Below are 71,271 nucleotides of genomic sequence, written 5' to 3' on the forward strand. Positions count from 1 at the left end.
GGTTCAGGCAATTCTCCTGCCTCAGCCTCTGAGTAGCTGGGATTATAGGCACGTGCCACCATGCCCAGCTAATTTTTAGTATTTTTAGTAGAGACGGGGTTTCACCATGTTGACCAGGATGGTCTCTATCTGTTGACCTCGTGATCCACCCACCTCGGCCTCCCGAAGTGCTGGGATTACAGGTGTGAGCCACTGCGCCCAGCCTAGGAGCTCATTTTATATACTCCCTGGGCCTGGATGCCACTATGCAAAATCTCTTCTAGCCAGAAAGGGGATAACAGAATCCACCTACTGACCCTTAACACCTGTATCACCAGGAAGCCATGCTCTGAAATATTTTTTCATGTATTACTCGAAACTCAGGGTTATGTATTAAAAGGAACATTTCACCTGCAAGGGGTATTCATAACCAGTGGCCCTGGGGCTGGGGTTCTGATCCTGTAGGATAGATGAATGGCAATGCCATGGCTTGCCTCATTCTGCATTTCCTGTCCAAGACCAAGGAAGGACACAGGGTTGGCAGGAGGGATGAGAGAGTAGGATTGTCCGTTCAGACTCTGGTTCTATCATGGGCATGTCAGAACCAGTCACCAGCAGACCGACTCGGCCTTTCTTGCTGTCCCAAAGTGGCCCTTGCTAGCCATCTGTTCTCTTCTCTCACCCTTCAAGGCTTTCTGATCAAGTCCACAAAATTGACTCCTGCAAATTACACTGGGAAACAAGCTGTGGATCTTTCTTTTGAGGCATGGAAACAAAGATTTTTGGTGATGTTTCAGAGCATTCCTAGCTGCAAGCTTTTCCTGAAAATCCATATGTAAGTGCTCCTTGTGTCCCAGAGAGCAATGAAATTTGTTCTTACACCATCCACACCAGCTGAATGCTAGTTATGAGAGGCTCTAATGGTCCAGGATACCACCGCATACATAGGTAAGCTTACCTTCTGTGCATCTGCTGGAGAAAGCCACGTTTATGCCAAATGAATTTATGTTACCAGTTTTCAAAATTCAGAGCTGATATTTCTTGGTTTGGGGCAAGTGGATTGGCCAGCAAACAAAAATCAGCAGAAGGAGACTTTCCCAATGATCAAAGGAGGCTGGAAGCAGAATGTGAGAAGCCTGGGCTCAGCTGACCTGGCCTCCAGGCCTTGGGCCACATGCAGCCTGGCTGCTACATGACCAAGGTCTGAGCTCAAAGGTGAGATTCCACACACGTGGAGACAGGCCAGTTGAACCCTGTAGGAAACTACCACTTTCTAAGTGCTACCCTCTTCTCCACTGAAAGCATACCCAATGTCCTTAGAGAGTCCTTTAATATGTCTGGTTTGTGTCATGGGTATGTCATCCCTCTCAGTCACTCTGAAGTCAGGAACAATCTTCTCTCACCTCTCCCTTCCAGAACTCTAGAGGAAGTGACCGTTTCATCCACGATAAGAACAGGACCCTGTGCTGTCAACTCCCTGCATACCATTTCTTTGGCGATGAGATGTTTTCACCCCAAATCCAGCCCATGTCTTTCCCCATTGTTTAGGATTATTAGATGTATGCACTTTTCTGCCACCTTCCTTTGCACATCTTCCCTGAGGTTCTTGTGTCATTTGCTCTCCATAGCCTATGCCAGGTAAACATTCAACAAGGGGCAAATGCTCCCAGCCACGTGAGTCCTCTGAAATGAAAACACAGGCAGGCCTTCTGCCGGGACCAGTAGCCGCCCGCTGTTAGCTGGGGAGAAAGGACTTCCATTCGTTTTTGTCACTGAGCTGATACTGTGCCAACACACACATCTGGAAACAGTTATCAAGAAAGAAGAGGCATGCAAGCCTGGGTCTCATGACCCTGCAGCCTTCCTTTCTGCTGCTCTGTTTATTAATGTACTGGTTTAGAGTGATCAACCTACGTCCCCAGAGTCAGTTACAGAAACTAAATTTTAAAAAGACCACTACCATCACACCACTCAACGAAAACAGGCCAAGGTCTAATTTATGGGGTCTTAGATGGACTTTGTATCTAAATAAACATGTCTTGAAGTTGCTTATTGTGTTGTACTTTAATCACTGAGCCAAGCTTTTTTAAGCTTCGCCTTGAGCTTTGTGCCCCTCCCCATCTTGGCAGAACTCTGTCCCGTCTGTCTCAAGGGCTTGATAGAATTTGTACTTATTAGATCTGGACACACAGATAGAGGAGTCTTATTTGCACATCACTCAGACACACACACACACAGATACACACTTGTTGCCCTTCCGTGCCTCCTTCACTATCAGCAACTAGAAAGTTAAAAAGGAGCCTGAACTGTATGTAGCAGTGCTATGTAAGGTTAGTTGCTGATGGTGCCCCGAAGATAGAAATAGAATCCACAGGGCTAGGGCCCCCACCTCGGGGCTTATTGGTTTTGGAGTTTGAAAAGTGCCCACAGAGATGACTTGAATCTATTTTTGAGAAAGACCAAATCAAGTTGTAAAACATTTAGTAGATCTCTCTACAATAGAGGGAGGAATAAAGGGTAATCTTAAATAGAAAAATCAGGATGGCATTTTCCTTGGCCATTAAGAGTGAATACAGAGGAAAGCATTTCTTTCAGGCTTATGTATGTCTCAGGAATTATAAGGCACTACCAAGAATCAAAAATTCAGACCAGCAATCCTGTCTCTAGTACTAGCCCCGTCTCCGGTTTCTGGTTTGATGAGTTGCAGTCTACCTTGCTGACTTGGCTTCACTGTCCACCAAATGATGAATCACCTCTTCTGGGAAGAATCTGGTTCCCCTCCGGCTACCCCAAGCTCCCCCCGCCAATCCTTGCTACCCTCCCACCCCCATCGTGTGGTGTGTGGTTGTGTGGTTGGGTACTTCCCTTTGGAGTCCTTTTGCATATAGCCATGCATTCAGCACTTATTTCATTGTATATGTGCCTGGCTCTCCACCAAAGAATGACTCACTTGTGTCTAGAACCGTAATATGCAGCCGATTGCCAGGCTTCTAACATAAACTCAGTAAGCCTTGGTAGCATCTGTCAAGAACTGTTTTCTGGGGCAAGCTGGTAGTTCACATGCTGTCAGTAGTATTTTTTTTTAAAATAATGTAGGGTAACAGGACTAATTGAACATCTACTTAGACTGTTACTTCAGGAATGTAGCAACTAATGTGGGCACATCTTTTCTAGGCACCCTGGAGGTCCTTTTAATTCTTTGGTTGTCCTGGGATGTTGGTGTATAAAGTGTTACTTGAAATTACCATGCCACGAGTTTGAGGCATTCTCGGGCACATTTAATTGATATTTCATCAGTAATTAAATGAGGGATTAAAGGTTGCTGAGGATTACTAAGCAATTCTAGTTGATCCACCGAAAGGAATACTGATTTGTGGCCCTCTGGACAGTGGCTCCAGCAGCTCGGTTCCCCTGCCTGTCTGGAGAAGGGGATGAGTGGCTGTGTGCTGCTCCTTTCTTCCCCAAGCCTGCCTCACTCACCAGAGCAGCTGCTAGAGACTTGCTCGGTGAACATGTGAGCAAGGAAGAAGGTTTGAGAGTTGGATTAGTCCTTTTTCATGCCGCTGATAGACATACCTGAGATTGGGTAACTGATACAGAAAAAGAGGTTTAATGGGCTCACAGTTCCACGTGGCTGGGGAGGCCTCATAATCACGGCGGAAGGCAAAATCCACCTCTTACCTGGTGGCAGACAAGAAAGAATTAGAGCAGAGCAAAAGGGGTTTCCCTTATAAAACCATCAGATCTCGTGAGACGTATTCACTCCCGTGAGAACCGTGTGGGGGAAACCACCCGTGATTATATTATCTTCCACCCTGTCCCTCCCACAACACGTGAGAATTATGGGAGCTACAATTAAAGATGGGATTTCGGTGGGGACACAGTCAAACCATATCAAAGATTTTTCAAAAATATGCAACCGAACTACACTGCCTGGGGAGGGAGGGCCATAATGGTTTAGGGTGGACAAGCACTGGGGCCTGGGCTGCCTCTGTTCAAATGCTGGCTCTCTTACCCACTAGCTTTGGCACCACACCAACAAACTTCTTCACCTCTCCAGCCTTGCCTTCTTCATTTGCAAAACAGAAAAGAGAACAGTACCCGACACATAGGATTATTATTATTATTATTTTTTTGAGACGGAGTTTCGCTCTTGTTACCCACGCTGGAGTGCAATGGCGCGATCTCGGCTCACCACAACCTCCGCATCCTGGGTTCAGGCAATTCTCCTGCCTCAACCTCCTGAGTAGCTGGGATGACAGGCATGCGCCACCATGCCCAGCTAATTTTTAGTATTTTTAGTAGAGACGGGGTTTCACCATGTGGACCAGGATGGTCTCGATCTCTTGACCTCGTGATCCGCCCGCCTCGGCCTCCCAAAGTGCTGGGATTACAGGCGTGAGCCACTGCGCCCGGCCTCACATAGGATTATTTTAAGGGTGGAGTGACTTAATACATAAAGGTATTGAGAATAGAACTTGAAATTGGTAAGGTCTTCTTCTTCCTTAATAAGCTAGTATTTTACATGCATGTGCTTATCTGTTTGTTTGTTTGTTTGTTTGTTTTCCTTCTGCTTGCTCCACTGCATCGTTCTCGAACGTATAGGCTTTCCTAAACATAAGCCTCATCTGGAGGAAGCTTGAAGAGCAATTCTTGCTTTTGTGGTCTTTCGAAGCAGACATCCTTGTAAACGTTTGTATCTTCACTACAGAGCACAGCATTCACTCCATTCCTGTCCCAGTGAAATATGAGAAGTCTCATGGATGAAAGACTAAGGAAGAAAATGCTGGCCTGCCACGGGTCCCAGTGCCCAACCACTAGATGAGGGGCAGTGGAGGGTCTAGACAAGTCTGGGGTGGGTATCATGGGGCAGTCTGCATGGGGTTTACTTTTTGTCCTTTCATGCCAGGGCAAAGGTGCTGATCTGGTCAATGAGCAAGTTCTAAAATGTTAAAACCAGCAGGCAAAATATGGTGGCTCTCATCTCACAAGCTCTCCAACCTACACACATTAATTTCTGTACCATGGATTTGAATGTCCAGGGTGTTTTGGAGGAGGGTGGTCCGGATAGGAGGAAATTCTTAGGAGTTTTGAAAATGGCTATCAGAACAGCTGCCGTGGAGCCATCGGTCACACTGCGTCAACCTTGCTTCCCCTTTCTACTTTCTGATGCAAGCACAACATTGCAGCTGAGGAAGCAGAGACTTTCACCTAGCCTGAGGGAGCATCTGAATAATCAGGATGTGATGTTGGGAGCACGGGCCCCAGAGAGGATCACTCCTTTGTGCTGGGACTTAAGGCCTGTGCTAGGGAAGCTGGGGAGGGAGCCAGGTCCAATGTTCTTCAAAGCCCTTCAGAGTCCCTGCCTGACCCAGTGGGCCACAGAAATCAGTCTAGTCCACAGCATATAGTGGAGCAGTCACCTACAGCAGAGCCAACGAATGTCTTTGTCTATTCCGACCATTTTATTAGAATAGGTGTGAATTATGCCAGAAAGAACTTAGGCAGCCAGTCAACTCAAGGGTCCCCAAATGCTAACTGGGCTCCATGCTGACTCATTAGGAGGCTGTAAAAGAATCGGAGGGACAAACACATGGGCTCACTGTGATGACGGAGGTTAGACTTCAAAAAGGAGAGGCTCCATCCAGTGGGAGAGCCACGGAAGGGAGACCAGCTGAAAAAACAGCAGCCCAGAGAGGTGGAGGAATTTGCCTGAGCAAATCTTTTTAGCAGAGCTGTTCTTGGAGGGAGAGTATCACATACGTATGCAGGGGCAAAAAGGAGCGCAGTGCTCACTACACAGGGAGCAGAGCAGGGCTGGGGACAGGGTCTGGGGGCGGGGGTGAAAGAGGCACAGGCCTGCCCTGCAGGAGCCCAGGCTGAAACTGAGACATAGGGAAAGCAAGTTACATGAAGCAAAGCGGCAATTTTGCAGAGGACTTTAGAAACCAGGTACAGTAGAAAGAGGGCAATACATGGGACGTTCCTTCAGTATAGGGATTATGGATGTATGTATTCCTCTTATCTAGCCTTTTCAGTATTTTTTTAAGGTTTTTGTTGTTGTTGTTGTTGTTGTTTGTTTTTTGGTTTCTTGTAATGTGCCTGCATTCCTTTTTAACACAGTGGAGTACTGGGGAGGATGAGATGTTCAAAAAATAAATGAATAAATAAAACCCAAGCAGAGAAGTCTGGATTTTCTTTTACAAGCAATAGAAGCCATTGGGAATGTCCTTGTCCTAGGAGTGCAGCGTTTTGGTAGAAGCAGGGTTTTAGGAAGATAAGTCCAGTCACACTGGGAGATGGATGGCTGAGGTGGGAGCTGATGTGAGACTGGCTGGAAGCTGTGGGTGATGAGAGGTAAGACAGTGGGGAGCTGGGGTATTTGAGTAGTGGCAGGGGGAGCAGAAACATCTAGGAGAGATTTGGAAAGAACACCTGCAGATTCTTGGGGACTGATTGCATGTGTGGGACCAGAGAGCAGGGAGAGGCAAAACTGAATGTAAGGTTTCCAACCTTGAGCAGCACCACTGGCAAGAATGAAGAGATGAAGAAGGGTAGCTGAACGAAGGAGCCAAGGGATGTCTGCACTTGGGAATGAATCACCGCTGGGTGGTGTTCATTTCCCTGAAGGCCCTTTGTCCTGCGTGCAAGAAAACCCAAGGGAAGCAGAGGAAAGATGTGTAAGCTCAGCTCCTCAAGACAACAATCATCTGTGGGCATCCCTCCCCTAAAGTGTTTGAGGTCAGGCAATTAAAGCAACCTCACAAGTGCCTCTGGTTTCTTCTCAGATTTTTTAGCTGAGCCAAATCAATGAAACTCATGAAAAATCAATTTCCCTGGAAAATGAAATTGGGTTCTAACCAACAAGTAGCATTTGGCAGGCCCAGATTAGGAGAGCCAGTATTTGGAGAAGTTATGAAAACAGCCAAGTCATTGAAGAAAGTAAACACTGGGGCCTAATGCCATTTTAGGGCTATGACAGCTGTTCCGTTCCCATCAATTGCAGAGCCTGCTGCCTCAGGTTTATTCTAAGTTCTTGCCCTTACAAACCTGTGGACCATGTAACACAATGCTAACTTCCTTTGCAGGCGCTGAAAAGATAGAAGAATGGAAGATGACTGAGCTCAATTTCCCCTCCCTGTCCAGTGTGTGGAAGACACTGGATATGCAGCAATTGACCTTGTACCTGGGTATCTTGAAGGTTATTCACAAAGTGAGCTGGGCCTCAGCAGAAGATGAGAGTTCCTCTGTGGTCATTTCACTGGTACACATTTCCAAGTGTATTTCTTTTTCTTCCACGCCTATGTAAATTGAATCCTGTTTTAACCGCCTCTGAGCTCACAGCTATTTAACATGACCCTGTAGTCCTGTGCATATAAATCACCTAGGATCTGGTTAAAATGCAGATTCAGTGGGTCGTGAGAGGTTATAAGATTTCACATTTCTTCATGAGAGCTAGAAAAAAAAAAATAAATAAATATTTTTTAAAAAGATTCCACATTTCTAACAAACTCTGGAGTTGTGCTGATGATGCTGTTTTGCAGATCATATTTTGAGTGGCAAGATTGTGGAAAATCCTTGAGAAATCAATCCAAAATCCCCTAAATGGTACTACGATCACGCCTTAATGTGAGCAAACTGGGATGTTTCTTACCTTTGTTTGTAACATGGGAAAAATAATTATTACATATGAAGTGCCATTCTAGGTGCTGTGTGTTATACAAGGGATGGAAATTCCCCCCAAGTTTGATTCATGTCTTTTCATTTGGATATCTTATGCCAAAACTCATCTTTTTTTCTCCCTAGCAAGTCTGGGGGAGCTGAATTTTTAGAGCTCTTGATTTAGCTACATAGTGGCTTCTGAAAATGATTTTGACTGTGTCTTCTGTCTCCACGGATGCCCAAGCATCACCAGGAACTTAGGGAATATGGCAAAGGCAGGCCCGGGGTCAGCCAGGCTGCAGGCGCCAGCTCTCCCACCAGCAGGCCCAGAACTAGTGTCTTTCTTAGGTTCCTTTGGGAAGAACTTGTTGAACCTACTAATTTATCCTGATGCACAAAGCTTGTTGTCATTCCCTACAGGGTTATTTTCAAAAACCAAAGTGTTTTCAGTGATCGTTCATGTGCCACAGAATGTAAAAGCAATCTTTTTTTTTTTTTTTTTTTTTTAAGTGCTTGAAAAAGTCTAGTAAAGATTCTTCCAAGCAAGCTTCACTTTCTCCTGTTTAGATTATTTAATCTGGAAGGAAAAAGTCTTTCTCAAATGAAAGGGCTTCTGGTGTTCTGTGTTTGCCTGGCTGGCTGTCTCTGCTCTTACCTCCAGCAGCATCACTTTTGTCTCCAAAGAAGCAGCAACCTAAGGTGGGAAAATATTTATATTCACAGGATTCTGCTCTTTATGTTTGAAAGAGGGAATGGGTGGTGGGGCATGGAGGTGGAATTTTTTAAAAAAAATATCTAAACCATAAATGAAGTATTACTGCAATCTCTTTACTGAGCTCATGGAAAAACTCAAGTCACCAAATGTTAGTTTTGCAGGCTAGAGAAGTGAGGTCCAGTGAACTTGCTTGACTTGTCTTAAATCTTGCTAGAGAGAGAGCTGGAACCAGATGGCAGGCCTCCTCGTCTCTTACATACAAGGAGCATTTTTCCTAGAAATTGCAATGCAGCCAAATTCTACTGGTCTCAGGGGAAACTTGTTCTGGGAGTTAGCCTGAGCTTGAATCCCTTTGGGTTCTTCCCATTATCCTATGCCAGCAGTCACGTTGAAACAGAGAAATGTTTTGTTTTCAACAAATGAAATGAGCATTTTCAGATAATTACTTCTACAGTTGCTCAAAAGTGTCATATTATTTCATATATAGAACAATTACTGGGAAGAGGTAATAATAATAACAATAGCAATGGATATTTATTGGCCATTTTACTTGAATTGTATCCTATAATCTAGTTTAGAGTCCCGTGAGGTAGGTTTTATTATCCTCTCTGTGAGGTTGACTAACTCGCCCAAGGCCACACAGCTAGGAAGTAGCAGGACTGGTATTTGAACCCATCTTCTCCTTTTCTTTCCCTCCCTCCCCCTCCTCCTCTCTTCCAACATATGGTCCCCAGGGAGCTCATCCAGTGCATGGCTTTAGCCACCACCTGCTTGTGGTGGTGACTCAGATCTGCGTCTCCAATCCTCACACCTCTGCTGAGCTCTAGACCTTTGAATATAGCTCCCTCCTGTCCATCCCTCCGGGAAATGCAGGTGGCTTGTCATGTACAATGTGAACTCAAATGGAGCACTCTCCTCACACACCGAAATGTGCAGCTTCACCAGGCTGTCCAGCACAGGAATCCCTTCCTGCCAACTACGAGCCTCCCTACGCCTGTTCCCTAACCCTCCATGCCTAAGGGGTTTCCAAGTCTAATCAATGCTACCACTGAAATCTCCCATACACCTGTTCCCTCCTCGCCACTCACTTGGCCGCTGCCCAGACAGGCCCTCAGTTGCGTTATACCCTTAGCAGGCCATTCCTCCTCCAGTGCCCACGCCACTCTGCTTGCTCCCTGCTTCCCCTTGCTCCTGTCCCTTCACTCTCATTATCCCTCTCCCTCCTCCTTCCCACCTACTTTCTATCAGAGCTCTAACCTCTCCGAGCCCCTCTTGTCTTTTTCTTTCCCTGGCTTCCATCCTCACTGTCCTCTTCCCTTCTCAGACCAGCTTCTACATGCTACTCATCTCTCCGTCAAACCACCATATTTGGGCCTCTGCCATCTGCTCTCCACAGCCAAGTCCCCAGTGACCTCTCTGCTTCCGACACAGTGGACACCATTCAGATCCGTCTTGTGAGCAGCATTCCTCACTTTGAGCAGCGCCCTCCTGCTAGGACTCCCCTCCCTGACACAGCCTCACACTCCCCACTTCCTGGGCTCTTCTGTCACTGGAGGATGACTTCCAGGTGTCCCTCACTCAAGCCCCCAATCCTCATATCCAGCTTTATTCTCATGGGATGCTTCACCAGGATGAGTCACAAGCACTTCAGACTCAGGGTGTCCCAAACTACTCACCTACCCGGCAGGCCTGCATCCTACATGTGCCTCTTTCTGAACGTGGCATCGTCACCTGCCACAATGTCCAGACCACAAACACCCTTCGATATCCTTGGCTCTCCTTTCTCTCCCACTCCCTGTATACAGACTCCAAGTCCTACTGAGAATGTTACCTCCTACATCCCTCAAATTTCCCCAGCCTTCCCCATCTCTGCCTCTACCACCACAGCTCAAGCTCTCACATGGTCCCTTCCTGGTTACCTGTTCTTGCCTCCTTAAGCCTGCTCATGACACTGGCCATGTCTCTTGCCTCTACCCATCACCTGCTTGGCTCTTAGCTGGAGTCTGGGTCCTGCCACCTTCCTTCCACCTTTCCTACCCTTGACTCCACCTCCCTGTACTTGAGACAACCAGATAACTTGAGTTTCCTGAATGCATGCCCCAGTTTACCTAGTTAACTCCTTTTCATCTTTTAGGCCTCAGAGCAGGTATCGCCCTGTCAGGGCCAGGTTCCTCCTCTCAGCTCCCCACGCCCCAGCTACTCTTCATGGAGCATGGTTGGCTTGGGCTATGGATCTCCCCAACTGGGAGCTTTTTCACAAAGGGCTTAGGTCTCACTCACTCCTCCATCTTTATCTCCTAGCAGTGCCAGGTAACTGATGGGTGATTAATAGGCGCTTGGGTGAGTGTTACCTCTTCACCATGTGACAATTTATTACCTGCCATGAGCTCCTCCAGGGCAGGACTCTCGTCTTTGCAGCATCTGTCTGGCAGGCAGTGCTGCAGAGATGTTTACTGAGGGAGGGACTGAGTGAGCACCAAGGTGAGGACTCCACCCTTCCCCACGGGCTCCAAATGCAGCTTAGAGCCCAACAAAACCTGCCCCACATTTTTTTGGGTTTCAGTGAATCACGAGATTTATTCATCTGTCTTTCAATGAGCATGACAGGTGGGGTGGGGTGGGGTGGGGGGTTAGAGATTGAGGAACTGGGGAGGAGGCCGGCTCCCGGGATGCTGAGACTAGTCTGATGGGTCACGGTATTTGGGGAATCAGCCCTGTCTCCCCGCACCCCTTCCTGCAGTGATTTGTAGCCTCAATATCAGTGAGGGATCTTCAGGCCCCCAGCATGTGGGACCCAAGTCCCAGAGACAACTGTTCCTCACTCCCAAGGTCCCCATTTGGAAGCAGCCACAGGGGGCCTGGGGGACCCACACCCTTGGTTCCAGGGAGCCTTTGGCGAGAGCGGGAGGGCGTGGGTGAGGAGGGCTGGCAGTGAGGGCGAGGACTGGGGAGTCTGTGAGCACGGGCACAGCGGGGGAGCGGGTGGGTGCCCAGCACAGCCAGGGGCGCGAGGGTTGGGAGGCGCCAGGCGGCCCGCCCTCCCTGCCCGGGCCGGCCCCGCTTCCCCGCCCCCGGCGTCGGCTCCCTCCCGCTCGCCGCTTACTTAACCTGGCCCGAGCGGCGGAGGCGCTCTCACTTCCCTGGGGCCGCCCGCTCGCCTGTCAGTCGTTCGCTAGCTCTGTGCGCGTCCTCCGGCTCCATGGCGCTCTTCGTGCGGCTGCTGGCCCTCGCCCTGGCTCTGGCCCTGGGCCCCGCCGCGACCCTGGCGGGTCCCGCCAAGTCGCCCTACCAGCTGGTGCTGCAGCACAGCCGGCTCCGGGGCCGCCAGCACGGGTAAGCAGAGCCGCCCGGCCAGGAGCGGCCGAGGGTCAGGACGTCGGGGCTCGCAGCGCACACCGCGGGGGGCGCTGAAGTGGGCTGGGGGCGCAGGGGACAAAGGCCGAACCAAAAGCCGGAGGTGTGGGGCGCTCGGACACCAGCCCTGCACGCGGTGGAGGGAGAGAGGGAAGGAGGTGGGAGAACATGGAGGGAAAAAGGGCACCCGCCGCTTTGTAGAGGAAGGGAGTGGGAGACGAACCAGACACCCCTAACTCAGGCCAAGGGCCTGAGATGGACAGTGCTTTCAGCTTCTCCTCCCAGCCATTGGAGAAAGGGGGAGATGGCAACTCTCTGGCAATAATCACCGTGGGAAGGTCCCAAGGGCAAAGCCCACCCAGCAGTGCACTTATTCCAACCCAGTCAGGCCCCCCGCCAGTGACTCCAGACAAGAGCCTGGGCCACACACGGTGGCAGCATCCAAGGTGCCCCAGGCTCCTGTGCACCTGGCCAGGCCCTGCACTCAGACACTGCTGGCACCTGGCAGTACTCTCTGGATACAGCAAGGGCGGTGTGGCACCTCTTGCCCTGCCCAACGAAGAGCAGGAGAATGCACTGGGCCTTCACACACACTGTTCAAATAGGGAAACTGAGTCCTGAGTGATTCCACTTTCCCACAGTCCTGAAGTGTGCACTGGAGCGAGGATTGGAGTCTGTCTTAAAGTACTAGCTGGGTTTGTAAACGTAGGACACTTTTGTTGCAGGGATTCCTTTGAGACACTGAAGACGTGTTGGCTTTAGGAGACAAACTCAGGCAGAAGGTCTGATCAGGTTACGGCCCTAGCACAGACCCAGGCAGAGGCGGGCAACATTTCTACATCAAAAACCAGGCCATACCTGTGTTACACATAGCCAGGCTTTGCTGCAGCTTCCAGCCTACCTGGTTGCACCAACTTCTTTTTCACAACTAGATAAAACTATGTGCGAGTAGACTCTTGTAGTGACTCCTCAAAGGAAGCCCAAATACCACTGGGGTCTGGCTTTCACACCCACAGGCAATGTCCAAATCTCCAAGACACTGGGCAGATCTGTACTCAAATCAGAACTCATTGTTGGGAGTCATAGAGTTGACTTCAGAAGCCCTGACAGTCTTGGCTCCTTGCAACGAGGAGTGCTCTGGGTGCGGGTACAGGCTGCTCCTTGTTGGGTGTAGTTGCCCTTGTTTCCTCTGCCTGTGCCTGTGTGATGTAGGCTTTTCAGGTGCTTTGGGCTTTGAGGGAGAGGGCCTGTTGGGAGCACGTCTGGCCATCCTGCACAGTGAAATCAAGCCAGCCTCGGCTACAGCCTCAACACCCTCCTGGAAAGAGGAAGGAAAGCACTGGGGACATCCTGGGGTCTTTCTGGAAGTGGAAAAATCACCTTTGACTTGGGCAGTGTGCAGAATAGAGTGAGGGGGATGTCAGAAAGACAAGGGGATATGAGGCCTCAATGTCAAAATGCAAGCAAGTGGCATTTGCATTATCTCTGCCCACTTCTCCGTTGGTCCCTCTGCCTTTCTTGCCAATGGATTGTGTTATATTTGGGTGCCTCAGTCTGCCTGGGAGGTTTGTTTCTTCTGTATCCTCACCACTAAGTCAGGAGAAGATCCTGCTAGTATGACCTGCAACAGTGTCACCTGTAAGGGCATCTCTCTGCACATCCACAGTGGAGGATCCTCAAAGGTATTGAGGGCTTTCCATCAAGAGCCATCTTTATAGCAAACCGCCTTCCCTTCAGAGCCCAGAAGAGTACTGACCAGCTGGAAAATAGCTTTTTTTTCCTTAAATTCAGATGCTCTTGATTATGAGTTCCAGATATTAGATCAACTTCCCCACCATTCCCCTGCAGGCGAATCCTCTTGATTAGCTTCCTGCAGCACAGCTGGAAAGGGCTATGGTAATCTGTGATGGGCAGAGTAATCTAAGAAGTCATAGGAGCACCGTCTCCCAGTAGAATCTGGATGTGCAGGCACATGAACCATGACAAAATGATTGCAGGCACAGTTGTATTTACTCCGATCTAACTGTCCCTGTTAATGCCACAGGGCTGCCTGGCCTGGCACACCTGGGTGTGGCACCTCATGCAATTGGATAATATTGTTCAAGCTCCAGCCTTTCAGTCAAAGTGAAAACTGGTGGAAAGGGAAGGAAAACTTTGCTGTTTTAACGATTTGTTGTGTGCTGCCAGATGCAAAGGAAGAAATAATAGCGTGTCTCGCTTGTGCGCAGCACTTTATCACCCATCAACACTTCTGCTTTCATCCTCACCACAACACAGTGAAATCTATTGTTCATGTTCCCATTTTACAGGTGGTGAAACTGCAGCTTAGGGAGATAGAAACTGACTTAGTTCAGACACAGAATGCTGTTGGGAGAGTATTAATTACGATTTGGCCTGTTGACTCCCAGCTATATATGTGCTGCTATAGGTAAGGGGAAAAATAATCCTGAAAGAGAAGTAAAAATACGATCACTCTTCCAAATATCAACCACCAAAAAACTGAACTGAATTTCCTGAAGTGCTTTGTTTTTAGATCCAAGTTGAACATCAGTGCTGTTATTCTTGAGGCAGAAGGCCCAGAAGTGACTTGCTCATTTCAATTAAGCTTCAGCATAAATTTCCTCTGTACACAGCCCACCCACACTCCCTGAGGTGAAAAGGAGAGGGTCACAGCCGCCCCCTGCCTCTGCTACTGCCACAGGACAGCAGCAGTGGAAACACTCAGCAAAGGAATGTTGGAGCTACATCCACAAGAGACTCACTGAAGATTCGCCAAACACCTACGGAAAGTTGCAGGGAATTCATCGACAGTAATTGTTTCCTGCTTGGTCAGATTGAAGAGCTTCTGAAATTCCACAACAATAAATAGGTCCAGAGGCTAGAGTATGGCCAGCAAGGACCCTTCAGGGGTTGTTTGGGGACCGTCTAACCTGTGAATCCTAGGTAGCAAACAGAAGCCAGGTATTCAGGAGTCTGGAGGATTTGGTCAGCCCCAGCTAGGACTAGGGAGGCACAGGCCTCTGCTGGCCGTGGTCCCTTCTCCAACCTTCACTTCTCTTGCCCTCAGATCCTTACGTGGATTCACTAATGCTCATTGGCCCTCCTAGGCCCACTCGCTTTCACCTGTTGAACAAAACACTGACAAGAGGTGACAGTCATATCACTGTAGAAGAAACAAGGCAGAGAAATGAAGGGGCAGAATGGACTCCCACCCAAAAGCCTGACTCTGAATATTTGAGAATTGTTCAATTTCCTGCAGAGGGATCATAATAGGGACAGAAGATGTAGTTCTTACTGCAATATTGTTGTCTTCCTAAAAAACACACTGCACGTCAAATGATATCTGTGGATTGTGTTTTTAAAGTAACAGGGAAATTGATGTTAAAGAAATACTTCAGCCTTTGGGTGATACCTGAAGTTCTCTGAGCTTGGAGGTCTTGTGAAGCCTTCAGTATTGTTTGCTTTCTTTGTTTTCCTCTGACTTGTGATTCAGTCAGATGCATGCCTCCCTCTGGCTCAGGAAGATCAACCGTCTCCTGATGTGACCACGTAGCTGCAGCAGCTTCCTTTCCCTGGGGGCTCCTGATGAAGGTTTCACAGTCACCTGGCCTGAGCACAGTTTGGGTCAGGACTTGATATACCTGAATAAAATACACAAAACCAAAATCCCATGGCTCTGGAAGAGGCCTCTTAGCAGAACCTCCAGACATTTAGACATTTAGACTCTGCTTTTTCACAGGGTCCCTGAGGATTCTTTGGATCTAGGTAGTTTGGGGAGCAGTATTTTCAACAAGTTCATTTCATGCTCTTTCTACACCCTGCCGGAGCGCTAGGCCGCATCTAGAATGTGAACAATAGAACAAGGCAGAACACTTGCCCTCTGGGTTCTGTTGAGTGTTAGTTGCAGAGAAGAGATACCCTCCACCTTCCTGCATCACTTATAGGATTCTGTTTGGAACCCAACATCAAATAAAGGCTGCATCCAGTGTCAGAGGATGGAAAGCAGCATGTCATCTGGGACATTGGAGAAAGGCTCTGTGGGGGGAAGAAGGAGATGAGCTGGGATTTAAATAAGGAAAAACTGAGTGTTAAATGGGAGATTATTCCCTGTCAGGGTCCTGACAGCAACCAGCCATGCCCTCTGGCTTATAAGATGGACAGTCACAATGGCTTGTTTTTGTCTTTGGGAGCCAAGCAGCTGGTCCAGGGATACAGAGCATGTCTGTACGTCTGTATGGAGAGCTGCCCGAGAGATGCTTTCGTTTACACTTACCGATTGCCCATGTCAAAGGAAGATACTTACATGAGGTTACGTCAATGCGTAAGAGAGATTTTAACAATTTTTGTGGGGGAAGCTTTCATGGGCATTGATGGGAACATAGGTAGACAGAACCAAAGTCTACCCCCAAGATACTCCCAGAACCGAGACTGAAATGACTGTCTCTACTCTATCTCTAGAAAGTTCCAGTGACCCAAGGAGGCCAACATGATGGGAGTCATTGAAGTGGGGTGGACATGCTGATCATCTTCCTAACTCTGCCACTTTTATTTTCAGCCCCAACGTGTGCGCTGTGCAGAAGGTTATTGGCACTAATAGGAAGTACTTCACCAACTGCAAGCAGTGGTACCAAAGGAAAATCTGTGGCAAATCAACGTGAGTATCTGTAACCCGCCACGAGGCCAAGCTGCATGCATGCTGGCTGTGGTGCCCCAGGGCCTGGGCCAGCCTTCTAAAAGATCAGGCTGCCTAAAAAGCCGTGAAGATGCATGTGTGAACGTGTCTGGGACCTGTGTACTGGGGAGTGGCATTCTTAGGAAGCTGGCCAGTTTTGTTTTGCATTTTTAAGGCTGCTGACAAGACTTGGAGACATTTTTCGGGACATGAAAAACTGTGTGTGTGTGTGTGTGTGTGTGTGTGTGTGTGTGTGTGTCCATTCTCACAAAATAATACAGATATGCAGTGGAAAAGCCACCAGCATGTGACTCTGGAAAAGAAAGCTCGTTGGTCTTCAGGTAAACACTCCAAAAAGACTTTGAGTGTAAACATATGCACATTATGAGACAGCATAGCATATAATATTTGCTAAGACATCCTGAGTCAAACCCAGGCTCTACCTAGGCAAATTGATCCATCTTCAGTACCCCTATTGCTTTACCTGAAAAGTTGGTATAACAAAAAGACCAACCTTATAGGGTTATTACAAGTACTGAATGAAATAATGTATATAAGAGACTGAATATGGTGCCCAGCACATGTCAGTGCTCAATACATGCTAACTACTATTATTATTACTTTAGAATTTGCAAATCTAAACCACACAAACAGAAGTAAGAGTGCCAACAGGATGTGGACCACTGTGGGTACAACAGGACTTGTTGATGTCTGCATCAGCAAGGATGGAGGCAGCTTTCACCCCACTGCCCAGTTCCCCGGTGGAATCAGGTGCATGTTCTAACAATGCTGGGGAAACCTAATCTGTTTGGGCACTAACTGTCAGTTCTCAAAGCTGTCTCCCTCCCACAGATAGGAAGATGTGTGTGACAAGTCTTCTGAGCCACTTGTGAGGGCCTGACCTTCCTCTTGTCTCCATACATAATAGGAGAATTAAGAAACTCTAAGTCACTATCTTGAGCACTTTCCAGTGTTAGGGATTTTTAAGTGGATTGTTGTGACATTGCTTTTGAGCAGACATCTCCAATTTAATAGCCAACTGAAAGAAGAGAAGAGAAAATGCTCTTTCCTTAAATTGTACCAGTAAATAAATAGCCCAATGTGTGACCCTGATCGGGTGAGGCAGTTAGCAATCCTCATATGAATTGAGGGAAGTTGGAATTCATGGCACAGCTGGGGAGATACCAGCAGTCCCTGGGAGCCTGTCTAGGGCAGATCCATGGCAGCTTGCTCCCTGCCTGATCGAGAGCCCAGCCTGCAAGCTAAAAGCTGAATGAGCTAGGAGAACACACTACCCAGATTCAGCAAAGAAACGACCAGCGATATTCTCGCTGCTACGAACAAAAAGCGACTATGCAAATTATATACCACCCATCCTTCCGTGATGCCTGACTTAAAACATAAGAAAAAAAGAAAACCTTTAGTACTGATTGATTTTTTTTTCCCCATGTGTGTATTTGCCTACACAAATTAACAGTTAATTAATTACTTACTTAAACGCAAAGCCAGGCCTCACATAATTGCTTCTTGGAAGGTGACCAGAGCTCTCGTATCAAGCAAACGACCCTTCTATATCTCAAGAGCATGGGGTTGGCCGGGTGCAGTGGCTCACGCCTGTAATCTCAGCAGTTTGGGAGGCCGAGGCGGGTGGATCACCTGAGGTCAGGAGTTCAAAATAAGCCTGACCAAAAGGGTGAAACCCCGTCTCTACTAAAAATACAAAAACTTAGCTGGGTGTGGTAGTGTGTGCCCGTAATCCCAGCTACTAGGGAGGCTGAGGGAGGAGAATCCCTTGAACCCAGGAGGCGGGCGTTGCAGTGAGCTGAGGTTAAGCTATTGCACTCAAGCCTGGGCAACAAGAGCAAAACTCTGTCTCAAAAAAAAAAAAAAAAGAAAAGCCCTGTGTTTCAGAGGATCATCTTTTTTTTAGTTAAAGTTTCTCTGAAAATGGAGACCCATTTATGATGACAAGCTGGCTATAGGGTAGCATCTGCCATGCTGTTTTGGGGGTGCCCCTGGGCTGAAGCGTTTGCCTGACCAGTTAACGGTAGCTCAGTAACATTCTCCGGCATTTCCCAGGCTGACAACACTGTCAGCGATGAGTTGCCTCGGCTCTTGTGCCAGGACAAGGCACAGGCAACAGAGCTGTGTGTCGGCAAAATGTTCCTGAAGAGCGGGCCATCCCCTCGGGGGCAGCTTTGGATATGAGAATGTGGCGATGTTGGGGGGCAGCTCCCTTACCTAGTGAGCGCAAGGGGAGTCCTCTGGGAAAAGGAAGAAATGTCTGGATGGGGTGTGAGTGGGGAGATGGGGTTCAGAGTGGACTGAGGCACAGCCCAGTCCCAGCTGTTGGCCTCGTCTCACAAAGCCAGAAGGAGATGACATTCACATTCAACTCTTGAATGTGGCCATTGACTTGAGCGGCTTCAAAAAGAGGAAATGAAGATAGAAAAATATTATTTGATGTTAAACTTCCAGGACAAGAGAGGCCCTTCCTGGAACATCACATGCAGTCTTAGGAAGGTAGTGCTGTCTTGGAAAAGATCCAGAGAACTCAGAGGGAAAGAGGAAGAGGTGGAACCCATCTCTGTTCTCCTAGAGAGTTGAGTAAGAGTGGCTTGGCAGGACCAAGACCGATGAGGGGGCTACTCTCTGACTACCGTACGGTCAGAATTAAGTGCCATAGGTGGTCAGGTGGGAAGGGGAGAGGGCTGTGCTGGCTGGAGTTGATGTCATCCTGGGGAAAGTGGGTCCCTAGATGCCTTTAGTTGGGTGAGGACCAGACTGGGAAATGGAACACAACAGTGGTTGGAGAAAAAAAAAAAAAAAAAAAAAAAAAAACACTGTCTCAGCATGGGGTCCATGAGCAGTTGGGATTTTCCTGCTGGAGCAGAGGTGTATGTTGGAATGAAAAGGAGCAAACTGTCATGGGGAAGGGGTAACTGAGGTCATCAGGGTCCCAAAACCAGGAGAGTTTCACCTTGGAAGCAGTCAAGGGGTACCATGCAGACAGGGGAAGACTTTGTGGTGAGAGGTCACACAGAGACATAGGACCTGACCTGGTGAGACAGGAGCCTGGGGCCACCTGCCTGCTGTTGTGAGGCCCTGGACTCCACAGCTGTCATCAGGTGAAGCTCTGTTGCCTGCACACAAAAGCTTTTCTGCATTTACAAAGAGAGAAGGGCCTGAGTCTCTGGTGCAATGCATCAAGCTAACATATGGGTTTTATTACAGGAAGTGGTTACCAATGGGTCCCTATTTAGTGGCGTTTATTGTGAATTTTATTGTTTGGAAATTTACTTTAGCATTTATTTCAGATCCTAAAGAGCACCGGAGTGATACAGGGGCTAATCAAACAAAGAGGGCTGTAGGGAGCAGACAGTCAGCATCCCCCTCTGTGATTTTAGGCCCTGGTTTGATTAGTAGCTGTAAAATGTTTTACATGTGGCACTTTGAGCGAAGGTGCAGGAAACTGCGGTCAGGAAGCCTGGCTGCCTCTCCACAGGCCTCCTTTATGCTAGCCCCAGGGAAAGGAGGTCTACTTAACAGCCAAATCCAAGTTGACATCATGGGGCTGGAATAGTCAGAGCGGGAGCTCAGACATCATAAACGTGGCACAGGGAGGGCTGGTTGAGGAGCTAGCTGGTATGGGTGGCAGCTATTCATTCCAAAAGTCTTGAAATTGTTTCACGAGCAATGCATTTCACGAATGCAAAGCCCTTCTCTGGAGCCAAGATGAGCTGGCAGAGCACTCCTTTTTCTTTAGCAGCAAGTATTGCTTTGCTCAGGGGCAGAAATATTAATACTTCTTCAGCACTGCATTAATGCTTAAAGATTTAACTTGTAAAGAGACCAGCTGGTGCATGGTCAAGCTTTTCTATCACCTGGCAGGGCTTTTTCAGTAGCCGTCTTCTGGCAGGACACCTGAGACAGCTGACGTGAAGCTGAAGAAGAGCTGTCCTTTTCCTCCCTTATATCCCACAACCTTGGTCCTAAGAGGAGAAAGAAGAAGATGGCGAGAAGCCATCCAAGCAGTCCCCAGACCCATACGAGCGCCTCCTTTCCTGTTTCATATTCCTGTGCAGCCAGCTGGGACCTCTTGAATAATCTGCTCTGGGGAACTGAGATTGGACGTATACCAAATACCAAAGATCGACCAAACACTTCTGTTGGGCAGTGTTTCTGGAAGGTTCTGTCCCATTCTGTAAACTAGGAGACTGCCTAGCTGACAAGGAGTTTTGTTCTGTTGGGTATTTATGTGAACCTGGAGTAAGGCCCTGTGCTAGGTAGAAACATGACTCCCTAAAAAATGTCCACATTCTAATCTCTAGTCCTGGAAATACATTCCCTTACTGGAAAAAGGGACTTTGCAGGTGTAATTAAGTTAAGGATCATAAGACGGGGAGACTATCCAGGATTATTTGGTGAGTCCAATGTAATCATCAGGGTACTTAAAAGAGGAAGGCAGTGGGTTTAGAGTCACAGAAGACAAGGTGATGATGAAAGCTGACATTTGAGTGATGCAACCACAAGCCAAGGAATGCAGGCAGCTTCTAGAAGCTGTAAAAGACAAGCAATGGATTCATCCCCACAGCCTCCATAAAGAACACAGCCTTTAATTTTAGCTCCATAAGGCCGATTTCTGGCTCTAGCCTCCAGAATTGCAAGATAATTTGCATTATCTTAAGCCTCTAAGTTTGTGGTAATTTGTCACAGAAAGCAATGGGAAGCCATCACAGGCCTTATCTATTGAGTTCTATACATGCATTTTTCTTTATTTCAGTGTACTTTATCAATGGTCTCATGTAGAACATTGCTTTCAATGAAGTTACTAACATAGCTTCATTGTTAAAGTTTTTACCTGGAGTTTCTTTAGAAGCTCCACAACTGACCACTTAGTTAATATGAAGCATCTGTTAAGTGCTTCTCATATGTAAGTTCATTCAATTCTCATAATCACAGTATAAGATAAATATGATTATTAGCCCATTTACAGATGAGGAGACAGAAGCTCGAAAGGCTTAGGCATCCTGGTCAAAGTCATTCACTGGTAAGCAGAAAGCTGTCCACTTCCCATTGATGCCCCCACGGAGAATCAAGCCTAGCAGTTAGTGTCCGTGACTTGGGAGGTAAACAAGTCAGCAGGCCTGTAGGGCCTGGATGAACTACCCCAGGTCTCTCCCTATAGCCCCAAACCTGTGGCTGTGGGTTCCAGAGACAAGGCCTCCTCTTGGTCAGAGAAAGATGTCTTTGGCGTAGCTGTCAATCTTCTCCAGGTTGCTCGCCCCCGGCTGCAATGGGGCTCCCCAAGACTGCCTATCAGACAAGGAGCATGGGAACTGAGGAGACACAATCAGCCTCCAGGAGTCCCCAGAATGCCCTCACGTGCTGCACACTGATTGCCACAAACAAAGTACATCCACTTTCTAAAGACTGTCCTCATCACTAATGAGGCTGGCCCCTGGCGAATGTGTAGTGGTTGAGGCATTTGGTGATGGACGGTAGGTTAAAGCAAGCCCTGATTTTCTATTGGGAGGCTTCAGAATCAGCTCAGCTGTGTTTCCAAGACCAGGAGGGCAGAAAGTGAGCCATTCCAGGCAAGCAGTCCATGGGCCATGCCAGACGTCTAGACATTATGGGTCTGTGTTTGCTCTGCCATTCCTCTTAGAAACCATGGCACCCGGCATGATTTGCCTTCAGTCACAGGTGACTGGCCTACAGGTCCATTCCTTGCTCCAGTGACTTCTCGAGTCTAGTTAATCCCTAGGTATTTATGGCCAGAGCAGCTGGCCAAATCCGTCAAGCATAGTGGTTGTTTTAAAATATATTAACTTCTTAGAAACTTATTTTGGTGAGAGAAATCTCAATACTTCTCTCTATCCAATCATGAGTAAAAATGTTAGAAGCGACTAGAGAGCCTCCCAGACATCCCTACACATAGACTTTGGGTTGACATTATCTCTTTGCCCCCTCCTTTAAATTTTCTTCTAAATTAGGCACTTTCCCGGTACTGGTCTGTGACCTGTTAGGAACCGGGCCACACAGCAGGAGGTGAGTGGTGGGTGCGAGCATTCCTGCCTGAGTTCTACCTCCTGTTAGATCAGCAGTAGCGTTAGATTCTCACAGGGTCCCTAACGCTACTGTGAACTGTGCAAGCAAGGGATCTAGGCTGTGCACTCCTTATGAGAATCTAACGGCCGATGGTCTGAGATGGAACAGTTTCATACCAAAATCATCCCTCCTACCCGCCACCATCTGAGGAAATATTGCCTTCCATGAAACTGATCTCTGGTGCAAAAAAGACTGGGGGCTGCTGTGTTAGGAGATCTGCTTTTTCTGACCTGAGATTTTTCTTTATTAGACTGTGTCTGGCTGAGGAGAAGCCTGAAGCTTTTAATTAGAACAGCTTCAGCTGATGAGATTAGATTCAGAAACCAACAAATCGGTCTTTTCTACGCAGGGAAGCTTAGGAACTGGGGGGCCATCACTGGGGGGCCCCCTATGGTTTCCCTCCTTCACTATGTTTATCCTGGAGGGATGGCATCAGGTCCCTGCCTCTTTGATTGCCCCAAGCCCATCCAAGCACAGCATCTGTGTTCTCCCTGGGACCAGAGCCAGGTAGCATGGCACACAGAGCCGAGCAGAGGGAGAGTGGGGCAGGCCACTGCCAGCCCAGAGCATTTTGGTCAAGGTTGTCTGAAAGGGATCTCTTCTCAGCCTTCGATTCACAGCTGCTCTCTGCTGCTCTGGGGCCATGCAGATCAGTTCAGAAAAGAGCTAGTTTTTTGGGGCAGTTGGAGGCAGGTGGACCACCAGCTTTGACACCTTCTCAACCCACAGGCTGCTACACTGAGTCTGAAGGAAGGTGTGACTAACCGCTGCACACCTAGAGAGCGGCAGAAATGCCAGACTGGGCAGCAGAAAGGCACGTGGATTAGGAGAGAGCTTCCTGGCAGAAAGCCATGCTCGGTTAGCCAGGAAAAAGCCCTTGGTGCAAGAAGACTCAGTGGCCTGAGGGACTGAGCCTTGGTTGTGGGATGTGTGCTGCACAAGCCAGCCACGTGTGACAACAGAGTGTAGTCCAGCCACTGTGAGACCCGGGTGCTGACAGCCCACATGGAGAGGAACAGTGAGTGCTGACAAGGCTTAGCCTTGATCGCTTTGGAGACACCCCCTGTGTCTTCTAGATGTCAGACTTCCCAAATCTGTCTGCTATTCTCCACACATGTGCATTTTCAAGAGCAATGGAAAAAGGATTGGACTTGGTGAAATGCAACAAGAGTCCTAGGTCTGTCCCTGCCTGCCTATGACCTGAAGAAACCCCTTCACCCCTCAGCGTCCTTATAGCTTTCTTTCTGATTCTCTCCTGAGGTACACTGCTCCAAGCTGAGACTTTTCTGCTTAGATCTATCCCTTCCTCCTAAACCCCCAACCTCCATTTCTCCTGGTGTCATTCTTTACACAGCCCCCAACATACACACACACACACACTTAACCACAGGAACCAATGAGTTAACATTTGAGGAGTTGGTTTTCTTTTGTCCTCAATGAAATCCTGGTGAGGTCACTTGAGCTGTTCGGCTCCCTTGTGTTTTTTTTGGGGATGGAACTCAGAAGCCAACAGTATGGAAAAAGAGTCTTTGGCCAGCTTGCCCAGGGGCTCCACACCCTGGAGAGTACTGTACCTGTGTGCACAGGGGACCCTGAAATGAGGACTTTGAAGATAACACTATTCCTCCAACTTTACTTCACCAACTCTGTGGATTTTCACACAGACCTTCTGGAAAGAAACTAAGTCTGGGGGGACTTGACCTAATCCCACATCCCCAGCCCCAGTAAAACAGCCCTGGAATGTAGCACAGAGAGCCTGGAATCCCATCCACAGGCGTCCCTGCTTCTATGGGTTCATGGCTTGGAGCTCTCTCTGGATTTAGCTGGGAAAAGTTGGCAGACAGTGTCCTTTGAAAGAGTTCTTCTCTATCTTCTAGAAATATGCTAGAATTATGAGTGTGAGATTGCAAGTAACTTTTGAAATCATCTAGTTTAACTTCACCCCATTTTATAGACCAAGAAACTGAGACCAGAGAGAGAAATGGACTTTCAAGTTCACCCTGCTAGTTACTGATGGATCACAAGCCAAATCTCCTGATTCTAGCACTGTTTCGCTCACACCACACTGCCTTTAAAAGTGTATCAATCAAGTCTTACTTCAGTTGCCGGGGATGACTTTAGTTCCTGAAGATAAAATTGTGAGTCAGTCAAGATCAGTCCCAAGACAATAGCCTGTTTAGCCCTTGTAAGTTCAGGGATGAAAGGTTAGAAAGGAACAGGATAGAAGGAAGACCAGAGAAAAAGGCAAAAGAGGAAGGAAGGAGGAGGAAGCAAACAGAGAACAGAAAGAATATGCGTAGCTTGTCACTCCTCAGTCATTTCCTGGGTGCCCATTTCTAGCAAAGTGACAGCTGCAGCTCCCTGGCCACCTGAGCATCTTTGCTGATCTGTCTCTGATACGATACAGATCTTATCAGATAACGGATGAACCAGGCTTCATCTTCACTTAACTCAGTCTTCCCTGAGACGACTCCATTTGAATGAATAAGAGCAGGATGTCCTGGGCACTGCTGAGAGCACCCTCCAGAGGCCCCTCCAGACTCCTAAAGCCTATATTTCTTCCTAGTCTGCCTGTTTCTCTTCTGGTGATGTCATTAAACATCCTGCGAGAGTCCCACAGTGAGCAGTTCTGTGGTAAAACCCGCTACAATTAAAGTCTGAGTCCTTTCCTGTCCCAAAGGTCATATCCATGTAGAAGAAAGGGAAGGGAAAGGATGGATGTGTGCATCGGTTTCAGGCCTGTCGAGTAGAGGGCCTGCTCACTCTACCCTTCACCAGAACCTGGGGATTTTGGTTTCTTAGGTGTGGGCTTTCAGAACACTTCCTTCCTTGCAATATTATTTGAAATTTTCGGTGTTTTGGGCGTCCCAAGAGTATTGGGTTCATTAAAGCTGTGTATTTCAGATCTCCAGACAGTGCTTAATGTTTGCATATTTTCCATTTTAAACCAGAAAAAAATGTTTTTATTGATTAGTTTTTTGATTTAAAAATGTGTGTTTTCATAAGAGGAGCCTTATTTTCATTTTCATTTTAAAGTCTAAAATTTGATTGTGAAGATGTAGAAAAACTTGATTGTATATACACTCCCTTCTTTGGTTATTCAATCAAAGAGCTAGAAACTCGTGAGCGAGTTAATCCAATGACCACTGCGTCATACACATATGCCTTTTACAGATGAGGAAACTGAGACCCAGAGAGATGATGAAATTGACTGGGGATGTCTAAGTTGGTCAGTGACAGATTCAGAGCCAGAGCTGGTGCAGGGTTCTTTCTGCTCCTTCCTGTTCCCTTTTGGGAACACTTATCATCAGATTACCTGTGAATAATAACGTTGAGATAAAATCCTTGGTGCTTTACATTTCCTAGTCACAACACTGAAAAGGCTGCTAGAGTCCTCTGGTCTCCCAGTTGGTTTGCTGTAGCTGTTGGCAGCTGCCAGGAGCATTCTACGTAACCCAGGGGGCGTGAGACTCTGCTTGCTTAGGAAAAGCACACGTACGACTTAGCAAATGACTCCTGAGAGGAGCATGTTTCACCCACCGTTCCTCTTCCTTGGCTGTGTAGGTGACTCCCTGGAGAGGGTTCCGATGACCTGTGAGAAACAGTGAAGCCCTGCCTAACACACATGTATGGTTGTCTTGTTTCAGAGTCATCAGCTACGAATGCTGTCCTGGATATGAAAAGGTCCCTGGAGAGAAGGGCTGTCCAGCAGGTGAAGGGATCTGCCGGGCCTTACCTGTTGGTGTGGGTGGAAGGGAATGGTGAGAGAGAGGAGTACCCAACGTAAAAGACAGTAGAGTGTGAATGCGGGCAGTGGCATGAGGACACGGCATTCTCTCCACGTGCCCACTTGCCCCAGGCTCTATGCAAGAGCCTGAGGACGGAAGCTGGAAACAGTGCATTTCCTGAGCTGCTCCTTCTGGCCTCCTTACCACACTGGTGGAGCAGACTCCAATTCTGGCCTGTCCATGCCTGTGGCAGGCACAGGCTTAGGCTCAGGCTCTTGGCGTCTGCCTCTGGCTGGGAGTGATTCTAAACACATCCAGCAGGGTTCAGCCTGATGACCCATGGTTGGGGCTGGGTGTCTCTGGTGGGCTGGCAACCCCAAGCTGAGGCGGGCTGGTCACCTCAGGTCATGAGTTCAAGACCAGCCTGGCCAACATGGTGAAACCCTGTCTCTATGAAAAATAAAATTATCCAGGCATGGATCCTGTCATCCCAGCTACTTGGGAGGCTGAGGCAGGAGAATCATTTATACCTGGGAGGTGGAGGTTGAAGTGAGCTGAGATCACGCCATTACACTCCAGCCTGGGCAAGAAGAGAGAAACTCCGTCACCAAAAAAAAAAAAAAAAAAAAATTGTGAGACTGAGACATAACAGGAAGGAGGGCAGTTTGGTTGGTACCAAAGTCCCTAGAGCATGTGAGGGGAGAGATTGGTGCAGATGGGACCATGGAGGTACTGACTCAGGTGGAAGGACATGTGGGGAAATGGGATCGGAAAAGAAGACTGACCTTAGAAGGGGAGCTCAATCTCTGAACTCTAATTTCAGACTCTTGAAAATGAACATTAAGCTCATTTTGGTCTAAGCAACAAAAAACAAATGAACATGAAACTCATTTTGGTCTTTTAAGGCCTGAGAAACCCCTTCTAAACTTCAGACTACTTTAAGAAATAACATTTTATTACCTACAAACACACACAATACTTTGGAGATTTATAATAGTCTCTCATTTTAGTAGAAGCTGTTAGGGAACCGGTGTCAATAAAAAGGTAAATCTGTAAGAATAGTTTGTAATTAGGATAGCTGTTTTCAATGTACATTCCTGCCTGTGTTATCTAAATGTCTGGGAACAAGAGGTTTGCTCTGCTGTATTTAAAATGATTAAAAATCACCAATTAGTTGAGTTCATGTAGCGAGGAATTTGACTTACCGAGTTGTTTTAAGGAGACTGTAACAAGCTTGAAGCCCCCCCGGGAAACAGCCTGTCTTTGTGCTTTCCCACACACCTCCTCGTCCTCACCACCTGCAGATGTACCGTGCTCTCTGGCAAAGAAGGGAGGGTCTGGTTGGGCTGGACCGCCAGAGGCCATCCCTCCTTCTGTCTTCTGCTTCTGCAGCCCTACCACTCTCAAACCTTTACGAGACCCTGGGAGTCGTTGGAGCGACCACCACTCAGCTGTACACAGACCGCACGGAGAAGCTGAGGCCTGAGATGGAGGGGCCTGGCAGCTTCACCATCTTCGCCCCTAGCAACGAGGCCTGGGCTTCCTTGTCAGCTGTGAGATGACCTCCATCTGCCTAGGGGACTCTTACGGGGAACTGCCTTACTTCCCCAAGGGGTGGGCATGATGAATGGGAGTCCGTAGTGATTTCCTACTGTTTTGGGAAGATTTTCCCTTAACCCCTTAGAAAAGGCAGTGAAACTTGAGCTAAAATGTGTCTTACCAGGTTGCTTCTAAAGCCCCCTGTGTCATATTGGGCAGAAAGACCTGGGTGCTCCCTGAAGAGGGATTCTTGGCAGAAGAGAGGCCTGGGCTCACGGGGGCTGACAGCATGTTTCCCCAGATTTGCAAGGACCCCTCTCTTGAACACAGAGTCTGAACCCCCAACTGTCCCCCTCTTCTTCCTCCTAGGAAGTGCTGGACTCCCTGGTCAGCAATGTCAACATTGAGCTGCTCAATGCCCTCCGCTACCACATGGTGAACAGGCGAGTCCTGACTGATGAGCTGAAACACGGCATGACCCTCACCTCTATGTACCAGAATTCCAACATCCAGATCCACCACTATCCTAATGGGGTAGGGGATCCCCAGCCATACTGCATGGCCCTTGGTCCACAATGAACCCACTTCTGTCCCGTGGGTGGGCCAGTTTCTGGGGTTGAAGCTTTAGACAACTGCTCCTTTGTGTCTGCTTCTCCTCGGGCCGTCTGTTCCACGGTTTGTGGAACCCACACTCAGCTACTGTGTTTGAAAACACTGTTTTCCCCTTCTGGGGCTTTGGGACCATGCCTTTGTTCGGTGTACTGCTCACCCTTGCCGCTTCTCTGGGCAGATTGTAACTGTGAACTGTGCCCGGCTGCTGAAAGCCGACCACCATGCAACCAACGGGGTGGTGCATCTCATCGATAAGGTCATCTCCACCATCACCAACAGCATCCAGCAGATCATCGAGATCGAGGACACCTTCGAGACCCTTCGGGTAAGGGACTGCCCTGGGTGGAGGCCCAGGCTTGGGAGACGTTGCCTCCGAAGAGGGGCCTAGCAGGACCTCTTCTGCAGGGGGAGTAGAGGATGGCTCCTGTAGGGGAACATAGAGCAGGTTCTCCTGAATGCCCGTGAACATGGAGAATCCATTGACCAGTTCTAACCCGTAAAACTCCCCATCTGTCTTCTTATTCTTTTTTTTTTTTTCTTTTTGAGACAGAGTCTCACTCCGTCGCCCAGGCTGCAGTGCAGTGGGGCGATCTTGGCTCACTGCAACCTCTGCCTCCTGGGTTCAAGCAGTTCTCCTGCCTCAGCCTCCCGAGAAGCTGGGACTACAGGCGAGTGCCACCATGCCCAGCTAATTTTTTTATTTTTAGCAGAGATGGGGTTTCACCATGTTAGCCAGGACGGTCTCGATCTCTTGACCTCGTGATCCACCTGCCTCGGCCTCCCAAAGTGCTGGGATTGCAGGCATGAGCCACTGCAGCCAGCCCCATCTGTCTTCCTTATAAAGTGTTCCTTTCCTTGCCTCCCCTGGAAAGGTCAGTGGTGTGTGGCTGCAGCAGCACAGGGTCCTCTGAGCCCTGGGCCTGCGCTGTGGCTTCCAGAGGTGGTAGTTCCCACATGGAGGACTAGAATAAATAGCCTATCAGGCTATGTGTGCTTTGGGATCACACGTCCCCATCCTAAGACCCTGGTTGCAACCATACCCATGTTTTCTTGAAGCCCAGAAGAGCAGAGAGGCCACCAGTGTGGACACAGAAGTCAAGGGTCTGATTTCCAGCCTGGCTTTTCCAATGGCTCTGGGGCCACAGGAATGCTCTTCATTCCCCCATGCCCAGCAGGCATTTGTCTTACAACTGGAGGGGAAGGCATGTTCCTCTTGGCAAGGGCTACTCAGGAGGAAGTGGAGGCAGGCTGCTCCGTCAGGGTTTTTGCCTTCATTCAAGGAGAACTTCCTAACCACAAAGGATACAAGTGGGAGTAGGGCGGTCCCTCCCTAGAGATCTCCAACACAGACAGACAAACATGCTGGGGCCGGCCAGCACTGACGGGTCTCGCAAGCATGGATGGCTGTTAGCTGGGAGCCTGGCTGTCTAAGCTCCTCTCCCATGCTTTTCTTCTGGGTTGCTGGAAGGGCAGGGGTCTGCAAGGGAATGATGCTCCCACATAGTTGGCGGCACATGAACAGCAATTGATCTCTTCGAGTCACCTCCTCTTGCTGTTTAGATCTGGTAGATATTTCTTTCTTCCTTCTTCTGACCCTCCATTGTGCCCATCTTTCCTTCTTAAAACATACTTGTTAGGGACCTGCTACTTCCCTCGTGGTTCTATGTGCCAGGAGTACAGAGGTGAACAAGGCAGGCAAAGTTCTACTCTCAGTGGAGTAATATTCTATCTGGAGACAGGCAACAAAGAAATTAACAAGGTAGCCATGGGCTATGATAATTTATGTCAAGTGGGCAGGTAAATAGGGAGTCACAGTACTACAGGGAGGATTGGAGAGTCAGGGAGGTCTCTCTGGAAGGGGTGGCTTTTGAGCTGTGGTCTAAAGGATGAGAACGGGTCTAGTATACAAAATGCTGGGGCAAGAGGACACCTGGTGGAGAGAACAGTAGTGAAGGCTCAGGGCAGGAAGGGCAAGGAGGAGGCCGGTGGGTCAGGTCACATGTGAAGGGCATACAACGGGCAAAGGCAAAGGCAAAGTGGCCAGACCGAATCCTCCAGGACTTGCAGACCTGGGAGAGAGTCCGTCTCCATCCTGGGAGCGGCAGAAAACCACTCAGGCCTTTAGAAGATCCTTCTGGCTGTGTAGAGAATGGGTGGTATGATCCTTTCATGCATGGGCTCGTATGTGATTACCAACGAATGCCGAGTGACAGTGTAAGGAGGGCTGCAAGCCATTAGAGTAGGCACAGCGGACAGACTCACCTTGGTCTGGGGGTGGGATGGGATGGGAGGAGTGCCAAGTTGACTTCCCAAAGAAATGACATTTTAGTGGAAGAAGGAATAGAACCAGAGAAGCAAAGAAAGGGAACAGCAGAGGGGACAGCAGGGACAAGGATTTGGGGGCAAGAATAGGAAAGGCAAGTTAAAGACATGAAAGATGGCCAGGCTGGCTGGAGCTCAGGTCCCCTAGGGACCATCGGCATTGGTGAGCTCAGGTTTGGCTTCTGTTTTCGTCTTGGGCTTCTGTAAAAGCCTTGAGCCCTTGAGGGGAAACCAGCGAGATTGTGTGTGCATCTTCTGCAGAGAATGCCAGAGCCTCAGGGAGCACTCCGTCTTCTCTCCTCCCCACAGGCTGCTGTGGCTGCATCAGGGCTCAACACGATGCTCGAAGGTAATGGCCAGTACACGCTCTTGGCCCCGACCAATGAAGCCTTTGAGAAGATCCCCACTGAGACTTTGAACCGGATCCTGGGCGACCCAGAAGCCCTGAGAGGTGAGCATCCTTTGGCTCCTGCTGCTGCCTCATTTGTGCAGCTAGACTGAGCCCAAGACCTACTCTAGTCCAAGATGGACATGCCACCTGCCATGAGGTGACCCTCGGGATATCTGCTCCAGCCGTGGGTTGAGGCCATCCTGTCCTCTTGCTTCAGCTAACCATGTCTCTCCAGCAGCCACACTGCTCTGAGGACTGAGTACTGAATCCAGCAGCTTTTGTTTGGGGACAGCTGGACTGAAGCGAGAGGCATAGCTGGAGACCCACAGCTGGCCCTGGCCAGAAACAGGGAGAGTGAAAGGCTCGAATGGTTAAGGCCAGAGCAAGGCTAGCAGGTAAAGCGACAGCTTGCAGGTGTGGGGGTGGCAGATCCTGGCACTCCTGAAATGGATTCTTCGTGCTGACTCTTCACTATTCCTCTGTGTGGCTAGGGACATGGATAAATCAAAAGTACAGGTAAAAACCAGTCATAGGCCAGGTGCGGTGGCTCACGCCTATAATCCCAGCACTTTGGGAGGCTGAGGTGGGCAGATCACCTGAGGTCAGGAGTTGGAGACCAGCCTGACCAATATAGTGAAACCCCGTCTCTACTAAAAATACAAAAATTAGCTGGGCGTGGTGGCAGGTGCCTGTAATTCCAGCTACTCAGGAGGCTGAGGCAGGAGAATCGTTTGAATCCAGGAGTTAGAGGCTGAAATGAACCAAGCTTGTGCCATTGCACTCCAGCCTGGGTGACAGAGCACTGAGACTGGAGGATCCGGTTCAAAGCACTCTGCCTCAAAAAAACCAAAAACCAAAAAACAAACAAAAAAAAAAACAGTCATAGTCAACTTTTGACTCTCCATTTTAGATTTCATCATGCCCTCCTCAGTGAGCTGCTAAGTTAGGCAGTGGATTGATTATTGCTTCAGGAGAGGGAAGGAGCTAGCATGTAGCGGAGATGAGAAAGGAGGACTCTGCCTTCACCCTACCCTGCCCCTTTCTACTCCAGGACCTCTGAAAGGCCATGAGCACAGAGCTGCTGCCTGAGTCCCCTGAAACACAGGGAATGCCCCAGATCTCTGGTACAGCCCACCACACTTTTCCTCTCAAACATATTCCAGGATGACTGCATTTCTTTTGAATCTATTTAAGCCTACCTTGTCAATGTGCTGTATAAAATGCCTAATGCATTTCAGACACCCTGTACATTTAAAGTGCTCTCCTTCTGTCTGTGCAGGGATGGGAAAGGACGTATTTCTGAAAGCACAGATGGGGAGACGGGATCTGTTCCATGTCCAGGTGATTATGGTGCCTCTGTGCACCTGGCTGGCACTAGGGACGGTGGCTACAAAAATGAATACAGCACAGTCTTTGCCCCCAAGGAAATTAAGACCTAGTAGAAACGGCAGGCTTAAAAACAGGTTGTTGGGATCTGATTTCGTGACTGCAATGACAGAGATACTCACAGCACAAAATGTGGAATGAGGGCAGGCGCTGGGACACAGCCTCAGAGGGCCCAAAGGCTTTTAGAACTATACTCCCCATTAAAACGTGGTTTGCACAGAGCTCATTTTTTGCTTTGGAGACCTCAGAACTCATTATAGGCCAGGCATGCCTATAGTCCCAACACTTTGGGAGGCCGAGGCAGGGAGATCACTTGAGGCTGAGAGTTCAAGACCAGCCTGGCCAACATAGTAAAACCCCGTCTCTACTAGAAATATAAAAATTAGCCAGGTATGGTGGCGGGCACCTATAATCCCTGTAATCCCAGATACTTGGGAGGCTGAGGTAGGAGAATCACTTGAACCCAGGAGGCAGAAGTTGCAGTGAGCCCAGATCATGTCACTGCACTCCAGCCTGGGCAACAAAGCTAGACTCTCAAAAAACAAAAAAACAAACAAACAAACAAACAAACAAAAAACCTCCTTATTATAAGTTGTAAGAAGAAAAGGCCCCTACTTCATCCCTTTTGCAAATCTGCCTTTTCCTACTCAATAACCGGCTTGTTCAGAGCAAGCACACTCTGTTTGGTGCCGTGGCTGCACACTGGAAGGAACAGGTCCTTGCCCCACCTCCAACAGTCTGCTGTTACCAGCAGGTTGACAGGCAGGCAGGCGAGAAGCAGCCAGGGTTGGTGTGCCCGTTCGAAGACGGGTTTCCAGCTTTGGCCCTCCTCACCCTGCAAGGGGCCCTGGCAGGTTCCTCTACCACACCCTGGACCTCACCTTCCTTCTCTGAGAAGCTGCATCTCCAAAGCCTCATTCCCACAGGGCCTTCTCGCCCTTTGCGTTTCCCTCTGGCTGAATGTGGCCAGCCGGCTTTCAAGGTCATCAAATCGTTTGCAGCAGCCCAAGGCCTTGCAGGGCCTCAGAGCTTCCTCCTGCCCATGACAGTGTGGTTTTGGTTCCCATACTCGGGGACATATTGAAACTCGCCTCTGTGGTGAGAATATGGGACAGAGAGCCTCGGTGACCTTGGTGAGTGGCAGCCCAGGCCACCTGCTTGGCCTGGGGTGGGCGGAGCTCTTTCTTCTTGACTGGTGTTTGCAGCTGCCTACGTCCAGCCCTTCTGGGCTCTGTAACGCAATGGAGGCCATTGGGAGTCACGATGGGTCAGGAGCCCTCCTTGGGCCTCAGCCCTGCCCTGCCCCCTAAAGTAGCACTTGGACAAGCAAATAAATGATTATGTTTCTGATTTATGGGTCTGGTGAATGGGATGGCAAAGGCCGTGTCTTACTGATCACCAAACCCTAAGATAGATCCTGGCAACTAGTAGACCCTTGGGCTAAATGAGCAAAAACCTTGACAAATAAAGTGTACAAATAACTCAGAACTGTCGTTTGCTATGCTTTTCATCTTTTCCTACTACAGTTAGGTTTTTATAAAGGTCAGTAGATTTCTAAAATCCCATGGTAGGCTTTCTTGAGTTTTTCTTTTATCCCTGAAATTCAGCTATAAATAAGCTAATCACTAACATTTGTTGAACACTGACTCTATTGTCAGGCACCGTGCCAAGTGCTTTACGTTCAGGATTTCATGTCATCGCCACAGTAGCCCTAGGAGAAGAATGCAGTTCTTATGTCCACTTGACTGATGAGGAAATTGAGGTTCAAAGAGGCTCAATGACTTGCTCAAGGTCCCACAGCTGGAAAGTGGCCATGGGATTCAAAGCAAGCAGTCTGGCCACAGAGCCCCAGCTGCTTTTCTAGGACAGCAGGCAGGAAGTGAGGAGGATCTGGGCCCTGGGGTGCTCCCGCCTCATCTGAGGGTCCTCATCTGAGAGAATAGGATCCTTACAGTATGGGCAGGCTGCAAGTGGCCCCGAGGTCATCCTGGAACAGACTCTGACTTGACCTGAGTCTGTTTGGACCCCCAGACCTGCTCAACAACCACATCCTGAAGTCGGCTATGTGTGCCGAAGCCATCGTTGCGGGGCTGTCCGTGGAGACCCTGGAGGGCACGACACTGGAGGTGGGCTGCAGCGGGGACATGCTGACCATCAACGGGAAGGCGATCATCTCCAATAAAGACATCCTGGCCACCAACGGGGTGATCCACTACATTGATGAGCTGCTCATCCCAGACTCAGGTAGACCAGGCCTGCAGGGGCCTTGGCCCTGCCCAGCCCACCATCCCTTCTGCTATCCCCGGTGGCGGGGTTGGAGAGATTCAGGGATCTTTGGGCAACTTCCCTGCCTGGACCCAGCTCACAGCCTCTCGGCCACTGCAGACGTGTGGGTTGTGACCAGAGTGATGCGTCTTGAGCTTCAGGCATGCAAGTGTAATGGGGAGGCAGTGGGGAGCCATTGGAGGGGTCTGGGGACAAAGACACAGTCATGGAGGCCTTTCAGAAGATATGCCTGCTGTGAATGGGCACAGAGGACCATCTGCTGACCTCAGAACATGTGATTTCTCAATAGTGCCCAAGCCATCGCAGGGTCACTGACCCAGTGAGAATGACTGAATGGACTTGGGCCTGTGTTTCATTTGGAATCCTAGCCCCATTCTGGTCTTCCAGTGAGATCTGTCCATGAGTGAAGGAATCTCGTAGGAAAAAACAAAACACTTCTACAGGTGTGGTTGCTGGCCTTATCTACTCGGCAGGAGCCATCACGCAGACTGTCTTTCTCCCCAGTGTTAGAATGTTCCCTGACCAAGCTGCCCACGGGGCCTGGGACAGAGGCTGATCTCTGCCTAACTGAGCTCACCTCTCCTCCTGACTGGTTAGATTTTCTAGCGACTGTTCCCCTGATGACACAAGCCTGCTGGGCCCTAGCAGTGTTTGGAGGGGTTGTTGACTCACGAGACGACATTCCTGCTGATGTGTGTCATGCCCTGGGGTGGATGAATGATAAATGAAAACAGCACTTTTAACTTTTGAACCCACTTTCTCCTTCCTTGTAGCCAAGACGCTATTTGAATTGGCTGCAGAGTCCGATGTGTCCACAGCCATTGACCTTTTCAGGCAAGCCGGCCTTGGCACTCATCTCTCCGGAAGCGAGCGGTTGACACTCCTGGCTCCCCTGAATTCTGTATTCAAAGGTAACATAGGGAAGGCATCCCTGTTAGTTTGTCCCTGGAGGCAGCTTCCCCACCCCTGTCACCTCCACAACACTCTCTGATTTACAGCACCCCATGGGACATTAGAACTTCCACTCAGCTCAACCAAAAGCAGATGTGACTTCAGCGGAAGCTTCAGAGGCTCTGTTGTTGCATTCGGCAGAGCAGAGAATGCATGTGGGGAGCCGTGCCTCAGAACTCAAGACTTAGATCTGGGAGAGCAGAGCATTCCTTTGCCTTTCTATTTGCAGAGTCACTTGCCAATGTATAGTCAGGAGGTCAGGGTGAGGATACAGCTGAGTTGCAACCACAGGAAGGCAGAGAAGGGGGCCAAGTTGTGTACGTGCCTGCCCTTCTCTCTTAGGGCAAAACTCCAAACACCCTTGCTTATCTGGACCTTTTTTATTTCTCCACAGAAGATACCAGATGTTATGGAATATTGGCAGCAGCTTGACTTGGTTTCTCAATCCCTGTTTCCAAACTAAGGGAGGGCTTTTCACTGTCTTCATCTCCCATCATTCTCTTCATTATAGGAGCACATCTCTCTGGACCTAACCACACCTTCTCTTGCAGATGGAACCCCTCCAATTAATGCCCATACAAGGAATTTGCTTCGGAACCACATAATTAAAGACCAGTTGGCTTCTAAGTATCTGTACCATGGACAGACCCTGGAAACTCTGGGTGGCAAAAAACTGAGAGTTTTTGTTTATCGTAATGTAAGTTCTGGGTCCTAAATCATGTTCCTTGGAAGCTCCTTATGGTGGGAGGTGTATTAGCGTTAAAAAAAAAATGTCCTCCATAAACAGGAGTTTGCATGAGAACTGTTTGCTGACAAGGAAGAAAATAATTTCTGGAAAGTATTGATACCAAAATGAGATCCTGCAGAAGGATTAGAATCTCTTTTTCTGGAGGCCTTTGAGAATAAACAACACAATTATCCAACCTATACTGTGAAGGAATAAGTCCTTCTTGAACTCAGGAATGAACACATGGGACGAGGGATGGGGTTCGGACTCCTTCTGAGCTTATGACAAGAGCAGCCCCCTGAACGAAAATACAGCCCTGCTTGGTCCAAGAGGTGTCTTCCCTCTTTTGTTGTATCTTCTTTGTTTTCAAACCCAACAGTTACCCTGGAATATCAAATAGGAAGTACAAGTCAACATAGCTCAGGTGTCCCCAAACTACGGCCCGCAGGCCGCATGCGGCCTCCTGAGGCCATTTATCCGCCCCCCCTCTCACTTCAGGAAGGGGCACCTCTTTCACTGGTGGTCAGTGAGAGGAGCACAGTATGTGGCAGCCCTCCAACGGTCTGAGGGACAGTGAACTGGCCCCCTGTGTAAAAAGTTTGGGGGCGCCTGACATAGCTCTTGCCTGGGACCAACCAGCACCTTTTGGCTAAAGATGGTTATCATCTGTTAAACAAATAAATAAATAAATGGGTTTAATCGGTTTATTTGGCCACTGTCAATGACCTCATGTGTAACTGATATTCTCATTATGGGGCCTCTGTGTAACTTTATTGGGGCCTCTCTAGCCATTCTTTCCTTAAGGAAGAGCATTTATTGTTTTATTTCCTGGAGAAAAGACATCATTTCATTCCAGCCTTAATAACCTACCCCAATAAATACCCCTTCATCTTCATGGATGATGACCCTGCTGCATGCCTCTTGGGAGGATAACCAGTCCTTGCTTTCTCTGTCCCTCTTCTGTGCAGAGCCTGTGCATTGAGAACAGCTGCATCGCCGCCCACGACAAGAGAGGGAGGTACGGGACCCTGTTCACGATGGACCGGGTGCTGACGCCCCCGATGGGGACTGTCATGGATGTCCTGAAGGGAGACAATCGCTTTAGGTAATTAGTTCCATTCCTGAGTGGGGCTTCTGCCGGGTTGTCATGCTGGAGCAGGATGTGGGGCCCCAGCTATTTGTCAAGCCTCCTTCTACCTTGGGGATTGAATTAACACTAGTGGTGCACTGCTATGACCTTCCAGACTTGGGATGGGGAAAAGGGAAGTGTTGCCTTGAAAGCTTACATTGGGAAGAAGGGTTAATTCTGAGAGTGTAATCCTCACATGCATGGGAAGCAGGGAGAGGGGACTACATTTTTATCAGTGAAGCGCAAGGAAAACATCACTTGCATTGTAAAGCTCCAAATGAGCTGAAGGCATGTAGTTCGCAGTGCGTGATGAGTCTCTCTCTGCGCAACATCTGTTTATTGTAACTGAAGCCCGCTTGTGACTTTGTGTTCCTGCCCTGCTAGCTCCGTTTCTGACTTACTCATTCACCTTGGGGTGCTGTCACATGGAATATTTCCCTGCCACTGACTTCAGCCACCAAGGGCCTGGAGACCACACCCCTCTGCCCTCCCAGAATCACATCCCTGGAGGCTCAGCTAGTCTCTGGGTCAGCCATGCCTCTGCCCTTTCTTTTTCCTCCTTTCTCCTGTGGCTCTGACCTCTGGCCATTTAACAGAGCTCAACATTCTTGCTGGGTGGAGGGAAGATGCAACCCGGAATTTGCTCCCTCTTCGCGCACAGGGAGGGCATGAAAACCAAGGTGCATTCCAGTAGTCTGGGCTCTTCTATCCCCATTGGTGAGGTATTTAAGGAAAATACCTCTTGGCTCCCAGGACAGGTGACATTTCTGTGTGTGTATCCACAGCACGCTGGTAGCTGCCATCCAGTCTGCAGGACTGACGGAGACCCTCACCCGGGAAGGAGCTTATACAGTCTTTGCTCCCACAAATGAAGCCTTCCAAGCCCTGCCACCGAAAGAACAGACCCGCTTAAGTACACATCTCCACTTTTCTAAAGTAGTGATCCCTCGGGGGCCCAGCGGGAAGCAGTTGACACATTAGGGATTGACTCGAAGGGATTTAATGACAAGACTATTTGTGGAAGTGTGGACAGAATGAAAAGAACTAGCAAAGGATGAGGCCACCCGGGGACAAGCAACCCTGGGAAGACTTTACTACCCCTAGGCCTGGGGGAATGGGAGGATGAGAGCAGGAACCAGTGAGGTCATGAGGCTTGGACAAGGGCACAGGACGGCAGCCAGAGCCATATGCAACCACTGTCAGAACCATGCAAGTGAGGGAGGGCACTCAGCACCCCAGCCTCCCTCTCCTTCCACACACCAGTTGCCATCTGGGTCTTCCATAGGCTGATGCACGTGCAGGAGGGAGCTCCCTGATGCAGTTCATAGAGCTCAGCCTCCTGGGCAGGAAACCAGACAGAGAGGAGTAGAAAAGAACTTAGGGTGGCTGCAGCCAGCCCAGCCACTGAGGCATGTTTCCTATTGGAGACCTGTGAGCACAGTGATAATGAAGCCAGTTACCGGCATTGACTATCCCTCCAGACAAAAGCTTTCCCAAGAAGTTAGACACGGCCCTGAGAGATCTAGTTGAAGATGTTTGGGAGGGGATCTAGTGGTTGAGTGGCTAAGAATAACGAGGAAGGTAAGAGTACCTTGCAGCCGGTGTGGTAAGGATGAAATAGGATGCCACACACAGCGCCAGGCACACAGCCCTGGTCAATAATAACCATGACGTTGGGGGCCGGTGGGGAGGGGAACAGGAGTTGCAGCGTTTAGCTTAGATGCATGCCTGTGAGAGATGCTTCCATTCTCGCAGAAAGGTGAGCCTGAGGAAAAGGAGGAGGAGGAATGACCTTGGCAAATCTTGGGGCCCCCATCGGCTATACCCCGCTTCCTGCTCTAGAGCAGGAGAATAGAAAGTTCAGGTTGCAGCCAGCTCCGAGGTGAATTTGTGTCCTGTTTAATCATCTTTATTGCTAAATCAGTGCCTATGTCTGTGATGCTGACGTATGTTCCTAAGGAGAGGGTAGAAGTTCATTCTGAAAATAAACTTTTCATCCTCTGTCTGTCCAGCAAGAATGGAATATTACCCAGGTGGCCTGAGCTGGCTTGGCTTTCTTTTCACTTTCAATTATGTGGAAGTTGAGGAGGGGGATGGGGAAAGCTTCCCAAACACACCCTCCCCCAGGTCTGAGGCACCCCTGGGGGACAGAGGTGGTTCAGGTGTTAGAGATATTGAAAGGACATTCCGCACACCCCAAGGGCTAGCGTGATTCTGCACTTCCAGGGAATATTTTGTGGAAGGGGAATCTTGTCAGCTCCAGGTTGTGGATGTCTGAAAATCACTTGGTACCCAGTGGCTCCATCCTCTGGCACTCATGTGCATTTGTCAATAACCAAGTGAACTCTCCAAAATGCTTTAAAACTTCCTCCCTTCTCAGTTTCAAGATGCTAGAAATAGCTGTTCATAAACCCTGGGGAAATTTAGCCATTTGGCTGGTAATGGGAGTATCCAAGATGAGAGGGCAGCTGGAAACTTTCAGTATGACCTCCCACACTTAATTTGGGAAATGCCTGTGCACCTTTATGGGCAATCAGATGCCTGCCACAGTTGCTGGAGACACTGACGTGGGCCGAAAGGAATGCTGAGACGTGACGAGCAGAGATGCTCTGGAGGGAATACCCCCCTCAGCCCTGACCTCATCGGCTCCACGGCTCCTCCACAGTACAGCTGTTGACTCTTTTAAGTTCTCCCTTCAGGAAATAGCCGTCTCAAACAGAATGCGCATTTGAGGGCAGAATGTGTAAATATTGCACTCCTGTGTTATAACTGTCGGAGCCATGCTGATGATGAAACGTCCCAGATGCTGGTGCTGGAAAGGTCCCTAGCTTTCCAAGCAAATATTTATCTCATGGAAACATGAGTCATACTCAGAGTGGAGTATGGATTAACTCCTTCTCAGCAGCCAGGGAGCCCAGCATCCCAGGGAGCATATTTAACCCAGAAGCCCACAGACTGCAGGGGCCGATTCATGGCCATGAACATGTGCTTTGTGTCCTCTGACCATTAGACAGATTGTGGGTCACAGTGTTGAGTATACAGTGGGAGCTTAATGAGTGCTTATTCCAGGGGCAGGGAGTTCATCTTAGGGGTGACCACTTGCATCTTCTCCTCTGGGCCCTCCTTGACCAGGCTAGTTATCATTCTTGGGATTAACTCTATCTCCTTTTCCTGCCATCTGCAGAAAGTGCCAAGGAACTTGCCAACATCCTGAAATACCACATTGGTGATGAAATCCTCGTTAGCGGAGGCGTCGGGGCCCTGGTGCGGCTGAAGTCTCTCCAAGGTGACAAGCTGGAAGTCAGCTTGGTAAGTGTCCTGCAAATCAAAGGCTGGCTGTGCCCTGCCACCAGGGCTCCAGGACATATCTTACCCTGGGATGGCATTAGACACACACAACCTTCAAAATGCAGCTCAAATCTTTGAGTGTAATTTGCCCAAAGAAAAAGAGAAAAGAGAAGAGGGTCTTTGGGGAACTCCAGTGAGATTATAGGTAGACGTGAATAAGAACTTCCAGATTTACAAGGGGATGGAGCATCTGATTTTGCATCTGGGAGAGGCTATTAGATCTTTCTTCTCTTAAGGAGATGGTAGGCAATTACTTACACGACTGAAGAGATCAGTCTCTATCTTCACCTTACCCCACCTCCAAACCCAGGGATTCACTGAGTTGCACCATGAACCAGACCATCCCAAGAGGCTTTTTTAGTTCTGACACTTGCTCTGTGAGCCCTCCCTTGCTCTGCACATTGATGATACACATTCCACTTTGTAACTGCACTAAGAGTGTTCCTGAAGCAGATAGCCCGCCGAGCTCCAGAAATCTCCCTGGCCACACTGGTGGAGGCCGATTGTGGAGGGACCACTCTTCAATGTGTGGCTCGCTTCTGCTCCCTGTTCCTCTCTCCTTGTCTTCAGCCATCCTTTGCTCACCAGTTTCTCACCAGGAGCATAGGAAGCTATGCATGTAGGGAGGTCGGCACAGGGATGACTTGTTTGACTTTAGCAAGTGGCTCAAGCATCTCCTAGTACCTGGTTTCAGATGCTGGGGACCTGTCTGTCGCAGGCTTCTATGCCTCCTACCCCCTTGAGTCTTGTCGCATGGACCCTTCAGGAAGGCCTGAGATAGATTTGCCCTGGGTGGGCCTCCTATGAGAAAATCTTAAGTCAGGCACCCAGGCAAAGTGGAAGGAGCCTTTTTCCTAGAGCAGGAAGCCTGGCTTCCACTTCTGGCTAGTCCACCTGCTTAGCTCAAAAGAGGCACTTCACCTGTCTTCAGCCTCAGTCTCCTCTTATGTCAATAGGACAATAATATCTACCCTCCTTATCATACACTGCTGGGACGACTGAATGGTTCACACAGAAGAACATTATGTAAATTGCAATGTGAAACTCACACAGGAGATTCCAACTAATCCACTGCACCAAAGGTCTGTGAAGGGCAGGGACTGTTTCATTCACCAGAGTATCTTCAGTCTTATACAGGACCTGGCATATTAAAAGTGTTCAGTAAACACTTGGTGATGAATAGAATAAATGTGCTCTACTTTCAGCCACTACTCTCTGTTTTTTTCTTTTAGAAAAACAATGTGGTGAGTGTCAACAAGGAGCCTGTTGCTGAGCCTGACATCATGGCCACAAATGGCGTGGTCCACGTCATCACCAGTGTTCTGCAGCCTCCATGTAAGTGTCGCCTCTCCATTGACTCTGTGGCCCATCCTTCTCTCCACATGGCAGTTGGTGTAGAGAAGGAAAAAATGTCTCAATAGAAAAACTGTTCCGAACCACGATCAGAACATGGAGTTGTGATAGTTAAACTGCGCTTATGTGACTGATCGCAGAGTCAGTCGGGTGCCATTGGTTTCAAATGCAGCACCCTGAGGAACGTGAGGACATGTCGCTTTTTGTGGAGTTGCTGGCTGTCTGAGCTCCCTCGGACAGAGCCCAGCTCTCTGTGTTTGTGTGGATGCTGTACTCACGGTTCCCCGCACCCGGCACTTCACCTCGGTGTGTGCTCCTTGCCTCCAGTGCGGTTGAGCTTCAGTCCTGCCTCTCCCCGTGTGTGCATTCACCTTTCTTGGAGCTCTCTCCCCGTGAACCAATTCTACTATGAGTTATGACACATTGTAGAGAAAACATGTCTTTGGAAATGTGAGCCAGAAAGCCCACCAGTGGCCTCAGTCATGGTTGTTATGAATGACATGCTAATGGCTTCTTTCTCATCAAATCGGCCTTTTCTTTCCTCTTCAGTCAACAGACCACAGGAAAGAGGGGATGAACTTGCAGATTCTGCACTTGAGATCTTCAAACAAGCATCAGCGTTTTCCAGGGTAAGATGCCTGCTAGGTTTGCACCTAGCCTGAGCAGCCTCGGGTGCTCTGTTTGGGCCATCTAGGAGCCTCTCCAGCCCCTGTCTTCCTTAGCTGCTCCCCAGAGCTCTCTTAAAACTTCTTCCCACTCCCACTGGGGCATCCTCAGCCCCAGCCTGTGTCAAATTCAGAGTAGAGAACCCAGGCAGCTTCTGGGCCTTCATGGGCCAAAGGCCAGGCTTTCACACAGACGCCTCTGAGCCTCAGATCATGGGGAAGCCACTGCTGGCGAGAACAGATATAGCTCTGGAAGCCATCTGCCCAAGAGGGCAGCCCATCCCAAGTTCGTCTTACAGTGGCCAGGCCAGGCCTGAGCCTGGGCCTCTGGCTCATTCTTCTGCTGTCCATGGCATTGCCCATCCTGTGTGAAGCTGGAGCTCTCCTGGGCACTGTGTGGACTCTGGATACAGGGCTACTGGGCCCACTATGCATGTGGAGCCACCCCTTCCTTGCCCCAGCTCTGCTTCCCTGTCAAATGCTCTCTGGCTCTTTCTGAGCTTCCTTTCCTGCTCCCCAACTTGCCCATTGCCCAGTGCCCTGCTTGGCTCGTTTGCTGCTTCGGGTCAGATGGCACCTCTTGGGAATGTAAGGTGCCTTACAGAAGGTTTACACTTCAAGAGAATAGGCTTCAGGGAGCATTCCTCAACCCAGAGGCCTGAAGCATCCTCTGTCACTTTACTTTTGAACACAGGGGTCTCCTTAGTGCCCTCGAGAAGGACTCTTGGCCCTGAACTCCTGCTCCTGAGGCCACCCCTGTGCAGCCCCAGCTCCCCCAACTCCAGGCTCTAGTCTCAGTGAGGAAGCCTGGCTTTGGGGTCTCCTAGGAATGTCCACCTGAAGTCACACTTGGTAGGGGCTTGCACAACTTACGTCTGCCAAGGCCACCTGAGGAACTTCCCAGAGTCTATCAGTTCTACCTTCCCCTTCCTCTTCCCTACCCCAGCATTTTTTCTGAGTACAGGTGGCAGTGGGCAAAGCCATTGCCATAAAGCAAGTGCAGATAGAACTTTCACTAGAAAACCTGACACCTTGTGTTTTCTTTCAGGCTTCCCAGAGGTCCGTGCGACTAGGTAAGTCTGGTCTGGGTTTGAAGTCTTTGCAGACCTGTTTAGGCCTTACCCCCAAGCAAGCCCAAGCCTGCCATCTGCTGTATATAGATAAGAACATCATCGTGCCGTCAAACAAGCCTGGCCTTTGGAGTCAGAACAGCAAGGGTGACTTGGGGTCAGACTCAGAACACCCTGCTTCCTTCTCCGTAATATAGGGATAATAAGAGTAACAACCTTTGGGGGTTAATATGAGTTTTCAGCTTAGGGAGCCTGGAAATACTGCAGAGGCCTTGGCAGGAGCCCACAGTGAGGATCTAGGTCCAAACTGTTAGGTGCAGAAAACCAGAACATCAGGCATTGAGTAAGAGTGAAGTTTCACAAACCAAAAAGCACTGGCTATGTGCAAGAGAGCATGGCAGAAGGAGGCTGTTCGGCCTTGGTCCTTGAGATCCTGACAGTGTCCTAGATAGACGTGGGGAGATCGGCACCTATTTGACTTCACAAACTTCTCTTTTCAGCCCCTGTCTATCAGAAGTTATTAGAGAGGATGAAGCATTAGCAGGAAGGACTACAGGAGGAAGTCACCACGGCAGCTCCCCGCCAGTTTCTCCCAGATTTCCACAGAGACTGAATGTTTTTGAAACCAATATCCTACTTCATACATGGGCCGCACCATAATGAGATGTGAGCCTTGTGCAGGTGGGGGAGGAGGGAGAGAGATGTACTTTTTAAGTTGTGTTCCCCCTAAACATGACTGTTAACCCACTGCATGCAGAAACTCGGATGTCACTGCCTGACGTTCGCTTCCAGAAAGGACCTATCCCAAACGTGGAATTTGCTGTCTATGCCAAGTGCCTGGAAAAGGAGCTTCAGTATTGTGGGGCTCATAAAACATGTAGCAAGCAATCCAGCCTTACGGGAAGTCCTGGCACAGTTTTTGTTAAGCTCTTGCACGGCTGGAGAAATGGCATCATTATAAGCTATGAGGTGAACTGTTCTGTCAAATGTGTCTTGCATCTACACGTGGCTTGGAGGCTTTGATGGGGCCCTGTCCAGGTAGAAAAGAAAAGGTATGTAGAACATGTAGAGCTCAGATTTCCCAAGTGTGACAGAGCCATGGTGTGTTTGTAATAATAAAACCAAAGAAACATATGCCCTGTGTGCATGGTACTCTGTGCTGGCCTGAGGCCGTCATGCTCCTCCACACCTCAATTCCCGCTCTGGAGAAGGTCAGCAAGGAGCCCCGGGGGATGGTTTTTGGGAGATTCCAGCAGCCAGCCCTCAGGTACGCAGATAGCTCATGGGGGTTTGAACCTGTCTTTGCCAAACAGATTTTTGTTTCACCCTCCTCCAGCCCTGGGGTCTCAAGTTCTCTGTGTTCCCTTCACCCTGCACTTTATTCCTCTTATTTCTCGGAAGTACCTTCCCTCCAGCATGGTGATCCCCTGCCTGTGTGCTGGACTTTTGAGTCCTTAGCACCGCCCTGTGAAGTGGTTGCCAGCACAATCCCATTACGCAGATAAGGATACCAAGGCCCAGGGAAGTGAGAACCAGCGGCAGCACATAAAATAGCTGAACAGGCACTGGAACCCATGTCTCCTGACTCCCAGGGACACCACTGACAACAGAACAAGACCACGTTTTCCAGGCCCATCCCCTCTGCCAACCCACGTTCAGACTCCTTCCTCAGCTCCCGTCATCTCTGGCATCTAAAATATCCTTGGCACTCTGACAGGGTGGTGTCATGTGGCTATGGTGCCATCGGCCCCTACCCATGTGTCCTGGGGGCCAGGCGTGTGACCTCCCAGGGTCTCCTCTTCTGTAGGGAGATGACCATCACATCTACTTCATGGGTCCATTGTGAGGATGAAATAAGATGGACTATATAAATGCTTGGTTTGGCACTAGGTGACCTTACTTTTATCCTCCTCTCTGGGATAGCTCAGGATCGGTGCACCTGAGAGCCATTACATGTGTCTTTCCCACAGGTGGGTTGGCCCACTTCTCTGGAGAATGGAACAGACTTTCTTCCCACCCACATCCCCCTCTGCCAAGGCTGATTCATTCCAGCAGGTGGAGCTCATTTCACTTCATGGAACCAGTGACGCAAAGATACATCCCCAGCACAGCCGCTGGTCCGTCCACGGCTGCCGGGAATACAGCAGTGGAAGTGGCAGACAGAGACCCTCTCTTATATAGCTTCCAGTCTGAGGAAAGACAGATATGACATCAGTCCATTAAAATCATTCATCCATCAGTTCCACAAATATTTGTTGAGGGCTGCTATATGTAACCGCATGTTAGACCCTGGGGAATAGATATGTCACTCTAATGAGGCTTCTCTACTGCTGGGGAGGAAGAGAATTGTCAGTCAGATAACGGCACTACAGACTGTGTGTTCTTAGTGACTCTGAGGACAGCACTGTGGTTCTGTGACAGATAATGAAGGCTTTGGAAGCAGGAATGCCCAGGAGCTCCCAGGAGGGGAAGGAGATGAGAGGAATGGAAGGAGCTCACCTGGAGGGGAAAGCGTCAGGCTAGGGGCTCAGGGAGGTGTCCTGAGGGGTAAGGCTTAGTCTTGGGGCTGCACCTGGTCCCTCTCACTCTCCCATAGCTCTGTCCTGCTTTTCCCACATCCTGATCAGCCACACGGGGTTGGATGGCCAATGAAGGCCTCGTTCATGCTGGGCATCCTATGCTATACTTTACTTTAAGCACCCAAAATACACAAGCTGCACTTTACTAAGACAACCTCAGAACCCAAAGAGGCGATCAGCTCAAGTTTTAAAGACCCTTAATTTTAAAAATCAAAATCACTACAGGATCAGTTAAAAATGCCAAAAGCTAAGTGTGTTTCCACTTCTCGCCTTCACGCATCCCTGCCACTCCCTGCCCTGCCTTTGCCCCACCCACTAGTAATGTGGGCTCCACTCTGCTCTCCAAAATCCCTGGAGAGTCATCCTCCTTGTGGTTGAGGACCATGCACAGCCTTCCCCTCCCAGCCAAAGAGGGCCAAATTCCCTTTCTGGGTTCTTAACCATCCACACCCCTTCTTTTCTCCTGAAGACTCAGGCTAAGCATTCATTAGGGCTGTCATCTGGAGGATGAACCCTTAGAGCTGAGAGGCCAGCACTGGGTGTTTCCGGCAGGGAGGGGTGATTGTGGGAGGGAGGTATACCTCACCCCATCAGAAGGCCAGAGGGCAGTCAAGGCAGAAGGAGGTCGCCCAGGCCTTGCCTGAGCCCTGACCACTGAGCCTCAACCAAAGAAGAGGAAGGAGAGGAAGAAGCGGAACGGGCTCTGCTTGGTCCACTTCTCTTTTTGCTGTCATTCTGGAAATATAAAGCCTTCTGGGATGTCGAGAGGACTGCAAAGACCCTCAGCATTGGGCCGGAGGCCTCCCAGGGTGGTCCAGGCCCAAACCTGGCCACATTGGTCAACTAGGAGGCCAGTTCAGCCATGGGGCCAGAGAGGCCTGCTACACTGGGCTATGCATCTACGTGCATTTTTTTTTTTCTTTTTTTTTTTTTTTGAGACAGAGTTTCGCTCTTGTTACCCAGGCTGGAGTGCAATGGCGCGATCTCGGCTCACCGCAACCTCCGCCACCTGGGTTCAAGCAATTCTCCTGCCTCAGCCTCCTGAGTAGCTGGGATTACAGGCACGCGCCACCATGCCCAGCTAATTTTTTGTATTTTTAGTAGAGACGGGGTTTCACCCTGTTGACCAGGATGGTCTCGATCTCTTGACCTCGTGATCCACCCGCTTCGGCCTCCCAAAGTGCTGGGATTACAGGCTTGAGCCACCGCGCCCGGCGCATTTTTTATCTATTACTTACATTGATACTATGACATAGGTAAGTATTATTAAAGTTCTTATTTTACTGCTGCAGAAAAAGAAGCTTAGAGAGCCAACGTAGCTTGCCAGGTCACAGAATAAGAAGAGGCTGAAACGGCAAATCCGGCCCATTTGGCTCCCAAGCTCACATTCTTAACCACGCTTCTCCCTTCTGCCCAAACACACCAGGGGCCAGGAGAGGTAGTCAAGGCAGCCCTGGACAAGCAGACACGAATGCCATGGTGGTCAGAAGGGCTCAAAACCCCCAGCCCTCCTGTGAAGCTCCTGCAGGCCAAGTCTCTGCTTGCACAACCTAGACAATAATTTATTTCCATGTTGCCAGGGGATTGAAAAGAATTAGCAATAGCCTTGAGTGCCCCAGCACTCATGTCAGGAAAAAAGGAGAGGAAAATACCTCTGTGTTTGAAAGCGTAACTCAATGTTATGCTCTTAGAAGAGCTGCTTGGAATATTGTGCTCAGAACTCTTTTCAAAGCCAGGAGAGAAAGCCATGGAATGAGGGATGGGCCCAATGCCCTGTCCAGAGAAGTCAAATGAGGCCGCCTTGGGCCCTCCCTGTCTGGCAGGGAAAGAAACCCATCCGTTCCAGAAAGCCAGAGAGCTAGTCCAGAGAATAAGTGGGGGGTGGAGAGGACAGGAGTCTGAGACAACCTCTACACATATGCACATGCATTCATACACAAACACACAGGCACACACACACACACACACACACACACACACACACACATACACACACCTGCATGGGAAACAGAAGACACAGCCTCAGGCAGAGAAAACATGCGCAGTACATACACTCGTGGTTGGGAAGAGGACTCTGGGACCTGGGGGCAGAAGGCAGCAGCTGAGGCTCTGGCCTCAGGCCTGTTGAAGGAGGCTCCTTGGAGCTGCTGCACCTGTCACTCATGCAGACCCTGACAGTTCCGTCCCTGCAGTGCTGTAGCTCACCATCATTTGGGGAGGCCGTGGAGGGCACTGAGACTTGCAGAATGAAGAGGCTGGGGAGGAGAATTCAGTCTGAAGAACAATGTCATAAAGTCTCTGAGGCAATGTGAGAGAGTTTTGTGTGGCTAGAGAGGAGAAGAGAGAGAAAATTCCTCTGGTGAGAGGTTTGGGGGCCAGACTGTACTGGGCCTTGTAGGTTAAGTACTATCATAATTAGTATTAAGAATTTTAGACATTATCCTTAAGACAATGAGAAGCCATTGGAGGGTTTTAGTTGGGGGAGGGAGATAGAGAAGGGTGTGCAATGATCAGATATATTCTTTTATTGTAGTAAAATATACATGGCATAGAATTTACTATTTCAACCATTTTAAAGTATACAATTCAGTGGTATTAAGTACATTTCCCATTGTTGCGCAACCAATCTCTTTTCATCTAAAATTGATCTTTTCCATTAAACACTAATTCCCCATTCTCCCTTCCCCTCTGCCCTTGATAACTTCTGTTCTATTTTCTGTCTCTATGAATTGGCATTCTCTAGGTATCTCATAAGTGGAATCAGTATTTGTTCTTTGTGATTGGCTTATTTCACTTAGTATGATGTCTTCAAGGCTTATCTATGTTGTAGTATATGTCAGAATTTCCTCCCTTTTTGAGGCTGAATAATATTCTATTGCATATATGGAATGAACACTCATGTTGTTTATTCACTCATCTTTTGATGTACATTAGGCTTGCTTCTACCTTCTGGCTCTTGTGAATAATGGTGCAATGAATGTGGGTGTACAAACATCTTTCAGAGTCCCTGCTTTAAATTAGTTTGTTTATACCCAGAAGTGGAATGGATAAATCGTATGGTAATTCTATTTTTAATTTTGAGGAGAATTGCTATAATGTTTCCCATAGTGGCTGCACTATTTGACATTACCCGCAACAGTGCACAAGGATTCCAGTTACTCCACATCCTCTCCAACACTCGTTATTTTCTGGTTTTTGGTAGTAACCATCCTATTGAGTGTGAAGTGATATTTCATTGTGCTTTTGAGTTAGTTTTGTTTCCTGATGACTAGTGATGTTGAGCCTCTCTTCACACACTTATTGGTCATTTACGTGTTTTCTTTGGAGAAATGTCTATTTGAGTCCTTTGCCCATTTTTAAATTGGGTTCTTTCAACTTCTTGCACTTTAGGAGTTCTTTATGTATTCTGATACTGATTCCTTATCAGATATATGATTTTCAAATATTTTCTCCCATTCTGTGGGTTGCCTCTTTACTCTGTTGACAGTGTCCTTTGATGCATAAACATCTTTAATTTAGATGAAGTCCACTATATTTATTTATTCTTTTGTTGCCTATGCTTTTGGTGTCATGCCCAAGAAATCATTACTAAATTTAATATCGTGAAGCTTTTCTCTTATTTTCATCTAAGAATTTTAGTTCTTACATTTAGGCTTTTTATTCATTTTTAGTTCATTTTTGTATATGAAGTAAGGAAAGGGCTCAACTTCATTCTTTTGCATATGGCTACCCAGTTTTTCCAGCACCATTTGTTGAAAAGATTGTCCTTTCCCCGTTGAATGATCTCAGCACCCTTGTTGAAAATCATTTGACCATACAGGCAAGAGTTTATTTCTGAGCTCTCTATGCCATGGGTCTGTATGTCAGTCTTTATGCCAGTACCACACTGTTTTGATTATTGTAGCTTTGGAGTAAGTTTTAAAAATCAGTAAGTATGAGTCCTTCAACTTTGTTCTTCTTTTTCAAGATTGCTGTGGCTATTGGGAATTCCTTGAGATTTTGTATGAATTTCAAGTTAGATGTTTTTCTATGTCTGCAAAAAATATCATTGGGATTTTTATATGGATTATATTGAATCTGCAGATCACTTTGAGTACTACTGACATCTTAATATTAAGTCTTCCAATTCATGAACATGGGATGACTTTCCATTCATGTGTGTCTTCTCTAATTTGTTTCAACAATGTTTTTTTCTTTGCAATGTTCAGTGTTCAAGTCTTTCATATCCTTTCCTAAATTGATTCCTAAGTATTTTATGCTTTTTGATGCTATTATAAATAGATTTTTTAAAAAAATTTTAAATGTGCTTTTAAATGATTGTCTTGGTTTTAGTGTGGAAAGTGGGTTGGAGTGGAGGGAAGAGTAGCAGCTGGGAAGCCAATTAGGAGGCCATTACAGTCATCCAGGCAAGACATGATGGAGGACCAGAGTGGAGGTACTCAAGATGGATGGACATGGAGGGATTTGAGGTATATTTTGGAGGTAGAAAAGATAGGACTTGAATATGCATTGGCAGAGGGGCATGAGAGAAAGGGAGGACTCAAGAATGGTACCACGGTTTTTGCCTTAAACAACAGTCAGCCAAAAGGTGATGCCATTTTTTTCTAAAATGCAGAGCAGAGAAGAAGTACTGGTAAAAGAAAATGAAGAGTCTACTTTGGATAGTTTGTCTGGGAAGCCAATGAAAAACCCAAGTGGGATGTTAAAAGAAAACAACAACAACAACAAAAACAACTATTAGATATTCAAGCCTAGAGTCAAGGAAGAGGTCTAGGCTGATACGGAGTGTTGGGGCGTTAGTAGATACAGGTGCTATTTAAAAACAGTGACTGGATGTGATCTCCCAGGGAGACAGTGTAGAGAGAGAAGAGAGCCTGAGGCAGAGTCTTGGGTAGCTCCAGCACTTGGAGACCTGGCAGAGGAAGAAAACCCTGCAAAGGGGTCTGAGAATATGTATGTGGAATCCTAGAAGCTGAGGAAGGACGGCCTTTTAAGGACAAGCATCAACTGAGATGAATGATTTATGTGTCCAATGGGTTTACCCACATGCCTGTCATCAGGAACCATGGCAAGAGCATCTCAGGGAGACAGGAGGACCGCCTCTGGGCTGGGAGGAAAGGGGGCAGGAAAGAAGCATACATTTTCTGCTGTGAGTGCTTGGATGAATGCCACTTTTCAGGGATCGAGAACCCTACAGGCATATGAAAACCTGGAAATCTACTCGTTCGATCTTACCCTTCATGTTAGAATCAGCAGCCTCCTCTTCTATCCCCCATACATGTGCCGCCATAACCCTAAGGACTTACCTGGGGTAATCTCTACTTCCTGTTTGACCTTCCCTTCTAGGAGGTGAGCTGCTCAGAGATACGTAGGGAATCTTCCCACTACCTAGCACAGGTCCTGGTATTCAAAAAGTGTTATCTGAGACCCTAGTTTTCAGAGAACAAATGGCACCTTCACTCAACAAGGTGGACTCAGGCCCCTGTTTTTTGCTGTCTCAAAAAAGGAAGGGGAGGCTTCTTCAGATCCTTGAGGTCTCCTTCTGGGAGGCTCTCACACATGTGGGCTGAAGGAAGCCTGCAGCCAGAGCTCTCCTCAGGTCATCTCAGAAAAGCAGGGTGGCTTGTGGGCATCATCAGCCCCAGGGAAGCTTCCTGCCCAGCTATGTGTGCCTCAGACCTGTCTGGCTAAGACTCCCTAACTGAGAAAGGGCACCCATGGGTCAGCAGGCCCCAGCTCAGAGAGAATATCCGGACCCAGAGAACAGGTAAATGGCTGCTGAGTCACACTGCAGAAGGCCCACTTCATCTTTAGCAGGTGACTCTGCCCTCTAACTCTTCTGGGGAGGAAGTTTCATGCTTGGAGGGCTTTTTCCTATTCCCAGGACCCTAATTCTATACCAGAAGAAAGTTTGAGATCGTAGAGCAGCAGAGACAGAGGGGAAAGACTTATGATTAAATATCCTCATTGGACGGAAATGAGTTTTTGAGTGAACAGATGGAAAACTACTCTCTTCCCCTGTCAGTGGGGCCAGTGAGTCCCTGCGGCTTCTTGGCAACAGCTTATAAATAATTCAAGTTCAAGGAAGCCATCTGCGCGGAGGGACCTTTCCCTGATGACAGCTCTCAGTCAGACTTCCAGAACTGGAGGGTGAGGGGAAAGCCCTGCTAGAGGGGCTGTTTTCAGCCAGCTTTGAAGTGAAGAGGACTTGGTCACTCCCATGGTGGAGGGAGGAGAAAAGGAAGGGTATATGAACAAGCACTCCCGGGTCCTCAGTTGTTCAGTTATACCTGAGAACGAAGGAGGAACATGGTCTTTGAACTGCCAAGATGTGGCCTCAAATCCCAGCCCTGCTTTAGAAGGAATCACCTACAATCAGATCCTATTCATTTCTAGCCTAGAACAAGATTCCTAACCTTCCTTAGGCCAGGGACTTCTGATCAAAGCTGTGGACTCTCTCCTCAGGAAAGCCCACAAGTGTCTACAATACACATGGTTTTGATGACCACCTCCCCTCGAGCCCTGTATTAGTCCATTTTCATACTGCTAGGAAGAAATATCCAAGACTGGGTAATTTATGAAGAAAAGAGGTTTAATGGACTGACAATTCCACCCGGCTGGGGAGGCGTCATCATCACGGCAGAAGGTGAAGGAGGAACAAAGGTATGTCTCACATGCCAGCAGACAAAGAGAGCGTGTATGGTGGGATTCCCCTTTATAAAGCCAGCAGATCAAGTGACACCTGTTAACTATCATTAGAAGAGAACAGGAAAAAAAACTCCATGATTCAATTACCTCCCACTGGCTCCCTCCCATGACATGTGGCGATTATGGGAGCTACAATTCAAGATGAGATTTGAGTGGGAACACAGTCAGACCATATCAAGCCCTACTTGAAATACATTTCATACAGACTTGAATTCCGCAGCACCATGTGCTTCTTACATGGAGCCAGCAAGTCCTCTACCCGCAAAGCATCAGGCTTAGACATTGCACACGGTAGGTCATGCATAAGCATAGAACAATCAGGCCATCCAACTGCACCCCAGATACTTTGCCTGCAACAAGGCATAGATGCTGCCCCCCAGTGGCACAGTGGCAGCCTGACAGCAACAGAGGAGAGAGAAGAGCCATAGCCAGGTATGCCGTGGAAAGGCCCTCAGAGCTCACGGCACTGCCCTGCTTAGCAAAGCACACTGCCAAGAAACCCTGTGATGTCAGGAATATGAACGACCTTTACTCCACAGGCAAAACTGTTTCAATACTGGAGAATTCATGGGCTTGGAAACCCTGATAATTTAAGTAATATGGAAGCACCTTCTTTATGGTATATCGTTTACACACTGGAGAGAACTCAACCAGGAAGGAAATCTTCAAACACAGTTATCAATAGCCTATCTCTTGTTTTGAAGATCATAGAATTTACACAGGTGAATGACTTTAAAAAGCCCTTTTGTCATCTTTCTAACCAGATTTTTAGAAAAATTGTATTTGTGAATTTAGTTTTATTTCCTAATGTGTCTATCATGTTCTTTTTAACTTTTAAATCCAATTTGAATTTTGTTTACTCTAAGATGGAAATTCAGGGTCTTAATGAATTAATTTCACCTCGAAATTTTTATCCCACCATCAGAAATGATCAATTATTTTCTTATTCATTGCATTGTTCTGCCTTCTTGGGAGATAAGTGTCATTATTATTCATATCAGCTTGTGTCTCTGGGCTACCATATCTGTTCCTTTGATCTACATAACTGTGCTTGCACCTGGACCACACCACTTAAATTGGTGTAACTTAGTGTCTTTCAACATCTCCTACAGTCAGATCTCTTCGCTTTTGAAGATAACTTTTTTCTTTTTAGGAAATTGACACTTTGTCCTTGTGGAAGTTTTAGAAAGTGTAGGGAAGCAGAAAGAAAAAAAAAACCATTATCAAATCACTGGAGCAGATCCTTTCAGATATTGTGTTTGAGGAAAACATGAGCGTGTATAATATGTTGCAGTCTTCCCTTATTTTGCTATAAGTTTCAAAATAAAAAGAAAATAGGTATTGTGATAGGCAGAATTTTAAGATGGCCACCATGACTTTCGCCCCCCAGTGTTAATCCCTTGATAGCAAAAAGGAGATTATTCAGATGGGCCCAATCAAATAACAGTCCTTTAAGCAAAGGCTTTTCTCTCCAGCTGGTAGCAGAGGTGGAAATCAGAGAGATCTGAAGGCTGAGAAGGACTTTGTGCAAGGTTGCTGGTTTGAAGAAACAGGAGCATGAAAAAAAGAATGCAGACAGCCTCAGGCTGACAGCCAGTGAGGAAATGAAGATGTTGTACCTTCAGCTGCAAGGAACTAGATTCTGCCACTAACCGAGATCAGCCTGGGGAGGGACTCTCCTCTAACACTTCCAGAGAGGAGCCCTGCTGTCACTGTGATTTCTGCTTGTGAGACTCAGAGTAGAGAATCCAGCTGAGTCCACCCAGAATTCTGGCTTTACAGAATTACGAAATAATTGATCGGTGTTTTTTTTTTTTTTTTTTTTTTTTGAGACGGAGTTTCGCTCTTGTTACCCAGGCTGGAGTGCAATGGCGCGATCTCGGCTCACCGCAACCTCCGCCTCCTGGGTTCAGGCAATTCTCCTGCCTCAGCCTCCTGAGTAGCTGGGATTACAGGTACGCGCCACCATGCCCAGCTAATTTTTTGTATTTTTAGTAGAGACGGGGTTTCACTATGTTGACCGGGATGGTCTCGATCTCTTGACCTCGTGATCCACCCGCCTCGGCCTCCCAAAGTGCTGGGATTACAGGCTTGAGCCACCGCGCCCGGCTGATCGGTGTTGTTTTAAGCCACTAGGTTTGTGGTAAATTGTTAGGCAACAATAAAAAACCCATACAGGCCTTTAAACCAGTGGATGATAGAAAGAAATGCCCTTTGTCATGTTTCTTACCATATTCTTTTAAAAATTCATGTTTGGGGATAAACCTGTGAATGTTGTTTCATTTTCTTCACTCAGTCTCGGCAGAGACCTCTGAGTATATGGGAAGTCTGAGTCCTGGGCCGAGATGGGTCTCTGCAGCTGGGCATCAGGGTCAGGCCCTGTGTGGCATTACTGTGAAGTAAAAGGCCCTTAGGAATCAGGGTGATTCTCCAGCCCTAAAACTGCCCCAGAGCCACAGGGACCTGCTGAGAGATAGGGTACAGAACTCCCCTGGGGCTCTGGCTGTACCTCTTCTACCACATGCGTTCCTGGGCTTCTGCCCTGGAACTAGCTGACAGCCCAAGGACATCCACACACATCAGGACGACATTTGACTGACAAACTATGATCCCCATCAGCTGGGCCTGTGGGATTTCGCAGGGTCTTCTGGGAGTAAGTGCCCACTTTTGCATTTTAACACATTTAATTCTTTAATTTTCTGCTCATGGCAGCCAAGGGTGGCTCTAGGGCTGACTGGAGAGAGAGAGAGAAAGAGAGAGAGAGAGAGAGAGAGAGAGAGACTGTCTAATAAGGGGCCCTGGAGCTCCTCACACCTCCGATGCGATTGTTAACCATCAAAGACACCTCTTCTTGAAGGCCTGGTTTGTTCAAAGCCTCATGCTCAGTAGTTTACATTCATATTCTCACTTGTTATAATTTTTGTTTCCAGTTTACAGAGGAGAAAACTGAGACTCAGAGAGACGGAGTAATTGCTCTGGACTGAAAGTCTGTGTCTTTCTAAAATTCTTTTGTTGAAAATGTAATCCTCACTGTGATGGTGTCTGGAGATGGGGCCTGTGGGAATTGATTAGGTGATGAAGGTAGAGCCTTCATGATAGGATTAATGCCCTTATAAGAAGAGTGGAGCGAGCTGGCTTCCTCTCTCCACCCAGTGAGGCTGCAGCAAGAAGGCAGCGATCCCTACATCAGGAAGAGGGCCCTTTCCAGGAACTGAATTGGCCAGCACTTTGATTTTAAATGTCCTAGCTTGCAGAACTGTGAGAAATAAATTTCTGTTGTTTAAGCCACCAGTCTATGATATTTTTATTATAGAAACCTGAACTAAGACAAGAATTTACCCAAGGAAGCATTGTTATATTAGTGATGAAGTCAGGATTCTAACTCAACTCTGACACTAGGTTCTTTTAACCACTACCGTGGGTAGCCAATGGGAGGGTGTGCATTCAGCAACAACACACAGAGAAGTGGTTCTCAATCCTGGTGGCATGTTAGAATACTCCAAGGCGCTTTTTAAAATTCTGATGCCTAGATCAGAGATTCTGATTTTAATTGACCTTAAGGGAACCCAGTCCTCAGCAGTTTTAAAATCTCCCCCAGGTGATTTCAATATGCAGAGCAAAGTTTCTTCAATATTACTATGCCTAAGAACCCCCTCAGAACCTCATTACCTATACAGATTTCTAGGCTGTACCTTGTCAGCCTGTTTCGGTTATATAGGGAGGATCCCAGGAATTAGCTTCTTTAGCATACATCCCAGCTCGGTGTTTCTCAGAATTGTTGAAATGAAGATTCCGACTCGAGAGGTCTGGGATGGAGTTTCAGACTCTGCATTTCAAACAGCTTTTCTGGTCACACTGTTCCCGGTCTAGGGGCCACACTTTGAGTGGCAAATGCCTTAACAGGTGTGGAAGAGCTGCCCTAGCCTAATGTTTCTAAAAGAGTAGTCCTGGGCTGCCAGCATCACCTGGGAACTTGTTAGAAATGAACATTGGGAGCCCACCTCAGCCCTACTGGATCAATAATTCAAGGAGTGGTGCCCAGCAGTTTTAGAAAGCCCCGGCCAGGTACAGTAGCTCACGCCTGTAATCCCAGCACTTTGGGAGACCAAGGTGGGTGGATCACCAGGTCAGGAGTTCAAGACCAGCCTGGCCAAGATGGTGAAACCCTATCTTTACAAAAAAAACAAAAACAAAAACAAAAACAAAAACAAAACAAATTAGCCAGGCACAGTGGCAGGCACCTGTAAATCTCAGCTACTCAGGAAGCTGAGGCAGGAGGATCGCTTGAACCCGGTGGGGTGGGGAGGGGCGGAGGTTGCAGTGAGCCACGATCATGCCACTACACTCTAGCCTGGGTGACAGAGGGAGACTCTGTCTCAAAAAAAGAAAAAGAAAGAAAATCCCCCACCCCAGATGCTGCAGGGTACAGTTTGGGAACCACCACCAGAGGAACAAACCACATCTGTTGAGACAGCTGCTCAGGGCAAGCGGAGTGCAAGTGTCTTAGAGGTCTCTTCTTTGCTCAAAGGCAAAACTGTTTCCCCAGGGGGCCCAGTCAGGTTGAGCAGGAAGAAGACTAGGGTCCTACCAGCCACATCTGGAACCCAGCATGAATTCTCCAGCTTCCCAACAAGGTCAGGGGCGGCCATGTTGGTATCATTATGTAAATATGCAGAAAGAAATATTCTTGAAGGAAAGCCCTTGACTTTGATTTTAATGCGATCTGGCTCAGCCCTCTCTCCAGATGTCTATTTACTGGCTTACCAACAGCTGCCAGGAAGATGCAATTCAGGGTTGATTTGTTTGTTTTCTCTCAATTTAACGCATCTGTTTCCGGAGCCCAAATACCCATATCTGGAAAGCTGTGGGACTTCCATGGCCTGAAGAAATACAGAAAGTTAATACCTTCCTGAAAGATTATCATTCTGAACATTCATTCACTTATTCATTCTTTCAATAACTATGTATTGAATGCCTGTGGTATGCCAAGCTAGGGAAAAATGATAATACCATTTATTGTGTTCGTGATATCTTTATTATTTTCTCATCTCACTTCTATGTGGTAGACAGTATTATTAATCTCCCCTCAATTTTGGAGATCAATAAGCTGGGGCTCAGAGAAATCATCACATGCCCCAGGTCACACAGTCCATTGCGGGGCCATCAGGTAGCCATTTGTCCATTACCTGCTTTGTCCATTACCTGTGAGCCTGCAAGACTGTGGGTTGGGGCACTTGGTTAAAGATCCTAAAGCGAATGGCTACTCGTGCAGAATTAGCCAACTTGTGTCTGCTAGGTTGGCGCACAGTGACTCCATGTGCCACTGCCCCACACATGTCTATACCATCCCCAAAACAGCTAGAGAAAAGAGAAGACTTTGGCTCTGAATGTCCTCCCGGGACAACCGCCATTTGGTGAATAGTCTCTAATTTGTCCACTTATTCACTGTCTCCTCATGGGCCCCTACTTCATGCCAGCAGTTTCTCATCACAGGGGAGTGAGAAAAACAAGAGAGGGATGAAGACAGCTTGGACTCACTGGTCCAGTTCTCAGGATAGATAAGATCCCACAGCACCCTCTTCTTTCTCTACCCTGAGGAGATCCAGCTCACCAGCCCTCTCCAGGTGTCAGGTGCCAGGATCTCCGCCTCTACAAAGTCACCAGGTCTCTACAAAGTCACCCCTTTTCAGGGGTCTTTGTCTGGGCAAGGAATCCAAACAAGCTCCCTTAAAAAAAGCAGAACCCAGAATGGCTGTTCCTCTCTGAGCTGAAGCCCCGGCCCTCTGCAGACAGCGTGATCAGTTACAGTTGAATGTGGAAGGAATGAGAGAGCTGGGCCTGGGGATGGGAGGCAGAAGTGGTCCCTTCTGCTTTCCCGGAAAATGGGTCCTGTTCCTCACTTCCCACCCCTGGGCTCTGGGGAGTTCACATGAGTCTCCCATTTAAAGTCCAGCTGCTCTGCCTGGCCCTGAAATGGAAGCTTTCAAAATCCAGGACACCAGCAAGAGGAGCCAAACAGGCAGTGGGCACAACTCCACCAAGAAGTCTCTTATAGCTGAGGGATGCCCTTCACACTAAGAATTTGTGTTGCTGTTATGCTGTTTCAAGTCTGAAACAAAGGGAGCATTAAGAACCATACACCAGCAGCCTTGGGAGGCAGCTAGAGTTCCCTTTGAGTGGGAAGAGGCGAGTGCTTGTCTCCATTTCATCTTCTGCCAAATACATGCGTTTTTCATCATCCACTGGTTTCCTGCCTGAGGCTCTCAAATTAAGATGGGGTGTGTCTCCAGCCATCCCCACAAGGTTCAGATTTGGGGATTTAAATAGACGCAGAGTATCCCCTCACATCCCTCTAGGCCAGCTAGCTTCTATATCCCAATATGACCCCGGAAGCTTTGAGCATTTCCTTGCATGCTTCATAAAAGAAAATTAGAAGGGAGGATCAGAATGGATCATCAGTCCATGCCACTGTGTGAGGAATGGGCTAAAGGGTGCTCACAGAAAGCAGGGAGCCAGACGAATGGCTGCTAAGTAGTCCAGGTGAAAAAGGATGGAGTCGGAATTTAATGGGACCAGGTTGCAGTGGCAATGATGAGAAGTGATTGAATTCAGGACATGTTTTAGAAGCAGAAGGACCCATCCTCCCCTACCAAAGACCTCCTGTCTAGAGGCTAGTAGTCAACAAGATAGAGGAATGTATGTCCCTGAAAAGGGTATTTGGTGATCTTATGGGGAAGGGGATCCTGGCACCTGACCCCTGGAGGGGGTGTGGGCTGGTGGGATGGATTTCTTCAAGGTAGAGAAGAAAGAGGGTGCTGTGGGATCCCACCTACCCTGAGAACTGGACCAGTGATTCAAAGCTGTCTTTTCCATCCCTCTCTTTTTTTTCTCACTCTCCTGTGATGAGAACTTGCTGGCAGGGAGTAGAGGACAATGAAGAGATAGTGAATAAATGAATCAAGTAGGGACAGAGAGGCTTTGCCATAAAGGGGACAAAGAAATAGACGTTGTCAGGAAAGGACATGGGTTAGCGGAGGTTTTGTGTGTGTTTTGCTTTGTTTTGTTTTTGCTGTGAGGGGGACCATATTAAGGCGAGTTTGAAGGCTGATGGGAGTATTTCAGCAGAGTGGGGAAGCTGGTGGGGTAAGAGGTTAGGCAGAGGTGTCCAATCTTTTGGCTTCCCTGGGCCACATTAGAACAAGAAGAATTATCTTGGGCCACACATAAAATACACTAGCCCTAATGATAACTGATGAGCTAAAAAAAAAAAAAAAGAAAGAAAGAAAAAAAAAATCTCATACCGTTTTAAGTTTATGAATCTGTGTTGGGCCACATATGGCCTGCGGGCCACGGGATGGACAAACTTGGGTTAGGGGCTGGGATCTAAAGGTGAGAGAGGTGTCTTCTGCGGTGGATGCCGGGACACCTCAACTAGAAATGGAGAGAAGGCAGGCAGAGAGCCTAGAACCAGTGTGGCAAAGGGATTGCCTTTCATGGTGGGGAGGTAAGGAGATCCTCAGGTTTATTTAAATTCATTTCATGAAATGTAAGGCAGATAAATCAATTTGGGAGAAGGTTTGAGGAGAGGAAATATGAAATAGTCACACTCATGTTCTTTAAAAATGCAGGTTCCTGGGCATCACCCAGTGACTCTGATTCAGCTGTCTGGGGTGGGTGGAGAGAGGAAGCTGAAGTTTTAAAAAGATCCTCAGGTGACACTGGTGTGGGGATCGTCCCTCTCCTACCCACAGCAGGAAGGATTTGGTGTTGGTTTTGTTTTACATTAAATAATCTGTGTTCTTTATGGTAGGCTGGAAAACGAAGATTAACCAAATGTCAGGTTGAATCCCCCTACTCCCTGACTCCACCACCACCATCACCACTGCTAATATCTTGGCTTCCATCATAGGTCTAGCTCAATAGTTTCCCCCTTAGCTCAGTTTCTCTCCCTTGCAAGATTCAAGTTTGGGCTTTTCTTTCTGTGTCAGGGTTGTTACTCTCCCAGAGGGAGGTGCTCGCTCCTGTCGGTTTGCTCTTCTCAAACCCCTATGAGGATCGTTCAGGCCAACCTCTTGGGTGGGGAACAGAGGGGGTCCGTGAGTCTCCAAGGGCCTGCTCCTGCTTCCCGAACTGAGGGAGGCACTCCCACCAGTCCTATGTGTAGCAGGGGCACCACCAAGAGCCACAACACCTACCGCCTAAGGGCTATACAGTCCCTGGGGCTCTCTGCTTGAGGGTACGCGGGAGGGGAGGTACACACCCGACAGGAGGCGCGCGGGCAGGGAGGCTCACCCAAGAGAGGAGGCATGCAGGAGGGGAGGCGCGGGGCCAGGAGGTGCACACCCGAGAGGAGGCGCGTGGGAGGGAAGGCCCACACCGGAGGGGAGGCGCTGCCACTTCAATCTAAAGCCCTGAGTATAGGCAGGTTGTGATCCGCCATTCTACTTAAAGGAATTCAATATGGAAAACACATGTGCATGTCGCTGTGCATTAAGCTGTTAAGTCAGCTAATACTCGAATCTGGTCAGCAATGCTCTAGACGCTGTGGGTACAGCAAAGGCAGATGCCTCTGCACTTGTGCGGCTTCTAGACGGGAGGCTCCACGCTAAAGGTAAAGAAAAATTGCATAAAATGTCTGGACACAATGCCAAGCACTAGAAAGGAAACAAGTAAGGGGTGGAGAAAACATGAGAAGGGCCATTTACTTTTAGTGTCTCAGATGAGAACTTGTCTCCCAGTCTAGGCACAGGCCGCCAGGGAGGAAGAAACTTGGAGCTTTCAAAGACATAAAGAAAAATTCCGGCCGGGCGCGGTGTCTCAAGCCTGTAATCCCAGCACTTTGGGAGGCCGAGGCGGGTGGATCACGAGGTCGAGAGATCGAGACCATCCTGGTCAACATGGTGAAACCCCGTCTCTACTAAAAATACAAAAAATTAGCTGGGCGTGGTGGCGAGTGCCTGTAATCCCAGCTACTCAGGAGGCTGAGGCAGGAGAATTGCCTGAACCCAGGAGGCGGAGGTTGCGGTGAGCCGAGATCGCGCCATTGCACTCCAGCCTGGGTAACAAGAGCGAAACTCAGTCTCAAAAAAAAAAAAAAAGAAAAAAAAAAGAAAAATTCCGAGGCTGTCTCACTGGCTGGGGTCGAACAGGCAAGTCCTGGTGGGCGAAAATATATGAGAAATAAAAAGCAATATATACAGACAAAATAACAGACGGCAGCTATTGCCGTTAAACTTCCATTCTACTTGGAACGAAATCTGTAACGCACTCCGTGACCCGAAGTTGCGGGGTCTCGGAGTTTCAAGGTGTGTCTCGTGAACTGCACGAGCATTTTTTTGTCCGCATGCATCCTATGGGGCAGTAGAGGCCGGTCACGACCCCCCCATAAGACCAGTGGGCCACCTCCATACTTTCTGTTGCACCATTAAAGCAACACCAACTTACGTTATCCACCTATTAATGTAGCAAAATTAAAAGAGACCAAAAACAAACAAAAAAACCCATAAAGTCCTCAAAGTGATGATTATATAGAATTTAATGCACAAAAGGGTCAGTAAGCACCCACGGGTCTCGAACCCCAGCACAGAGGTGGACAGAGAGAAAGTCCGGCATGAGGAGGTAACCGCTTGAGCTAACTCCGACCAGTATACGGATATGCAGCTGAAACTTCTAAACCGTAGAAGAGCGACAGCGTGGAGAGGGAAGGGCTGCACGTGTTCCCAGCCCCGGAGAGGCCTGAGTCATGTGGTCCCGCCAGCTCCGCGCCCGGCGTCCTCCTAGCGTGACCCGGAGATCCGCCCGGTTCCTCCCGCCCCCATCCTGCGCAGGAACTGTGGAAGAGGGCAAAATCCAGTCCTGGAGGGAAAGCAGGAGGGCACGGGGAAGCACATTGCGGGCCGCCTGCCTAGGTCCGGCAGCCAGGCTGCTGAGGAGTACCCCCGCAAAGGCTTTTTGGGGTTCCCTCCAGCAGATCAGGGCAGCCTAAGGCCTCCATAAAATCGCCCCCAAGCAGCCTATGAACTTGGCCAAAGGCCAGGGTTCCGTGATTTCATTTTTCTGCCAGATCCTGAGCTGGGCCCTGGAGAACAGAGTTCATGATCAGCAAATCCTCTGTTGATGGGAGGTGAATGGATTAATGAGTGATTATCAGGGCACCAGGGCCCAGGAGTAAGCCCTTCTAGAATAGAGACCACAGGCTGAAGACTTTAAACCTTCGTAGCTCCAGAGAAACGCTCTGATAAGGCCGAAGGAGAATGAATCCTTCCTCTCTTTCCCCAACCCACCCCCTTGTCTACACTACTTTTATTTTGAAAGAATCAGGAGCTGGATGGAGACAATTGTTAACAAAGAAAATGGGACCTTCAGGATCTTAATAATAATGTCCCCGTTTGTTGAGCGCGCACGCAGGCGCGCTCACACACGCGCACACACGCACGCGCGCACACACACACACCGTGTGCCACGCTCTGGGTTAAACATTTACCTCATTTCATGACCAGAGCAACTCTGTGAGATTCGGAATGTTGCCATTTTGCAAATGAATAAACTGAGTGTCAGTGGCTGTAAGTAACTGAAATGTTAGGAATTACAAAGTGACACATTTATTCAAGAACAGAACCAAAGTCTGAATTCTCAAGGAGAAATAGTTGCATGTAGTGTCTGTCTGTCTGCCTGTCTTGCTTAAACGTATCTCAAGCAACTGGTAAGCTGCACTAGACAGGGTCTTTCATTCTGTTCTTTGCTGTCTCCCTATATCCTCTCCAGTTCCTAGCCTGGTCCACAGTAACACTCAGTATACATTGGAGTGAGTGACTGCGGAGAGTAGGACCCCATTATACTAGAAACTCTGCTGCCCCAACCTGGGTTTGAATCTGGCTTCCCCTCTTCCTAGCTGTGTAGCTTTAAGCTTTTTAATAATTGTTCCTCGTATTCATTTTGTATTAAACAAAAAACACTAGTACAGTAAAAATTAAAACAGCAAAGGCAGTGAAAGCCAGCCACTTTTGACCTAACTGCAGCTTCCAAGCCCGATCCCTCCCCAAAGGTAACCACTGTTTTTTAAATTTTGCTGTGTCTCCTTCTAGTCCTCTTCCTATTACATAAAGATAATTAAAAATATATAGTTTTATTTGGGTTATGGCCGTGTTTTGAGATGAAGGACTACCCTGTACACATCGTTCTGCCCTTGCTTTGTGGAAAATTCCACAGCATGCCTGGGAGGTCTCTCATTATTTATAATGGCTCCCCAAGAGTGCATGATGCATGATTTGTTTTGCCATCCCATATTGGGACTAGACATTGAAGTTTTGTTTTGTTTTTGTTTTTCCCATGAGTTTACCAATAGCTCGCCAATGAACACCTTTGCACAAGCCTTTTTGTGAACATGGGCAATTTCATGAACGTGAGGATAAACTCCCAGAAGTGGAACTGCTGGGCTGAATAGCATATATATTAATTGTAATTGCCAAGTTGGCATCCAAAAATGGGGCTGTTGATAGCATATCCCCGATGGAGGGAGGCATGGGAAGCTATGTTGAAATAACACATCTTATTCAGGCCAGGTACCTAGTAGTAGCAAACAATTACAAAAATAACTGCCAATGACCATTTCCCTGCTAGCCATTTCCAGCCCCAGATCTGATCCAGCCCGGGCTTCATTGCCTGGAGCCTGGGTTTAGGAATGAAAACTGTCCCGCAGAAAGGACCCAGCGGGTGCGTTCCAGGTGCTCCCCCTGGTGGAGAAATGTCCCTGGACAGTAAGGAAATCCCCCGTCTTTGTAAACACTAAATCAAATCACATCCCTCCCAGCTCAGAACCTTGAAAGACCTCCCCTCATTTTTATAATCTAGTCTGGACAGGGTTTGCTGGATGATCGGGTGCCCACCTAACTTTCTGACACTACCTTGTGCCCCTCTCCTCTTTCCTTGCTTTGCTGCAACCACCCTGCCTTCTCTGGTTTCTCAGGCATGCCCTTTCCATCCTGTTCACTCTCAGAGATCCCTCACCCTCCAATCTCATTCTAACAATTCTTATGCCACGACCTCAGAGAGCGCTTTGTTGAACACTCTGTCTAAACGGCCACCTCTCTCCTCTCCACACACCCTCCTTACTCTTCATCACATCAGCCTGTCTTTCCTCCGTTAACAAGACATTAACCCAGACATTGCCAAATGCAGTAGAGACAAGTGTCACGAAGACAGAGACCATATCTGTCTTACATATGCTCCTTGTCTCCCAGTGCCTGCCACAGCACCTGGCAATAGAAAGTGCTCAACATTTGTTACATGAATGGATGAATTAATTAATAAATGATACCAGCAAGCAGGAATGGAATTGAAATTGAAGTTAGCAGCGAGTGAGGCAGGACATACCTCCTGGGGTTTTTGCTTCCTCCCCTCCATATGCCCTTTCATGATCAACATAATAATTTTTCCCTGGTGTAGCCTTTAGTCAGAGGCATTATCCTGAGTGCTCTGGAGTAGAGAAAAGACTATAGAGGAGCTTTCTACACCCTTACTTCCGTAACCTGCACTACAGTCTGCAAGGTAGACTCTGTTATTTGCTGGATGAGTAAATTGAGACTCAAAGGGAAAGTAACATGTGCAGCTAGTGTTGGGCTCAAAGACTGGGAGTACCTGGGGTGGGGGAGGTTAGAAAATAGTCTCTTCCTCTAGTCCAAAAGGACATATCGTCCAAAAGGAAGTACAACCTCATGCTTGCAGAATGGTGGTACTTCTCAGTGGGGAAATGTATACTGGCTAGAATTCAGTGGCAGGCTCATCTATTCGGCACATCTTTAAAGATCATCTACTTTGTGCCAAGCCCTTCAGAGTTGATTAAGGAGTCAATTCCAGCCTTCAAAAGCCTTGCAGCCAAGACATGTAACAGATCATTGTTCTGTAAGATATCAAGTGATATGTTTGGAGTACGTACAAGCAAGGCTATCACATATGGCCAAGTTGTGCATAACTCAAATCTGGGCATTGCCCTTCAGAATGACTGATGTGAATGGTACTGTCCAGAGTTATGCAGTGTACAACCTGAGCAAACATACGTGGCTGTCAGCAGGAATGGGAAAAGTCATCTAGCAAAAAAGAGAAAAAGTTGAAAATACATTAGAAAATGTTTTTACTAGCATAATTCATATAGGAAGGTTGCAGACGAAGCAGGATTCATAGTAGGCAAGGATTCCAAACGATAGCTAGTCAGGATTCCAGAAGACTTCAAGGAGGTGGCAGGCTTTAGTCCTGGGCAAAAGGGGCCCCTGCCCTAAGCCTACTGCTTTAAAAAGCCTTGCCTGTAACCCTCACCACAGTGTGATAAGGAACTGTGAAGGAACCAAGGGAATGGTGTGAACTATACCTCCTGCCATACACAAAATGCAACCATTTAAGCAAATAAAATTTAGGTGATGATGGAGCATAGATTTAAATGTATAACCTAATCCAGAACTCTTTTAGATTATACTCTAGGCAACCAGAACAGTCAAATCACCTGCCAGAATGGCCCTGTGCCTGTCTGCCTTCAGCATCTATATGGGTCTTCTGCTCAGGGCATCTTTCCAAAAACAGAGCATGCCAAAAAGGAATCCAGCTCATTTCATGAGCCAGACAAACTAATTACAAGAAAACAGCAGAAAATATCCCTTATGAACATAGATACAAAAAAAATCTAACAGTTTAGCAAATATAATCCAACAATCTATACAAAGGTTAATACAGCATGACCAAGTGGAGTTTATCCCAGAAATGGAAGGTTAGTTAAACATTTGAAAATCGATCAACCTAGTTTACTGTATTAACAAACTAAAAAAAGAAACCCATATTATCATAGCAATAGATACAGAAAAGGCATTTGAAACTTTTTTTTTTTTTTTTGAGACGGGGTTTCGCTCTTGTTACCCAGTCTGGAGTGCAATGGCATGATCTCGGCTCACCGCAACCTCCGCCTCCTGGGTTCAAGCAATTCTCCTGCCTCAGCCTCCCTAGTAGCTGGGACTACAGGTGTGTGCCACTATGCCCAGCTAATTTTTGTATTTTTAGTAGAGACGGGGTTTCACCATGTTGACCAGGATGGTCTCAATCTCTTGACCTCGTGATCCACCCGCCTCGGCCTCCCAAAGTGCTGGGATTACAGGCTTGAGCCACCGCGCCCGGCCGGCATTTGAAACTTTTAACATCCATTCCTGATTAAAAAAAAAAAAAAAAAAAAAACCTCCCAGCAAACTAGGAATGATAGGAAACTTCCCTAACCTGATAATAGCATCTACCAAAGGGATACTACTAATACCACACTTAAATAGACAAGGCTGTTTTCCCCCTATGATCGCAAATAAAACCAGAATGCCTCCTCTTACCATTTTTTTAACACCGTATTCAAGGTTTTAGCCAGTGCAATAAATCAAGAAAAAGAAAAAAAGGTTATCCAGTTGAGAAAGGAAGAAGTAAAATTGTTGGCAGAATATAGAAAATCTGATGGAATCTAGAAAAGACTGCTGGAACTGGTGAGTGAGTTTAGCAAAGTTTGCAAGATACAAGATCAGCATACGAAAACCAATTGTATTTTTATTTATTAGCAACAAACAATTGGACATTGAAAATTTTAAAATACCATTTACAAAAGCACAAAATGCTATGAAATACTGAGGAATAGATATGACAAAATATGTGCAAGATCCATAAACTGAAAACTACAAAACACTTCTGAGAGAAATTAAATCCTAAATAAATGTAGAAACATATCTTGTTCACGGTCCAAAAGACTCAATATTGTTGTCAATTCTCTCCAAATATTCAGTGCACTCCTGATCGAGTCCCAGAAGGCTTTTTGTAAAAAGTTGACAAGCTGATTCTAAAATTTATATACAAAGTAAAGGACCTATGTTAGCCAAACAACTTTGAAAAAGAAGAATAAATTTGGAAGGCTATCACCACCCAATTTTAAGACTACAGAAATCAAGACAGTGTAATATTGGCATGAAGATGGACAAATAGATCAATGGAACATAATCGACTCCAAAAACTGGCTCACATATATATAGATAACTGATTCTTGACAAAGTTGCAAGGGCAATTAGAGGGAGTGGTATACAATCTTTTCAACAAATGGGGCTGAATCAACTGGTTATCCATATGCAGAAAAATAAAGTTTGAACCATACTTCCTGCCATACACAAAATAAAACCATTAAATAAAAATAAAAAGTAATGTTGGATTGTAGATTTAAACATAAAACTTAAAAAGCTTAAAGCTTTGGCTGGTCATGGTGGCTCACACCTGTAATCACAACACTTTGAGAATCCAAGGTGGGAAGATTGCTTGAGGCTGGGAGTTCCACACTAGCCTGGGAAACATTGTAAGCCTTATTTCTATGAAAAAAATAATTGATTAAAAAATCTTTTAAAAGTAAATACCATACAATTTCTAGGAGAAAGTCTTTTTGACCTTCAGTTAGACAAAGATTTTTTAGATAAAAGATCAAACATTTTAAAAATCACAAAAGAAAAAAATTCATCAACTGAATTAGATCGAACTTTAAAACTGCTTTCTAAAAGATGCTGTTAACAGAATAAAAAGACAACCCATGGACTGAGAGGAAATCTTTGTAAATGGTATACCTGCTAAAGGGCTCGCATATAGAATAAAAAACAACTCAACAGTGAGAAAACAAACATCTCATTTCTTTCCATGGGCCAAAGATCTGAACAGACATTTCACCAAATAAGATATGTGATAGCAAATAAGCACATGAAAAAAAAAAATCTCAGCATTGTTAGTCTTTAGAGAAATGCAAGTTAAAACCGTAGTAAGAAATTGCTATGCATTTATTACAATGATTTCAACAAAAGGCTATTTTAAGTGTTGGCAAGGATGTGAACACATGTGCTGCTGATGGGGATGTAGAATGATATCATTACTTTGGAAGAGGAAGAGTTTGGCAGTTTCTTAAAAAGCTAAACATACACCTATCACATGATCCAACCATTCTACTACAAGATATTTACTCAGGGGAAAAGAAAGCATAAGAAAGCATATGTAGAAACAGAGTCTTGTACATGAATATTCCTAGTACCTTTATTTATTATAGCTCCAAACTGGAAACAAGTCTAATGTTCCTAAACAGATCAATGGATAAACAATCTGTGTTATATTCATACAATGGGATACTACCCAGCAACGAAAGGGAATGAAATAGCGGTACATGCAGCAGTGTGGATGAATCTCATTAACAGTTTTGCTAAGAGAAAGAAGCCAGACGAAAAGAGTACGTGTGCTATATTGTCCCATTTATATAAAACTCTAAAAAATGCAAACGAATCTATTTTGACAAAAGTAGATGCAGAGCAAAGGTTGCTTTTCGTGGGAAGGTGGGAGGGTGAAGTTTAAAAGGACAGAGTGGGGATCTTTGGAGTGTATTTGATGTTTCCTATCTTGATTGTGGTGATGTTTTCATGGGCGTATACACATGGGTCAAAATCAGTCAGGGGCAGTGTATCGCATATCAATTTCACTTCACTAAAGCTACGAAAAGACTATAGTGTATGAGCCTCCTTATATACTCTAGCCTGGGGCTGCACACGTGGTAGGAACCAGCTTGGTGATGGGACATCAGTGGAAGAGTTAAACATTCGGAAACATGAGGGGCAAAGGGCCTTTTCTGAGTTTGTGAGAAACACAGAAAAGATGCTTTTCTCAATCGCCCAAACACCAGAGGTTTCCAAAAGTGACCAGATAATATAGTTAACTGCAAGTATTTATTTAGCATCCACCGTGTCCCCAGCTTTGTGTGAGATTTTTGACGAACTTATACACTAAATCCTTTTGATCCTCCCAACAAATTTACATTATTTTGGCAGTTTGGAAAACAGGCCCAGAAGCCTCGAGTCAGCTGTCCAAAGTTGAACAGCAAGGGAAAGACAGGGCCAAGACCTTCGGGACTGACGGGGCTGGGCTTGTTTCCTCTCCCTTTCTCCGGTCCCTCCCTGCAGAGAGCTCAGAGTTGGGCGGTTCCAAGCCACGGCACGTGGGCGGGTGCTGAGACAGGGGGCCAGGCCCGCCCAAGTGCTCAGCCCTCCAAGGTTAGCTATTGTGTGCGGAGCTATATATAGCTGATTGTTGGGAGGAAAGAGAAAATAAGATTTACTTTTTGGAGGTTCAGAGGGTTTGGACGACTTGAAGGCCTCTGCAGGACAGTACCGAAAGGTCATTGTCTAAGCACAGTTGGAGTGCGGTTTCTTGGCAGGGGGGAGGTGTCCTGGCCCAGGAGGTGCGACACGTTCCTCTGCTCAAAATAGAGACTGGCCATTTCCTGAGTGGGAGTCAGCCGAGAGTGGGACGGCAGCCCCAGCCCGACAGCCCTGGTGGGGAGTGGGAAATGGGGCGAATACTCAGGGCCCTGAGGCTCTGGAGCCGGGGTTGGGGGATGACAGACAAGCCCCATGGCATAGATAGTTGCTTTGTTGCTGAAGGTGCCGGATGTGGCTCCCACCTCTAGTCTGGGTGGGGTGAGGAGGAAGGGAGCATGGAGTGAGCCTTGAGGCTTGAGTCAAGCTGGCTCGCAGGGAAGAATTTCCAGGGAGAGGCTAGTCTCCTGCAAAAGTGAGAGAGTAGTGGTGGCTTTGAGGCTGCCAGTCGCTGGGTGTGGAGGAATTGATGGTTCCTGTGGAGGAAGTGACTAAAGAAGGGTCCGGAAAAGGAGGCAGAGGCCGGATGATGACCCTGACAGTGTGAGTGGGCATTCAGAGGTGATTTTCTAACTGAGTGAGCACCAGCAGTGCTCTTGGGTTTAGATCCTCCATAGGAACCAACTTAGTAGTTGGAGGTAGGTTGGTTGGCACTGGTATAGCCATTCTGGTATAGCCATTAAATGTAGAAATAACTGGGTGGTAACTAGCCACTTCCCAGATCCCCCCAAATGACTCCCCACCATGACCACCAGTCTTGTCCTACCCCTTCATTCCATGGGATCCTTGTCTTCGCTTCCC

At 47.8% G+C, this 71,271-nt stretch overlaps 1 protein-coding gene across 1 annotated transcript; it reads left to right on the forward strand.

The window, feature by feature from the left end:
- The first annotated feature begins 11,479 nt into the window (after nucleotides 1-11,479).
- Nucleotides 11,480-45,134, forward strand: TGFBI (transforming growth factor beta induced). Its single transcript, XM_003934075.3, has 17 exons — nucleotides 11,480-11,689; nucleotides 16,266-16,364; nucleotides 26,141-26,205; nucleotides 27,614-27,774; nucleotides 28,130-28,294; nucleotides 28,551-28,697; nucleotides 31,004-31,145; nucleotides 34,503-34,715; nucleotides 35,531-35,668; nucleotides 36,260-36,405; nucleotides 37,404-37,540; nucleotides 38,350-38,477; nucleotides 40,749-40,873; nucleotides 42,145-42,247; nucleotides 42,815-42,894; nucleotides 43,979-44,003; nucleotides 44,501-45,134. Exons 1-17 carry the CDS (start codon nucleotides 11,556-11,558, stop codon nucleotides 44,539-44,541), a joined length of 2,049 nt encoding a protein of 682 aa, XP_003934124.2. The 5' UTR covers nucleotides 11,480-11,555; the 3' UTR covers nucleotides 44,542-45,134.
- Nucleotides 45,135-71,271: the final 26,137 nt, after the last annotated feature.

Source organism: Saimiri boliviensis, chromosome 1, assembly GCF_048565385.1.
Source record: "Saimiri boliviensis isolate mSaiBol1 chromosome 1, mSaiBol1.pri, whole genome shotgun sequence".
NCBI classification, from domain to species: domain Eukaryota; kingdom Metazoa; phylum Chordata; class Mammalia; order Primates; family Cebidae; genus Saimiri; species Saimiri boliviensis.

What these genes read in the sequence shown, in the direction of transcription:
- TGFBI (XM_003934075.3), top strand. Translation starts at nt 11,556, where the DNA reads ATGGCGCTCTTCGTGCGGCTGCTGGCCCTCGCCCTGGCTCTGGCCCTG. An exon ending in CAGTGTTCTGCAGCCTCCAT is followed by an intron (nt 42,248 to 42,814) that starts GTAAGTGTCGCC and finishes TTTCCTCTTCAG; the next exon opens with TCAACAGACCACAGGAAAGA. An exon ending in CCAGAGGTCCGTGCGACTAG is followed by an intron (nt 44,004 to 44,500) that starts GTAAGTCTGGTC and finishes TTCTCTTTTCAG; the next exon opens with CCCCTGTCTATCAGAAGTTA.